This window comes from Tinamus guttatus, unplaced genomic scaffold (assembly GCF_059628265.1).
Source record: "Tinamus guttatus ecotype Peru unplaced genomic scaffold, ASM5962826v1 Tinamus_guttatus_pri_ptg000492l, whole genome shotgun sequence".
Taxonomy (NCBI): domain Eukaryota; kingdom Metazoa; phylum Chordata; class Aves; order Tinamiformes; family Tinamidae; genus Tinamus; species Tinamus guttatus.
Window position 1 is genome coordinate 707,885 of NW_028289026.1, and position 72,089 is coordinate 779,973.

The following is a 72,089-nucleotide window of genomic DNA, read 5'->3' on the forward strand; positions in this document are numbered from 1 at the left end:
GAGGGTCACAAAGACACGAGTGTGGCTAGCTCTTCACAGGAATGGTTCTGATTATGATGGTTTCTTGTCAGTGAAAAGTAGCTGGGAAAAAAAAGTGTATCAAAACTGCCTGAGCCTCCAGGAGAAAACAGGTTGGGAAATGAAAATTTCCCAAAAAATAAAATAGTCTTTTTTGGGGGATTTCAGGGAGGGATGCTATGATAAATTTAAAACTCCCTTTCTCAACTCCAAAACAAAACAAAACAAAGAAGTCTAAAAAGTTTCCTGAGAGCAGACCAGTTGTTCTTCTCTAAAATTCTGTTCAGCCATGTCCGCCAATAGAAGGATGAAGACCAGTAGTCTTCATCCATCAAGACAGCCAACATCTTCCCATACTTCAAGCATCTAGAGTGCAACTCTTCTGCCTCATGATTGGCTCCCTGCTCCAGGGGCTTCCTGACACAGCTGTATCGGAGTGAGTTGTCCTCCTGCCTGCTGTTTCTCTTAGGATCAAAAGTATCCGGTTATCAGGTTCTTCCCTATGTCCCTGCACTACACCCAACGTAGCATTTTGAATCAGGAAATGAGCACTTCACCTACGTAAATTAACAAAACATTATTTTTGTACACTTCCAACTTGATGGACAACCTAAGAGGGCTCAGAGAACCTGATAGATGATTTGAACTCTGCGTCCATTGCATCAACAAGAGAAAATGAGAAACCAAGTGATTCATATGAGGAAAATGCAGGAGGAAGCTGGATTTGTAGTGCTTCACTGATTCAAGAATTGCCGTTCATAGCAGATCTGTGCCAGAAGTGCCCTGGGATGAGAATTCTAGGTAGTAAAGAGAGAGCAACTGCCAGAAAAGCTGGAAGTAATAGTCCTCTAAGGACTTCCTTCTAAAGGACATTCCCACAGGGCTGTTTCCGGAGTGGAGAATATTTAATGAGCTTTTCTATTATCTGCTTAGGATATTTAGCTTCTAAGGGTTGTTTTTCTAATCTGTTTTGTACCTTGTATGATCCTCCTTCTAGCTATGATCATCTCCCAGGCAGCTGTTTTGGCCTTTCCTAAGTTTGTGCACCTAAACTCTCCTTGTTAAGAAACTTCCCCATCCCACCTGGCTGTAAACTCTACCATGACACACAGCTCCTTCAGTAGGAACTTGGTCACTCTGATCATCAGTAGTTGCCACCACTTTTTGAATGTGTGGATGAGCTTGGCCCCTGGGATTTCAGCGGAAGCTTCCAAAAATGCTAGTTAAATCAAAATCCAACCCAAATCTAAATTCAAACCAAGCAGGAAGTGAGCAACTCCTTTCAAAGTTTTGCCAAATATGTAATTATGCGGTAATAGTATTAATATGATATGTGGTCTTAGAGCTGAAGCCTAGGTCTAACTAGGAGGATCATTGGGCCCAGCAAACTGTTGCTACCCAGAACTCTTTTCAGATGTGAGGAGTGAAGAGGAAGGGAGTATAAAGAAACTCAAGATCTGTTTTCTATGCAGCTAAACTTCTCCATGGCAAAGAAACCATATGGTATAAATGCAGAAACTCGTTAGTGCAGACCTTTGGGAGACACCACGATTAAGCAAAACAGAGCCAGAAGAACATTTGAGAAAAACAACAAACTGCCAGTGCTGGGGAATACAAGAACCGAGAGCCAAGTAACTACAGTTGCAGAATCACAAGAAGTGAATGTGATTGCTGAGAAATAATACTTCTGAGAAAGGTTTCTAGTTCTGACAGACTAATCTGGGCATGGAGGGTGCTGGTTAGATGTGTCTTCACTGGCGATACACACTGCTAGGTTGGTAGCAGACAGCTGATGACATTTTTCTGTGCACTGTCTCTATCTCATATTACTTCAAATATTTCAAAGATTTAAGGTCCTCCTCTTAGATTCTTGATCCTTCATTTATTCTGAGTTCTTCTAAAACTAAAATATTCACTCAGAAATGCCATAATGAAAAGTACTTATTCCCTTCCAAAAGGAAATTGGGGCTCATAATGGAAGATAAATACATGTGACTTCACACACATCCTTCGATGTGTGTGAAGTGTGTGTGAAGGAAATTAACTCCTTTAAATCTTCATTTCTTGGCCTTTTGCCCATCATTACATGGCTTTCATCAGGAACTCATATCTACCAGATTTACAGTGCTTCTAAGCCCCAAACAGACAATCCCATTTAGCCGGCTGAAGGGGAAAATATGTAGAAATTATACTTTGCAAGAGATTACTTTAAATGCTTGCTTTTTACAAGACTTAGCAAGGATCTAAAAGCTGCTCATAGGAGGATGTTTTGAACAGGTGCAGACTATGTACTGTAGCAATAATACATCAGATTATGAGCCAATTAGTTGTGTGATCAAACTTCAGAAACACAGAGCCTCATTGCTGCTTGTACCCTTTGGTTTGGAAGTCTGTAGTCCGTATTCAGAACAGCATTATTTAAAAGCTGAAGTTTTCAAATAACATAGAGTTTTTATGGCAAGCTCGCCCAATGAACATAAAATACATTTTTTGCTTTGAGTATAAGTCCTCGTTTTACTATATCATTTTATATGTTACTCTCTGGTTTTATACCTGGTGTTAACTTGGCATTTATTCATTGAAGTAGATAGAAAAAAAAAAGTAATAGCAAAACGGAAGAACATTTACTGCTCACATCTATGTGATGTACAGATGAAAATTTGCTTAATTTTTTGTTGAGAAAAAACCACAGAAATGGAAGGAGATTTTGAGGAAATAACTAGGAGGCAACATGTTGATATCTGCACTCGTGAATCTTCTGTACAGGCAGGTAACTTTGCAATGCCCTCACCCCAACCCCTGAAAACTCCGCTCGAGTGTGTGTCTTGATTACAGCCAAGCTGCAGGCCCTGGCTCTGGTCCTGTTGAATTCACCTCCACAGCTGGTAGAACTTATGCCTCCACCTCCCTCGCAATGAATCCCACAGTCCCCTCACTTTAAGCCCAGCCTCGGGGCTCCGGAGTCCTGTGGCTCAGCTAGACTTCTTCCCAGCACATCTGGCTAGACTTGCTACCTGCTGTACTTCCCTTGGGGGCGTTAATGAGCTGTAAATTACACTGAACCAGAAAAGCCTTTTCATAACAGAAACAGCGCTCACTGAGTCAGAAGAACAAAGTCGCCATAAATGCAAAGCAATTTCAGATTGCAGATACACATGCCTATCTTGCTAAATCTTGCTGGGCTCTTATCTAGGGTAGGCTGACCCTCCTTCTCCCTTGGGCTCTGCATGTTCAGAAACAATTTACATCTCCCCACAAAGGACTGTCTCTTGGCAATCAGCACTGCCCTTCTGGCTGCGAGTCTGAACTGCATCAAAAAGGCACCGTAGCTGCACGGCAGAGCCTGGGCTGCTGGCCCCGTTGTGCCTCATCAGGAGCAGCTCCCTGGTCATCAGCAAGAGCTGTGTGACACCCGCACCGCCCTGAGGACCATGTCACCACCACCACTGAGACAACGTAGACGAGAGGGTGGAATGACAGCAGCTACAGCACAGACTAATTTCTAATGGGTTTTGTGATGAAATTAATGGGTTAAGAATTTCTATATATATTGCTTAAATGTGAGTATAGGTTGCATTTGATTTTAAACCCTTTTAAATATCACAGCTACTTCCTCAGCTCCAAAGAGCCTGTGTAATTTCAGAAGCAACGACTCAGCGGTGAGATCCCAGCTCCGACTCACGCTGCAGGGCGCAGACTGCCACAATTAACAACCTGGAACCGCTTCTGACAGACGTGAAGATGAAACTTAGGGCCAGAAGAACCCAGTGTCTTTTGCACTTATTTCCGTCTTGAGAAATGGTCAAGAAAACCTGCAGTTGGTGTTGCTAAGTAGCCGCCACCATAACAAAACTTTTCATGTCTTTTCTGGCTCATTGCTGCCTCCCTCAGCTTTGTCAAGACTAGTTATGAGCTTCCATGGAAGTCTTACATTTAGTTATTTTTAGCATCTTTCATCAGTTATTTGACCGGTTTCAGAAGCGTTTCTAAATTAAGCATGAAATTTGGCTTTTGAATCCAAATGCTAAGCTATTGCTTCGTACATATGTATTTTTTTCCCTTAGAACATTTACAGTGGTTACCTATTCCTTGAACATGTTTCCTCTCTTTTGGAGATTGGTCAGCCTCGTAGTCAAGGTATAAGAGAAGCACTTTGATGTGCACATTAACAAATTTAGCCAAACTTTCTGTAAAAACGAGCAGTGGTGGCTCATAGTATCACTGCCCCCTTGTTTCAGAGTGCAAACCAGAGTGCTGCACATTACCCAATGCCAGCAAGTGCATTAAGACCATCATTTTGTCTAATCCTGAATTACGTGAGGACTGACTGTATTGAGTTTTACAGGATCAGCATGAAGATAGTGCAGGCAAATTCCCCTGCACGGCTTGGATTTGATCTCCATGGAATTATTAAATCTCTAGAGGCTCCTGCTCCCTGCCATCCTGAGCGAGCCACCAAACAGCTTTAGTGACTTGGATGTGGAACCGTGTTATGACCTTCTCTGGGGTCGGGGACTGCTTTGGTAACAGCAATTTCCAGCCCGGTCCCCCTGAGCGACTTGCACAGAAAGCAGGAAGCCTTTTCCTTCCTTTGTTCATTTTGACAGAACTGCAGCAAACAAACCATGGGGCTGGTTTCGCCAGTGGGCTGCACGAAGGGTGAAGCTAAATAGTAAAGGGGTCTAATCACTGGAAGTGTGCGATGAAAGAGGAAACATTCCCCTTTAGCCTCAGAAAGGTAGAATATTAATACCGGTCCCCAGGTTGCTAATAAATGTGCCAATGCATCAGTTTCAGCCAGTGCTGGGACTCCTAAATTCAAGCAGCATTACCATGGACGAGTTTCTTAGACTGTAATTCAACACAGATGTGAATTTGGCAGAGCCATTCAAAAGAGCAGCGCTCGCGCCCTCCCCTTGCTATCCCTCTGCCGGGTGCTCCTTGTGTTGTGCTGGCACAAGCTTTTGCACGGCTGCCTAGCGAACAGGATGTAGGAACTGATCCAGCCGAAAATAGTAATAAAATCTTTTGGTGAATTTCACCCTGAATCATTTCCCCATTGCCTGGGTAATTAAACTGCGCGGATAATTACCAGCCCTACCTGGGCACTGCAAGGCAGCGCGGGAGCGCGTGACCGAGGCTGCTCCAAGAGGGCAGCAGAAGGGTTCAATCCATAGCACGCTCTTCAAACGGAGAACGCTGGTGGTTTTAAACCCTCATATGCTCAGGAGGGATGGAAAATATCATGACCAAATCTCCCTGTTTCTCATTGCATGCATTCCTGATCAATGTCAAGCAACATTTATAAACATCCCTGATTAAAGGTCAACCACACAATCCTCAATTATTTAGTGCTAGTTTCAGGCTGTGTTGTAATGTTTAATATTTTTATTTAAAACATAAGTTGGGCAAACAAAAAAAAAGGGGGGAAAGGAACATGTAGAGACCTAGCCCAGAACAGCCAAACTGGTGCTTGTATCCTTCCTGGCTGCCGGGAGAGAAAGAGCTGGGGCCAAATGAAACGGGAGGGCGCGTTCTCCCAGAAAGAAGGTTCTGGCGCTTTATGCTGCTTATAGCACAACATTAATGTTAGTCTTTGGCTAATATGAATAATTTCTGCTAGCAGAGTTTTTGGATGCAACTCCGTACATGAAAACTTCTGAACTAAACCAAATGTAAAACAGCTCCTGTGAGAATAACAAGGGAAAAACCTTCCCTTTTTCTACTTCCCATTTTTCTTGTCTCTCCAGTGGCTTTATCAGGCATGCAGAGGTTAGCAAGAAAAAGCAGAGAATTCCCCTTTCTCCTGGGTACAGGTGTTGGGACAATCGATTTCCCAGTCCTTCAACTTTTTGACTTGCATTGCAGAATTTTACAGAACAACCTAGCCAATTCCTATAGGTAAAACAAAAGGAAATATTTGAAAAATCAGAAGCAAGAACATGATAACTAATGGGAAGATGTTCCAACAGTAGTCAACACTTAAGAGTTTTGGAAAAGGAAAAACTGACCAAATTAAGGAAAAAAAAAAGATTTTTTAAAGATTTTAAAAACAAAAAAGGAAAAACAATCCTCACTTTTTCCACTTCACATATCACAACACATAGACAGATCTGGGCAATAGGGTGACACTAGGGAGTAGAAAATAGCTCTCAAGTTTTTACTTCCTTTAGCCACAGGAATCAAAGGACTAAAGAAGAGAAGGATTCCAGCAGGTACCTCCAAAAGAGGCACAGTTCGGTGTCCTTAAATCCATATGCTTAACCGTACAGCAAGGCTCCTCCTGTCATGAAGCTGCACATCTCATCACTCCCCCTCAGAATAAGATTTTAAGACTGCCTTGTTCAACGTAACCATGAGATGCAACAACACTTTTGGTCAACTGCTTCTAGCTAAATTAGAACTCATATTGTAAAGTCTCCTGTGAATTCAGGAGCCCCCTGCAAACATCCTTACCAAAAGCACAGAGCTCGAGGTGCAGATAATCTCCCTGCGTAACATCCCGCCCTCCGCACCAGGCGCAGCAGGAGCAGAGCGTCTTCGAGGCGGTCGGCGTCTGCGAAGGGAGCTCATTCCACAACTGCAGCTTCTCTTGCAGCGAGGCCTTCCTTAGATTTATGGATTTATGGATTGATTCCCCTTCCGCTCACAAAGGAGCAATTTGGAAAGCAGGGCACCGATATAAACGCTCCAGATTTGCAAACACAGAACACGTTAGTAGGGGAGAAGACAGAGCAGCTCAGGAGGCTTAGACCAGCACCACTGGAGCGAAACGCCACAGCCCCGCAAACTATAGACATTCCAGCCTGAAATAGCGAGGAAAACTTTTTAAAGTAAGGATATAAATGAAATCCATTTGAATTGCTCACAATAAGACAGCTTTCTGCAAGGAGAAGACAACATTTCTCAATATATTATTAGTTCCATGAGATGTCGCAGTTTATTATCTATTAAAAACTAGTTGAATGCCTACGGTTAATGTTTTGGAACCGTTTGGGTATTTATTTGAAGAATGGTTATAATAAAATGCGGATTTTTTTTTTTTGGAAGCACCTCAGTATCTTTGTAAAAAGCAGCAGTCCTACCAAAGGAAACCAGAACGCAGTGCACCAAACGGCCTTTCTGCACCTCCCCATCTTTGCGCGCGTACAGACAAGCAGTGAGGAAACGCGTTACTTGTCGCTGTAAGAGGCACGAGGAATCGCTCCCAGTTCCCAGCGCCGCAGCAGGCCGGGCGCCCGCGGGCGCCCGCGCTGGCGCAGCAGGAACGGCCCGTGTCCCACGAGAGCCGCAACGCGAACGCCGGCCCAAGCGCTTCCCCGCGCAGCTCGCTCCGAGGCAGCCGCTCCCGCGCGGAGCCCGGGAGTTGAGTCATTTTATTGGATCCAGGCTGGCTCTCCAGCTCCCGGCGAGAGCAGATGTCCAACAGCATTAACGACCGGGCTCCGCACGAGCTCGCAGGTAACCGAGCGACTCCACGGGAGCGCCGCTGCTCCTGCAGGCCGGGATCCAAGCGTCTAGACCGACGAGTAGCACTTGTGTGATCAAAAGCACAAACATATACCCACGCGCAGAGGCAATTCCAGAAGCAAGTGAGCAGCTAAAAGAAGCCAAGCTGAGTATGTTTTGGCATTCAGAGCGGCCTGGCAGTGGAGATGGATCACATTTTAGAGACAGTCTCCCCTAATTTTCCACACAGACATTCTTAGCATAGAAGGCTTGAGCAAAACCGCAGTACAGCCAGGAAAATAAGACATCTTCCTTCCTAACAGCAAGAAATCTCTTTAGTTAAGCCCAAAATCTCCAAGAGTTATACCATTTTACTTCCACTCCTAATATCAAAATAAGCAACCTGCAAATACTAGGCCCCTGCTACTAAATGAACAGTGTTCAAACAAGATACAGAGCTAATGCATAACAGCTTATAACACAACTTTTATTAGAAAAGTTATACATAACAGCATCAACTATTTTCAAGAATATTAACCTTGAAAAGCAACAAACAGACTAAAAATGTGTAACAAGAAACTAATGACCTTTTCTATATTTAAACATTCAAGTTATCTACAATGTCTCTTTTTACAAAGGGGAAAATCATGGTTTTACAGGCACATCATGTTGAAAATAAAGCTGCAGGAACTTTATACAATTAAGTCTGTCAAGGATTATTAAAACATGGTCATTTTTTAGTCTCCGATTTGTCAAACATTCACATAATTTTACATCCGAGTATACACTGAAATTTCTGAGTCCCCAAATCATTTCACAAAGTGCCAACATTAAAACCAGAACTTTCAGTGTGAATAATTTTGCCCTAAAAAAAGTTAAGACAGGTTTCCATAATCAACATATTCACATAATTTCTGGTGCTACCTGGTCTAACAGCAAAGCTTCATTCTTTGTAGTAAAGCCAAGTGGGATTTTTTTTCTTTTTCAAAGCCAATAAAATATTTTGAACACAGGAGTGTGCATTATTGGAAAACCGATACTAAAACCATAAATACACCCAAAGAGTCATTAATACACTACACATTTAAGTGGAAGTGTGTCTGTCTGTACTATGATTCAAGTCTGCTGCCCTTTCGGTACAGGTGGTAACTGAATTTAGCATCTTTACAAAAGCAATCTACTCAACTTCACCCTATTCTTATCTTCATACCCCTGCTTAATAAAAATCAGATAATTTACAATCTAGGAGTTTTGTTTTAAAAAGTCTGTAGTTTATATACAGCTCTAACATACCTAAAGCATTCTGATATCTTAAAAGATTTAAATGAAATGACTAGAGTTTATTTGATGCTTATTAACAGTAATTAGCCATTATCAGTAGTGGACCATAATGAGGTGATGAGTGAAAAAGAATGTTTTTCGTCTAAAATGCCTAACAAATGTTCTGTCCTTTCATGTAGGTAATAGCTTCACTTAAAGGAAGTGCTTTCCATAGACACCCGTTTCCCCTTAGCATCAAGGGCTACAAAAATCTGACTGCAAAAACGCAGTGACAAAGCAAGCTGACACGTCAGGCACTACCTTTCATATTGGCAGCTGGAATGCAAAAGGATACTCATAAAGATCTAGGGAAGGGGGAAAAATCACTACTATGAGAAGCAGACTGAACATTTTAGACAAGTTTGGCAAAGTTTTTAATCAGACAATAGGTTGGCCATTCAGTTTTACTTGTATAGGTTAAAAAATATCACTGTTGAATCAAGCTAGTCAAATTATAGTAAGACATTTTCATTGATACTCAACATTACATGCACCAATATTGCACACATCTGCTCCAAGTTGTTAAAACAATCTTCATCTGGGTCCTTGAGCTGTCTGGTTTCTGCAGCTGGAACTCAAGCCACCCCCCTCCCACCCCCCCACAGCAGTTGCACTAAAAATTTAGGTGGCAAATTTAAAATACAATAGCCAAAAAAAAGAAAACCAAGGACTTTATACAGACAATAAAATCTAGATTTTCTGCAATGGTCTTGCGGGCCCTACAGATGGGGCAATACACATATGCACTAGTGAAACAGACACTAGCTCTGCTCTAACCATTCAAATAATATGAAATCTGGGACCAGGTGTTGCAACGATGTCACTGTATGGCTCCTCCTGCGTCAGCTCGATGGCTTGCTGTTTTTTAAGTACCAGGAAACTGTAGAATTTTGCAGCAGCTTGTTTTCTATTGGTATTTCTGCACAGCTCGAGCAAACTGATAGATTCTGCTCCAGTCTTTGCAAGAGCTCTCTGAAAAACACAGACATTGACACCATAAACAAAGAGCTACACACAAGAAAGTGTCCAAAACCCAGATTCTGTTCTGGCAGTGGCACCCCCAAATACCAGACACAGGATAGGGGCATTACACAATATGTACACAGAAATTTCTACATGGATCTTATTAAATGACACCAAGTAGATTTCCTAGGGATGTGGGAAAACCAGTCTTGAGTTTGTCTACTTACAATCACATAATGCTGTAATAACAGAAAATCCAATAGCCAGCCAGCCAACCTCTTTTGTTTACATGACAATTATTTCTCAATAGTCATAAAGAAATCTGCTTTAATTCTCAAATTAAAAATAGCTCCAAAAATAATTCTATTCCAGGATATTAATAATAATAAAAAAGTGCCAAGTGGTTCTTTAAGAGAGGCAAAATTTTCCCAAGGTGAAAGCCTACATATTTCCAAAAAAAACTCTTTTTGCTTGACATTTGACATTCACCATTCAGAAAGCACTTTTTTTTTTCCAAAGCATTGGCCAGACTGAAAAAAAAAATCACACACAAACCACAGGAAAATGCATCTGTTTGCTGCCTAGAACCACCAGTGATGTCTTCAATTCAAAACAGAACTGTCTACTCTGAAATATCTGTTAGATGAAAAGATACTAAGTTGGCCAAACCAAATTACTTCATATTAAACAGATCCCAACTTCAAATTTCACTACAGACTTTTAGACTTCAGTTACTTAGGATGATACTTTTGGGGGCTAGAAGTAAAAAACAACAACAACAACGACAACAACAACAACAACAAAACACCCAAAGCTAGACATGGTCCATCTGAAAAAAATCTGATGCTCTTTTCAGAAATCTATGAAGTGTTTAGAGAGAAAAAACAATTTGTATCAAGCTATCCCTTTAAATATATTTTTTAAATTTACGAGTATTTAAACTGGTGAAATTCCTGCAGACACAAAAAAGAACTAACGTGTGACTTAATTCACCTAATTACAGTGTAATATAAAATAAATTCAAGAATATTCAGGTGCTATAAAGGCTCTGTAGAAGTTCTAAATTAAGATTTCATTGTTTAGAGAGATAAACACATAGTTATTTTACTGGACCTCTAGCAAGCTTCCAGAAACCTAAATCTTCATATCACATTTTGGAGAAACTCAGCCCAATAACATTACCATAAAATCAGAGTTTATTGAAAACACAGCAGCATTTTTAATATTTGAGAAGCAGGGGAAACTTTAAAAATCAAAGCTAGCTTAAAAAAATGCGACTCAAACATTTCAGTGACATCAGAATTGCTAGAGCTGCCAAAACAATTAAAAAGAAAGGGGTGAAAACCCCAAACCAGACTAACAAGCCAATGTAGTCCAGGAACATAAGAAGTGTACACAGAGACCAATGCACAAATGGCAGCCACTCTACACTGAAGTCTGGGTTTGTGCTAGGGTTATTCAAATATCTTATCAGGGAAAAAAAAAAAAGAAAAAAAGAAAGGAAAAAAAAATCACTCTTAGTTCCAGAAAGAAAATCTGTTCTACAGAGATTACCTGTCAGTTCAGATTGACAGCTGCAGTCTGATAATGCAAACAGAAATGTGCACCTCAAATAAGGTCAGAGTTTCACATTTTGGGGCAATTTAGCCATCACAGCACAGAGGTTTTGAGATTAACTCAGCTGGCAGTAAACATTCTGCAACAGTTTTATTCCTACATCCTGAGTGTAGGAGTGCAGTGGCAGAAGTGCTAAGATTTCATTGCAACAGCACAATCAAAGGCAATTATTTAAGAACTTTAATCTCCATGAGTTCTACTTGGATACAGAATGGGACTAAGGTTGGAAAGTACTCATTAACATGAGCTAAAAAGTGAAAAAAAAAGAAACTTAAGATATTCTCTGAAAAAGTGACAATTGTGATGCTACTTAATCATTGCAAGTTAGCGTTTTTGTCTATGTCTGTAACACTAACAATACAACTCTCATTTAACCTTTTAGCGCACAGCAAAACCTTCAACAGGCACATCCGAAATGTACTTTAAGAGCAAGTGAAATATCACATGTACCTGAAGCCCATGAAGCATTTGCTGAGTTCTCTTATTCCATCTCCTTTCTTCTTGATCCTGATCACCCCCTGTACCATCTTCTTCCTGCAAGCAGCAAAAATTCAAACATCCACAGAAGAGCAACAGATCGTTTCATCCACTTAGTAATGAAAATAAAAAGTATTTGCGGTTATCAGTGCAGCTTTTCCTTCTTCACCAAGTTAGAGATGATTCAGTCAGAACAGTAAGACAGTTTGATTCACAGGATACAGCCAGGAGTGAAAGGAAATGGTACAGAGAAGGACAAATATTTAAGTTCATGTAATTAGCACATTCTCTACCAAAATGGTTGCATCTCAAGAGGTCCTGCTGACACAAGCGTGAGCAAGCATGTACATACAAGTAAAGGAAGAGTTCAGTGACAAAAGCTGAATGAGGAAAAGATGCTTTAGTCTAGCCTGGCACTGTTAGTATTTAACATTGATATCAACAATGATTTTATTTAACAACATTAAGAAACAACCATTCTCATTTCACTGTGAAAACAGAGCCATTACAAAATAAAATAAATTATTTAGAGCTGCAAGGGCAGGTTACTGCAACAACTAAATGCCTCTGTTAAGCCTAATGAAGCATTTGACCTACAGAGAATAGTGCTTATTCACAGAAAATGTTACATATTCAGCCTTTAAATAAAAGGTCTGCATTTAAAATTAGCAATTAAAAATGCCATGAAAACAACACATGCTAGCAAGGTCTATTTTGTTTTAAATCTTAACAATAAACACTATTAAGTGAAGTGAAAGGAAACAAAGCTGAATGAACTCAGGAACTACAACGACACAGAAGAATCATTTGCTTGGTCAAATTTTCTATTTTCAACATTAAGTTAGCACACATTTCCTCCTTTTCACTATATTATAACATAGTATTTCTCTGCACACAGCAACAGCTTTTTACAATGCTCCCTAGCAATAGAGTCAAATCCTCTAAAGCCGTTCATGGTTCTTTGTATGGGTGACTCACCACACAGAACTCCACATGTCCAGGCAATAGTAAAACATTTAAATTGCTTAAGCAAATCCAATTTTACATGCCTTTTTTGACAAATAAAAACAATCAATGAAGTCTGAGTTCCACAGATTATTAAATATTCTAACTAAGACAACTTCGGTGATGGCACTTCAGGAGATGAAACATTTTCTTGAGAAAATCTGCTTGTATGAAGTAGCAGGAAACATTTACAATGAAATTACAAAAGTAATTTCAATGGAGAAGCTTAACCAAACAATACATGAAAATAGGAGCACACTCCAACTCAAAGTAGGAAGTATATTCAGTTTTTAAACGGTCAAGGGAAAATTTTAGATTTTAAGATCAAACTTTTGAGAGCTTACCATTTCCCAAGGAGTGACTGAAAATGACTGATTAGTTATTATATTTAATAAATCCAAAGTTAAGCAGTGCTGAGGGGAACACTCCAATTCTTTCTACAGGTCAGTTCTTACCTCCTCCTCCTCTTCCTCTTCTTTCTCCTTTTCCTTCTCCTTCTCTTTTTCTGGCAGAAGCTCGAGCTCTGGTATTAGCTGGCAGATATTTTGGGGCTCTTCTGGAGGCATTTCTACAGGTGGTATTTCTAGTTGTTGTGCTGGTGGATGCTTTAAGAATAAAAAACAGTTAAAGGAATAGCATTACTCTCAGTACTTTCACAACTCTAAGTTGATGCTACAAACCAGTTCCACAAAATACCATACGTAATCCAGGTCTCACTGTCTCTCACATGTTCCAAGTATTTGGAAGAACATTTTTTCTTTCTTTTGCTCTCCAGAAATGCATTTTTAAATCTCTAGATTCGACTCAAAAGAGCACAGCCAATTCCTATTTCATTTACAGACAAGGCCAAAAGAAGCAGCAACAGAACCCACTCCTCTCACAAGATTTTTCTTTTTTAGTAAGGCAAGTAACAATTAGCACTCTAATTCAGTGCTGAGGAAATTGTTATCTAGGAAACATTATAAGGTTTCAACAAGAAGTTTGTATAAATACAAGAAAAATAATGTAATTCAGGACTATTCTCCCCACGTCAGCACTCAGAAAGAAGTGCATCTTTCATGTTGCACTCATCTCCAAACCCCTTTCCCCAGCTGCAGCTTTCCTCTTTCACAGCTCCACAGCTTTAACAGGAGGTAGAAAGGAACTAGTTTCCAGCTCTAGCATAAGTCAACCAGGAAACGCTTCCTGAAGATCAAAGCTGTCACTTGACCTCTTGGCCTCGGAATACAGGAATTACCTTTAAGAACTATAAGCTCGTGCAGTCAGCACCATTTTTTCTTTGTCATTGAAACCAGTTTGTATACACTTGTCACAACACAATCACTTGACAGCTTTCTAAGCAGTAGACTTTGCTTTCTTGAAGCCTTTTTTTGCAGAGTGAACTAGTGCCACTTCTCTGTATTATCTATGTTCAAGGTGAAATCTTACTAAAGCATTTAAGAAACAACACCAAAACAGCTACCCAGGGACAAAGATTCTGGTAGATTCCAATGTTCCTCAGAACACTACAGAAAGGGAGTGCTTCAGATCTCAATTCCTGCTCAGAGAAACCACCCAGCATGACCCTACTCACGGGTAACACAGGTTCAGGCTCCACTTGCTGCAGTTTGCGTTTTACACCTGTAGAAGGGGGTGGAGGTGGCATAACCGATTCTTCCACATTGGTTCTGCTGCCTTCCATCATTGAATCTTGTAAACGACTTGGTTCTTCTATAATAGGTTCATCTATATTCCACAATGAAAACAGTTTTAGATACTTTGGTACACTTTAAAACTATGTTATTAAGACAGATTTGTTATTCAGCACGTAAATGGCTCACATAGCTTTTGCAGCAGCAACTTAAACTAACCAGTGCATATGAGCACACAGCCCTTTACACTGGATCAAACTGAATCTCTGAAGTTTCTTCTGTACCTAGAAAAAAGCTGTTTTTCAGTCACAGATTGTTTATCAAGCTACACAACCAATTGCAAAGCTCTGCACTTCAAAATCTTTGGTGACTTAATATAAAGCATAAAAGAAAAAAAATGTTCTGAAGGAAAGCAGAGAATCCTTAAAAAGCCACAAACCAATGACATCTCGTTGCTGCTGTTGCTGCTGCTGTTGTTGCTGTTCTTCTCTGGGAACCTCTGGGTTTTCAAAGTCTTTAAGGAACTCATCAAGGTTGTCAGCTTCTCCACCTTTCCTCCTCTTCCTTAGGTCTTCTGGGACAAGGGGTGTAAGACAACGAGTAAAGAGCTAGAGGGGAAGAGTTTGATTATTCACTACTGTGGATTTCAGCATCCTCTCCATTTCATTTCAGATCAATTATTGATCATCCTCCCTTTCCGATTCTTGTTCTACTGTAACATGTAAAAATACCAATTTTCATGCATTTCTGTAAGTGACAAACAGTATGTGTTGGTGAGCTCAGCTGCTTATTTTTTAACTTCATAACACTGGTGTTATTAATCAAATATTAATATTTATACACAAGAAATACAATTCTAAATAAAAGTTCTTTAAAAACGATCTTTCTGAAATACATTACCTTCAATAACCTATTGTTCCACAAAGGCTGGGCAGGCAGAGAGAAAAGCTTTTCAACTCCCCCAGTTTCTTTCCACATCATCAATTTCTTGGTGGGAGGTGCCAAGTCCAAAGTAGTAACAATATCGGAGTAGTCACTTAATTGGGCTCGAATAGTCTTGCTATCCAGCTCTTTCACACTGTCCACAATCAGCTTTCTCTTCCTCTTTGCTTTGGTTTCCTTGACTATAGAGATTTTTAAAGTAACATGGGTTAACTCAACCAGGTATCACACTGCAGCAAAAATGCTGCAGTTTGTCTATGTCATATTTGTCCATCTAGAGAGCAACCTCAGCACTACAAAGCAATAATAATAACTTAAAGAGAAAGAATAAAAACCTAAAAGCACTATAAAAATGTTGAGCATTATGCACACTGTCCCACAGCCTACCAAATTATCTGTGCATCTGTGCACACTGACAGCTCTCCTGGATGTCCCTTAACCTCCTTACTCGCCTCAGCTGCACAGGCCTCCCTCCCTCATGGCTTATCAGGATGGCTCTCTTCACAACAAACCCTCAAGATGAAAGATCCCTCTGACCAGAGCTAAGCGCTGCACCAAATCTTTCCCCTAAACCCTATCTGAACTTTTTTTTAGTGTTAACATGGATGGTTATCTTACCTGTACCTCTCATCCTGCTCTAGAATGAATTTAGTGCAAACAGCTTACAGCCTGGCCTTCCTGCGGCAGACCCTGAAGCTCTGGCAAACGCTGTCTTTGCTGGTCCCAGCTCATCAGCTGGGACCTCGGTAGCTATCTTGCCACCAGAGGGCAGTGCTAAGGCTTTCTAATTGGCCAAGGAGTAAATCAGGGTCTGGAGTTTAGTCTGAAAACACAGAACAAACTACATTTTTTTCCAGATCTTAACTTAAATAAAGCAAGGATCTGTTTATGTTGAACCAAATACAGTATCACATAGAATAAAATTTATCTAATTCAATATATATTCTTGAATTTTAAATGCAAAGATACTGTTCTTGGATTCAGCAATTCATTAAAGGCACAGATCAGCAGTAAATGAGCAATAGTATTGAATGAGCATTTACCCTGGAGTTAATGTTATCAGCCTAAGCAGTCACTCCTAGCTCTCAAGCACAGGGTACTGAGAATTCGGCTGCACTGTGGACACTGTTAACAGCAATGATGTAATGAGGTCTATTCCAAAACACCACATTTAAACACTTCTCTCAAAAGCTACAGAACCACGCGGCTATCCAGGCTTGCTGGAAAAGCAACAAAGCACAATTCTCCAAGACTGTCCCTGTAAACTACCTGACTGGAAAGCACTGGAAAACTAAAATTAGAATAAAAGAAATTCAATACTTGGTTATTGCTGCTAACTTTCTTTGGAAGTGAAAGACAAACAAGACTAGACTTCTGTTTCCACTTGAAAGCCTCAAACAACCTAAGTAAAATATTCTCAAATAAGTTTACTCACCAGTTATGTCAATAGGCTCCAGAGCAAAAGCTTCTTCTTCATTGGGGACAAGCGTTGTTTGATCAGTCATAGTTGGTAACGGTTCTACTGGATCTACTGAATCTGGGCTGTCTGGTCCACCCACTGCCAATTAGAAAAAAATAAATTGTACCATATTTCCAAACAAAGAAACTGTTCTCTCTCCTCTACCCTACACCTTAAAGTAGTTCACCATTTCATGTTTTTCAGATGAAGATTTTATGGAATTAGATTTCTAATTAGTTAAAAGCAAGTAATTCCAGATCCAGTGCTAGATCACACTCACTTGATACATTATCATCATCATCCATATCATCATGAGGAGGTTGCTCCGGCATCATCACTCCACCTTCTGAGAGCGCAGGTGGGTCATCAAAAATACCACCATCATTATTACTGAGAAGTTTGTCATCTGAAACAATTTTAAGAAACAATTAGCTCTGCATATAGAAATTCTCCAAGCATAAATAAATGTATAATAACACAGGTAAAAACAGTGTAAAAATTACATACAGATATATTTTGAATGCTGACATAAAAGCAGGATGTTTTTTAATGTACACTTTTCCTCAAATATTAGTTTACAAATAACCCTTATTAGAACATGTTGTCACATATTTGCATCTAACTAGATTCCTTATTACCCATGAGAAGCATTCAATACAATTCTCAGTGTTAAAATATGCAACAGTTAGTATCATTGGCACTATAGTAGGCCTCTCGAACCAGAATCCCAGTTGAGAAGGCACGATAGGGATCTCAGCACCAAAGGAAACCACCAGTTCTCTCACCTCCTACCACCTGAGGCAGAAGGCAGAACAGAGAGAAAATACGTTAATTTCTCAAACATACCCAATATTCCACCATCATTTCCTTCTCCAAAATTATCATCTTTATATTGGTCTTCATATTCCAGGTGATTAGCTTTTTCATTAAGATGACTGGTGCTCTGTTCAGGTTCCAGCAGAAGATTGGAAGCACTGGTGCTCACCAGCATGTCATCCTCAAATGCGCTGCCTTCTCTCATCATCTCACGATCATCCATCCCAAAGTCACCTGCGAGAACATCATTTCACTGCTTTAGGTGCCAAAGCACTGACATGTTAGACACTTAGCTAACCAAGCATAAAATGCTGAATCATTAAGACTAAATTTTGTCACTAGTTTGTTTAATTTTTCTCTTTCCAAAAGGCACCACCCTCTACCAACATCATGCTCTTCCTGTGATCATCTACTTGCTTAACCAAACAGTTAATGAAAAATACAAGAAATGTTTTTCAGCAATATGGTATCTCTTAACAGTTACAAAATATCTTTGAGTAATTTTTCTTTTATCAGTTTGCTCTGATTGTTACAAGACTCTTACATCTTAACTACACTGAAACCAAAGACTCTTCCACCTTATACTTTAAGTCTGGACTTACGTACCAAAAGCAAATTAAAGCAAAATTAAATTATAGGTTTTACTTTTGCTAAGATTTCAAATTTATGTATTATAACATTTGGGAAATCATTTATCTTTAGATATTCAAATGCAACTGCTTCCAAGCTATGATTCAGATCTTAGAATATTGAGCTTGAAAAGATGCTGAAAGAAGCATCAGGAAACCAGTCATTACTGTAATCACTCCAACTTCATACATATCGTACGTTGAAATGAAAATACACTTAAAATTAAAATAACGGTTGACTTAATATTCATATCAGGATTTTTAAAACTTCAATTAATACAGTACTTTAACAATTTCACTTGGATGAATATTTTGCTGCTTTACATAGGCAGCTAGCAACTTGTTGAATATTACAGAACAGAATTTTTGGCAAAAAAAAAATCTGCTCAATATACACTAAACATTAAACTTATGAAAACACAGCCAGTTTAGCCTAACTTGGCTTTGTACTTAGACGTTAACTGTAAAATGATATTAACAATATTATACACATTAACAACATTATATACATAAACATAATATACAAGACATTTTACCAAAGTCATTATCCTGGAGAATGCTGATGTTGCCTACTTCTTCCCTCATTGTAATTTCTTCCACTCTACTCTGGTTCAAACTGAACTGCTGGGCCACATCAATATCACTTGAAAAAACGGAAGGAAATTATTAAACCCCCCAATATTTAAAAAGTTAACAGTGGATAAAGCTTGCTTAGATAAACATGAAACTAACTTCTAAAATGTACACAATGCAGTCAGTGAAATAGCTGATGGTGAATCCAAGTAGAAAATACTACTCAAATTCTAAGATTTTTTTTTCCCCCACAGCTAAAATCTACCATTCAAAACTTTGTAAGCTTCTAGAAACACGGAGTAACCTTTCTTACTCCTCACTATGTTGTGGATACACTAATTTAAAGAGCCAAATTAATAAAAGAGAGCCCTCACCTTCAACTAAATTTCCAAAGTTACTAAAATGGTTTATTGAAAAGTATATCCAGTAAAAATAACAAGTTAATAACTTATTGGTATCTGAAGGTAAATTCCTTAGAGCACCATAGAATTGTTTAAACACTGTGAGGGTGTTGTTTAAACATACTGTGAGGGTGACAGAGCCCTGGAACAGGTTGCCCAGAGAGGTTGTGGAGTCTCCTTCTCTGGAGATCTTCCAAACCTGCCTGGATGCCACGCTGTGCCACGTGCTCTAGGTGTCCCTGCTGGAGCAGGGGGGTTGGACTAGATGATCTCTAGAGGTCCCTTCCAACCCTAAGTATTCTGTAATTCTTGAAACACAATGTATATTATAAATTGAACATAAACCAAATTTAACACCGTTAAAACAATCTGTATCCTAGATGTTCCTTTATACCCAAATCCACAGAAGAGCAGGATCATTTCCTTAAATATTATGAACTTTTCCTTTATACTTGTTACTATGCTCACAAGTAATTTTTTAATACTAAAAAGTTGTAAGAATTATAAGTGACACTATGGAAAGCCAATTAAGACCTTTCCATAAACCTCATCTTATCCACCTTGAGAATATACATGATGCAGTATGCCTTGTATAGCAAGCAGAAGAAAATAAAGATGCATATTTGAATATTTCAAAAGCTTCAGTAATAACGATAGTTTTAACTTCAGTTAAAATTACATACTAATATAAATTTGAAATCAATACAAAAACAATTACGTACTTCCTTGATGTACTAAAAGGCTTATGAGAACAACAATTAAAAAACAGCTTGTCCCTCACTAAAAAACGAACTACATTAAGACGAAATAAAGCAAAGCAGATGCTTACTCTAGATCAGGAAGGGGCTGGTCAAAATCATGGAACTCCTCAGGCAAGGTGATCGCATTGTAAGCGGCCTCTCTGTTCTCCTCAGGCAAATCCACAACCCCTGCAGAAGAACACTCAGACATGAGCTCCCATTCCTTACCAAGGCCTGCATTTTTTTCCTGCGCCTTCAGCATTATTCTCTCTGCACTACAGACACTAAGATACTTATCATCTTTAAGCAGATAGAAAGGGATGATAACTGTCTTTGAAAAATCGTTACATTATGCTAGTATTGAGCTTCAGTTTAAATTCAAATTAAATACTTCGTGCCACTGGTTTACCACCCTGGAAAACCTGCAGTTGAAAACTTCTTGAAAAGAACCCGGCAGTACTAATGATTGTGCAGCACAACACAGAGCTGCACCACTAACAAACGCCACACAGGCCACCATTAACACCATGCAAGGTCAATTCAGGTGAACATGCATTTTTGTTTTCTTATTGTTGTTGTTTGGGAAGAGCAGTGATAACATAGTTGCCAGAGAATGCTACAGAACTACTGTTCTCTGCTTCTGGTCATTTATATAGCCCAGCTAACTCAGAAAGTCCCCTTTACGATACTGTAACTTGGGCCACATATATACAAGTCTTCTGCATTTAAAATAGTTATATCCTAAACTGTATACATAATCATTCTCCTGAAAGACTTAGCCTGCTATTCAATGAGCATTCTCAGAGCATGAGTATTTGGCATCACACAAAAACTAATGTCAGCAGCAGGTCTTGTTCAATGGAAGCCAGAGGAGCCTCTTTCTTATTCAAAGCCTGAGATGTGAGGACACTGGAAGTGCATGGCAACAGTTTCAGTTCCTTCTTTACTGCACAGATCTCAGCTGTATGTTTTGCCTTCTGACCCACACATTGCTATTGATACTTCAGGGGCATTAATACTTCAGAAACTGCCTTTTATAAAGGACTTCCTGAAGTTCAGTTCTTAAATCTACTACGCTCATGAACTTGGAAAAGTAGAATGTGATTCAGAAGCTCTGAGTGTCCAGCAGTATCACTTATACAAGCCAGTTGGAAAAAAAAAAAAAGAACTTCTTAGGCTGGAATTAAAGAAAAGTATCATTTATGTCTAGGCCAAGTATTTTCACCACTGAATGGAAAGTCATGTCAGATATTAACACAGTTCTCACTTTTATGAAAAATCTTAACAGAGTAAGCAACAAGAGAGGGCAAGCTATATGCTCCACACACAAAAGGAAAGCACCTTTGTTACATACACATTACCGTTTAATTTTTCTCCTGAAATCTGAAATTAAAAATGCAAAACAGGTGCTACTATGCAAAAAATATATTTTGATTTTGCACCTGATGGCAAGGGAACCTTTTTTCTCAAGGGACATAAGTTTGCTTCTGAGTTTCTATTCAGTACATGCAACTAGTCTTTCTTAGACATGTAACAGGAGGTAAAAACCATCCAAAATATTCCCATCTCACTTAATACACTAAAAAACAGCTAAAAGTATAATTCAGAATCTTTACTGATCAGCACCAATAGGAATGCATTTTTCTTCAAAATTCAATAAAAATACATTTTACAGGGAGTAAACTCTTCAGACAATACTTGAAGACAGGTACCTGGACGAAAAGCCATCTTGATCTTAATGAAGGCCTCATTACAGTCTGCAAGAAGATATTTTGCTTTCCTGTGGTAGATTCTAACAACTCCTAACAGGAGATGTCCTGAGGTGCGAAGTGCCATCTTCACCTAAAAGTATAGTGTAAATCTGTGAATTAAATGTAGCCTTGTTTTTCTCCCTCTTTTAGTCAAATTTGTCAGCCATTGCAAGAATTTTTCAGTAACATGAAATATACAAAACAAGTATAAATGAAATTAGGAGAAAACTCTGAACAAATAAAGAACTAAAGGATAAGGTTCTAGATCACATTCTTAAATATGTTATGTATAACCCAATAAACACCTGTAAATTAAGAGCATCTCACTCCAGGAATTCCAAACATTGCTCTGACTGGTGGGAAAAAAAAAAAAAAAAAAAGACAAGACAAAACTTATTTCATGACATCACCTTATCACATCTTTTTTTACCTTAATCCTGAATATAGCGAAAAATTTCAAAAGCTGACAGCAAAACATGAAATTTATTCTCGCTCTCCATAGTTACTAGCTAAAACATAGGCTTGAAATAGTATCTAATTACTTATCATCTCCTGTTGACAAACTAAGTCCTTCACCTAGAGAGAGAAAAATGAACAGTGGAAAATTGGGGTTTCCATAAATAGGCAAATGGCACACTAACACAAGTTTCAGTTCCTTTAAAAGTGACCATCTCATCTTTAATGTCACTGCTTTAATATGTAATCAGAGTTTTTTGAGCTGCAGAAACAGTAAAACTGATGAAAGAATTTCAGGAGGGGCTCTCTTCAGTGTCTCAGTCCAAAAGGACGAGACTTGTCTTGACATGTATACAGAATAATTATCTCCTAGAAAAACCCCCAGAAAGGTGACTTGCAGGTTGTAAGCTCAAACTGTAAAATCTCAAATTTGTTTAATACATAATCCAGATGACCTTGCACAAAGCTAAATAGAGAAGAGTCTCTAGTGATTTTTACTTTTGCTCAGAGAATTCTGAAACCCACTAGCAATTATGGCTGTTATCTTTTTCTTTTTAACCTCTTTCACAGCTGGCGTGGAAGGAAATCATTTCTGCAATGGTAAATATCTTTGTGATTGTATTATGTATATTTTTCTTATACTAACAGTTCTTCCAGATCCAGAGTAGAACTACTAAAGCATTGTCACATTTGTATCAGCCAAAAACAAAAATAATGCAAAAAAAATCTCTTTTGTGAATTAAATCTGTCTTGAAGATATTCAAACATTTATCAATTGAAAAAAAGTCACACCGTATCTTTCCGTTAGTTCTCAAATGGACAGTTTTATTTTTATAAGTAGTAGAGAGAGAAAAAAAAAAAAAAAGCATATTCACAAACATGATACCCCAGAAGGCTGCGCTGCTGTCCAGAGGGACCTGGACAGACTGGACAACTGGGCGGTGAAAAACCTCATGCAATTCAACAAGGCCAAGTGCAAGGTCCTGCACCTGGGGAGGAGTAACCCCAGGCACCAGTACAGGCTGGGGACTGACCTTCTGGAGAGCAGCTCTGCAGAGAAAGAGCTGCTGTCGTCGTGGTGGACGACAAGTTGACCATGAGGCAGCAGTGTGCCCTCGTGGCCAAGAAGGCCAATGGGATCCTGGGCTGCATGAAGAAGAGCGTCTCCAGCAGGACGAGGGAGGTGATCCTGCCCCTCTACTCAGCCCTGGTGAGGCCACATCTGGAGTATTGTGTCCAGTTCTGGGCCCCACAGTACGAGAGGGATGTGGAGCTGCTGGAGAGATTCCAGTGCAGGGCTACAAGGATGATCAGGGGCCTGGAACATTTACCCTATGAGGAGAGACTGAGAGAGCTGGGCCTGTTCAGCCTGGAGAAGAGAAGGCTGAGAGGGGATCTAATCAGTGTCTATAAGTACCTCAAGGGAGGGAGTGAAGAGGATGAGGCTGGCCTCTTTTCAGTGGTGACCACCAACAGAACTAGAGGTAACCGCCACAAACTGAAGCACCAAAGTTCCACAGGAACTTAAGGAAAAAATTCTTAACAGTGAGGGTGACAGAGCACTGGAACAGGCTGCCCAGAGAGGTTGTGGAGTCTCCTTCTCTGGAGATCTTCAAAACCTGCTTGGTGCAGTCCTGTGCCACGTGCTCTAGGTGACCCTGCGTATGCAGGGGGGTTGGACTAGATGACCTCTAGAGGTCCCTTCCAATCTTAAGCATTCTATGATTCTATGAATTCCTCAAAATTTCTCTCCAACTTGGCAACAGCTATAGAATTGTTTTTTCTTCTAGTCTTGTCTCCATCTGTCGGCTTTCCATACAACCAGGCAAGAGACTAAAAGCTGCATTAAAGTAGGGCTTCTAACACTACTGCAGAGTATTTTTACCATCTGAGAAGCTATCCTCACTTAACCAACATCATTACATACTACTGTGTTTCTTTAGATCTTACTGTAACTAAGTAGAAACGTACCTCCTACTGAGGTCACAAAGCATGGACAAGAGTATTTCAGGTATTATTCTAACAGGTGCCATTAACAACAGCCCTGTAAGACAGTCATTATTAGGCCTTTGATACTTTTTTGTTAGGAAAGTCCAGCCTTTCTCTCTTCCAAACATTTGCTTCCAAATGATGCATGGTACTTCAAAATATAAGTCCTCCACTTACAAAGAGTAACATTTTATAGCCAAATGGTGCAAAACTCTAGCATTAGGAAACTGAAGGGAAAACACCCTTTTTAGTTAATGGAGTATTGCACACCTGAACTGACCTTTCCATCCTTTAAAATAGCAACATTAAGAATTTTACCTGCTGCAGTGATGTAAATAGCAACTGCCACCTATATACATAATTTGTTTTCAGTACAAGATAACCTTACATTAGTGTAAAATAGATACCTTTGGTGAGATGATGCTCTCCACGCTGCTCTCCAGATTACATTCAAAAACATGGGCTTTGGTTAACTTCTTATCCCAGTGGGCCGCCAGCCAGATTTTGGCCAGCGGCCCACGCTTGCTCAGAACAAAGTGGGCGTAGAACATGGTCCCAGATGTCTATAAAAGTGCAAATCTGTAACAAGAAAGGGAAATATTTTACCTTTTTAAGATTTTTTTTTCATGAGGAACATCCTTCTCATATGTGCAGTAGACAAAGGATACATTTGCTCCCCAACCATTTAGATTACTTTGTATCAAATATTTAAGGAGATGAAAATTATAGCTGGTGGACATATAATATATTTGTTACAATTTAAATATGAAACATGAAGAAACATAGTGACCAGTTAATTTCCTCAGACCAGCTTTTTCTTCAGAGTAAGGTCATCTGCATATTCAAAAGCTTGCCACCTAGCAAGTTAAAAAACATCTTAAAACTCACATATTTCAGACAAAGTCTATGGTGAAGAGTGATATTAAATTTAGGTAATACAAACACAGGTCTCAAAGGTTTTTCTGCCCACTTTAGTTTTCCAGGACTTCCATTTCTTTCTATACTAGTTTTCGATATTACACTGAAATACTCAGTATATAATACTATGTGCAGTATATACAGTACATTATGTCTGACTGTATTTCAGTATATCATTCAGCATGATAAAAAACAGTTCTAAGCTTTTCAGACTTCACATTTTCTTAAATGGAAAGAACAACTGTATCTGTTTCTGAACAGACTTCCTTTTTTATTCCAGAATCCAGTTAATAACAATTCATTTTATATTTAAGTGTTGACCAAAAAAAAAAAAAACTACTTTTTCCTAATCTTCCTGAAGATTCCCTTTCCATTCCCTCCATCACTCAAGTGAATTATTTTCATCTACTTATCTAGCAGCTACCTTCTTACTGAGGATGCCCCATGAAGCCCTGGAGAAACAGAAGAACATGATGTCTTAGTCATCGCCATGCAAGCAGGTAAGCGTATGATTCAGTTCAACTACAAGCTTGAGAAACAAAAAGTCTGCTTTTAAGAGGTAAAAGACTGCCAATAAGTAGCTTTTCTCCAGGAATATGCATGATCCAGAACAAAAAGAAATAAAAGGAAACAGGGAAGATGCAACGAATAAGTGCCTCTCGACTTTGCGATCTCTCTAAAAGCAGAGTTCAGTCCAGACAGTGTCAGTGTGAGAAGCATCAGTTTCTAGCCATAAAACCTGTGCTTCCCAAATGCCTGCCTATAATAAGCAAATATGGAGCATTAGGAAACACAAAGAACTGGTAAAAATGATTCCCAGAAGTAGATGCTCATGAAACCAAGTCCCAGATCATAACAATTTACTTGTAGATACGAGAATGAAGTTTCGAAACAGTTCCGGTAGATCTGTTATTTTTAGGGCACATTTCACAGGCAGGAGGAGAGAGCACCAAGCAGACTACTAGAGAAGTTAAGTGGCAGAGGCACTGACTGGCATCCTTGGCTCAATAGAAGCAAAAGCTACCTCCAGACCTTTGAATAACAAATGAAGAATTATAGATATTGGGCTTGAGCATGGAAAGTAAAGGTCAATATATATATATATATATTTTTTTTTGAATGAAAGGGAGCTGTGAGAACACAAATCACTGGGAAAACGATCCTTGCTGGCTACACTATTTATTGTTCAACAGGTAAGGTGATGAAGGGTTTGAATTTCAGCTCCATTAAAAAGAGAGTAAAGAAACGTTTGGACAACAGGACAGATTATCAGGTCTGTTAATTTGAGTGACAGGATGATTGCTGATTCTGTCCATAATGAAGAATGGACACAGCACAGGGGACTTCCATAGACTAAAACCATATTCAGCCTGAGCTAACGTGGTTGATAAAACCATTAAAATCACAGTGAGGATAGGTCTGCATCATAAAAGAACTTCAAGTTAAGAAAAAAAAATGAAACCATCTTTTTCATTTGTTGAGAGTATGTGGTCTAATGACAGGGTAGCACAAAGTTGCACATGAGCAACTTTCTCTAAGTACAACTGGACAGTTTTGTAAGTCATCGCAATCAATAACCGGAATCTAGAGGAGAATCCCCTCTTCAGTGTTTTCTGGACAAATCTCACACTGTCCTAAGAGCAGCTGGATAATTTAATCCAGGCTCTGGGCATTTTCAAAGGCCTGAGAGCATTGACATACGTGTAGTGACACATCTTTGCAGACCCAGAATTTAGGTCTCTCGAATTGCTACAAAATCCACACCGCTCTGGTGACAGACATGCAAAATGCTCATAAATACGAGGACAAAAATGGGGAACACACAAATACAGTTAAAACGCACACACAAGTACTACTGTACTACAGTCTTCCAGAAATAGTTGAAAAAGAATGTACTTTGATTCAGTGAGGTTGGCACAATCATTCAATGATGTTTTACAATCATCAAAAAGAAAATACATGTAACACAAGTTTCAGAAAAAAATGAACTTGAAATTAAGTGTAAACCTGAAAATATTTTGAAGATTTTTATTACAATACGAAAAATGTAAACCTAAAAATATTTTGAAGATTTTTATTACAATATGAAAAGTACCATTTGGTCAACTTTGAGAGAACAACTTAGAACTTTAATTCTGAAATAGTGATGACAGTGTCTGCATAACACAAACAGCTATCAAAAAATATCTAAAAGGAAAGAAGACTCTCAAGAAATTGTGTTACCAGAATCACAAGGGCGCAGAAGGTAATGATCTAATCTTTTTTTTTTTCTTGGTAGGGGGTGAGATGGAGGGAAGAAGGGGAGCAGCCTTAGGACCAAACCTAACACATACCTATCGGCAGATAAAATGTGAAGATTATCTTACTTGCTCAGCGTACGGAAAAACTTTGAGTAAGAGCCATAAATAGTTTGAGGCTGGCTGTTTCTCTTCACACATTAATGAAGTGTTGCCACAGAGGAATATATGAAGAGAAACAGTGACTATCAAATAGTGTTAAAATGGTTTTAATCTGAATCTGTATTAATCTGAATGTTATTAATAAACAACAGATACTTCTACTGATTGCAGTACTACCTTCCTATACCACAATCTAAGTCCCTGCTACTTCTAAGTTCTAGCATGTGATCTGCAGGATTGTAATACTTGGATTATAGAGACTACATAAAACCTTTTTTTTTTAATATATATTTCTTGACTGCAGCAATTCAGCTACAGTTGTTTGGAGCATCAGCACCTTCATATGTAGGTCCCACTGGCTATCCTCACTTTCTTCATTTTTTTTTCCTTTCTTTTCAGCTAATCCTTTTACTTATGTCATTTTTTGTCTGCACCTTATTTCATATGGCAGTACGCCGATGCAGTGGCATGAAAAGAGAAGAAATATATTTTCTGCCATAATTCAAGACTGGGATGAATGTTAAAGGAACTGATTTTTTTTTGAGCAGCAGAGTGCTCAAGTACACACACTAAACATATGCTGCTGCCTACAAGTGAAATTAATAAAAAGTCTCAGAGAAAAAAAGAAGAGAAAGAATAGCTGATGGTTCTTACAAGGCTTCTATATATATATGTGTGTGTGCACGCACACATGTGTACATGTACACACTTATAGGCATGTGCTGGTGTGTAAACTTTTTTTAATTGACTGAAGACACTCCAGGACTTCAGAACTCATTCTACAAACTTATTCTTTCTTCTGTCTTGCATTGCTGTGAGGCTAAAAGAATCTTTACTCACTACTCAACTACTTGTTTGGACTGGGAACAAATTCTGACCCACTCAACTTGTGCTTTAAAAAGAGCTTAAACTTCATTCAATGAATTTACAATTTTAAAAAATATGCCACAATTGCCCCCAGATTCCTCCAAGCTGGTAGTTCTATAATTGTATAATCTTAATTTTAATATTTTTCTTTCTAGTCACACATACAAAACCACTAAAATTCTACAAAAGTAACTGTGTAAACTGAAACTAAAAAAAATGCAATACAGGTAGTACACAGGGTGTGATTCAGAGTCTGCTTGTTCCTGCAGACAACAGACACAATATTCAGATTCTAATTTGGCCAGTGCATATTTAAAATAGCTGCCATCTATAAATAAAGGCTGTATAAAAAAGGGAATTTCTCCAGTTTAGCTCATTAAATGTACTTAACCACTACCCCATGAGGCCATGTTAAGTATACACAGTTCAAATGTTAAATCTTTAGCTTGTTTTTAACTGTCACCTATTTCTGCTCCTGTTCTAAGGCTATTCTGGAGCCCCATTCATCAACTGACCAACACAAACTTTTAATATTTCAGTTTAAGTCCAATCACCATAAGCTTACTTCATTTGTTCTTATACTAATACTCAAATATGTTCTTTCCTTCTCTGATGCATTCTGTCCAACAATCCCTCCTTGCGCTTTCATTTCTATTCTGTTAAGATAAACCAGTCCTAGGTAATCTGGGGAATGGTAAATGTATCCTACACAGGAGCCTTCCCATGCACCTGCTGCAGTTGGAGTTAGTCTTGCAAGACCTCAGAGGTCCAGAACAACAGAGTGCTCCAAGACACGATTGTCACCCCTTCCTCCTCACTGCACTAGCAAGGCCTGCAGGACACATTTTGCCCTCCCTCCCACACTGCACTCAGAAGTGCCTCAGAGTCTTCTAGATACATAGGTTCTTCACCCAAGTATTCTTTTTGTTCAGCTGGTCCCAAATAATTAAAAAAATGTGTTATAAACTGACAGCTTATTAACTCCTGGTTAATCTGACTCCACAATTGTATAATTATATTTTACTTATTAAGTTTTACCTTATAATTCAGTCATTTATGTCTAAAACTTTCTCGATGTGGGCACTTCCTGACTTTGTCTTATTAGGAAGTTTCGTGAGTGCACTTAGCTGCTGCTGCCAGGTCAACACTGGAAAAAAAATAAAAAATAAAAAAATAAAAAAAATAATAAAAAAAGAGAAAATCAATCACAGGACAAGGCCTCACATCTCCACTGATAACTCCTTGCAACCCAATGCCTCCCTTTTCAGCACTACCTTGTTTCATCTTTGTTCTTTAACCACCTTTGAAATTCTCATTAACCCTCGTTTTTCTCTATTTTAATAGATTTCTTCACGGCAGCTTTTGCTTTACTGGAGTGACCGGCTGCCTCTCTCTTATATTCACAGAAATCAGTTATTGAAAATAATTGGACTAGTCCAACATGGCATGCCTTTGACAAGCACACACAGTATTTTCCACCCATCTCCAAGCCTTAGTTTCTCCATCAATTTTTCATTCTAAAATTCTACTGTTGATATTGCACGGGTCTGTAATAGTTCTAAACATAGCTCTTGGTTAGAAGTACTGAATTCTCCAGGCGCAAAAATACTACACGCCTACATAAAATTGTTGAACGCAGCACCCCATTGAAGTTGCTAATTCAAAAATGAGATCTTTTAGAATTATCACATAGTTTTAGTTGACTTAAACTTGCGAGCAGGGTCTCCTGCCCCTCAACATCCATTTCCACACTGAACACTAGGTAGGTATCCTGTGTCTGTAGCTAGATTCACTCTGTCCACTCCTTCAGTGGGAAAGAATCTTAGCAATTTTAGGCCCCATCTAGATGGTCTCAGTTTTCTGCAATTGAAGTTCTAAGTCCAAATAATACAGATTCATTTGCAGAAATCCTGTCCTAACAGCTCCTTACGGGTAGTTAAGAGAACAAAATTCCATATATTTCTCATTCTTTTGCAGTAGTTTCACTCCTCTGCATTGTTCATCCAAGAGCCACAACTTAAAGACTAACTTTCTGACATTTGTCGCAAAAAAAAAAAAGTTCAAATGATATGTTAACTGAAGTAGCTCTTCTCATTTCTGTCGGAAAATCCATGATGTCTGAAGTGCACTAACCCTGATGACAAGACTAGTGTAATTGTACGGTAATCCAAAGTTTATTGCAGGTCTCACTAACTTTTTGCTCCTCCTCTTATATCTTTCCCCACCAATTTGCTTCCTTCGCACAGTTAATATTTTAGTTGAATGAACTTGATGCTTGTAAGTTGCAGAGAATGTCAAACAACTACAAACCAAACTTTACATAACTAAAGCTTAACCATATGAATGCTTTGATGTTTCCTCATTTCACATGCAACTAGTTTTATTGAGGAAGCTATTATGGAAAGAGTACATTTGATACACACAGCTACACAATTCAGGTCTAAATGATAACTTCTAACAATTTACATTCTTTTTTTCTTTTCCATTTAAATTCATCAAAGAGATTATTTTCTTAATGAGTGTGACGTCAATGAGTCATAGCGACCCCAAACTTTCTTTGTTCTTCATATAAACATAACACGTTGACATACATTTAACAAAAGCTTTTCACACAGCAGAGATAAACGTTTCCTTAAAAGAGCGAAAAACAAAATTTAGATCGAGAAGCCCACAAGAGGTGCTACATCTCACAAGCATGTTACATTTTAAAGAGACAAGCGTTTTAAACGCCACTTTTCTTGTGGAGCAGTGGAGCGCACACAAGGCAGCACAACCGCTAGTAAGGCAGGCGGAGGGCACTGCGGAGCCTGCGCTTGTCTCTTAGCGAGAGCTTAAACCGCACCAGAAACTAGGAGAGCAGCCGAGGAAGCCTCACTGCCCGCCAGCCGCTCTCCCCTCCGCATGCAGCCCTGGGACAAGCCCAGTCCCCAGGCGGGCAGCGCAGGACCCCGCACAGCGCCCCTCAGGCCGCGAGCCCGGGACGCCTCGGCGCAAGTACGGGCCCCATCGCCGCGCCGAGCCCGCCGGGCCCGGCCCCGCCGCGCGGCCCTCCCGCTGCCGCCCGTGGAAGACGGGCGAGCGGCGGCGGCGGCCCCAGGCTGGCGGTCGCGCCGCGGCCGCTGCTTACCCCGGTCCAGGGCAGGGGCGGCCGCGCGGCGGCTGGCGGGGCCGGGCCGGGGCTCCGCTCCGCTCCTCCTCGCCGAGCCGCGCACTCAAACAAACAAGATGGCGGCCGCGGCCCTTCCTGCCGCCCAAAGCGGCCGTTCAAATCGCAGGATGTTTACTGTTAAAATGCCCCCCCGCCCGCGTCGCCGCGCATGCGCGCCCAGCAAGAGGGCCGCTCTGCGCATGCGCTCGGCGCCGCCGCGCCGCGCCTCCCCGCCGCCCGGGGGAAGGGGCGGGGCACGGGCGTGACGTAAGCCATGTGAGTGACAGCAGTACGTCAGATAAGGGGCGGGGCCGGGGCAAGGGCTAGGGAGTTGTGCGCTTGCGCACTGTCCTCCGCGACGCCGCTAAGATGGCGGCCGGGAGGGGGTGTCTCCCCGTTGGAGCGCTGGGGTCGTGCTGGTTGCGCAGGGGATTCCTGCGAGGGTGGCTTTAAAGCTGTTAATCTGTAAACGCGGCTGTTTAGTTCAAAGCAAGTGTACGTACATACACTTAATGCCCACTCTCAGGAAGTCAGCCTGCCAGGTCTCGTTTCTAAGCTCTGCCTCTTGCACCTTCTGTGGAGGCTCGGGTGGGTGTTTGCCCTGTGCCTTGAGGGTGACCACGGCCCTCCCCTGGGAGCACCCGCTCATCCCGTGTGTTTCCTTTGTCTGAGGTGGTTTGATTTCAACACAGCTCAGCTTTTCTTGTTTCAGGTTTCCCAATCTGTGATCGCCACCTGTGATATGACAGAGAGGATTGTGGCTGCGGCTGGTGTTAAACAGCAGGACTAGATGACTAGTAAAAAGGAAGGGAAATAAAGGAGTTCATATTTCAGAATATAATTATTCTGGTCTCTCTGTGAGTCATGAGCAGATCTGAAGCTGTGAGTACCTAAAATTTTTGATCAACAAGATTTTTTCTTTTTTAGCCAAAGGAGGTCCACAATATGTAAATCTTACCTAAGTAGCTTTACAGAAACTTCTTTGTGTGTGGGTGTGTAATAGGTGTCAGTTTACCAAAAATCGAATATTAATATGCCAAGAATATCTGTTTCCAATGAAGGATTTAGAAATACTACTGCTTGCAAACCTGTCAGATAATATATATTAGTGGGTGATAACATCAACAAATAATATATAAAAATATGCAGGCTCAGTCTCTTGATTCTCTTTCCTCAGACTTAGTTTTGCAGTTTTCAGCAGTTATTCTTGTTAATAAAGTCTCATTAAAATCTTTATTTGAAATAAACATTGCTCTCCCGTATGCCCCACCTGGGGTTCTGTAAGGTGTGTTAATGTTTCAGGGATATTTTTTGCCAGAAGTCATCTGCTGCATCCCCACTTCATTCCTCAAATCCCAACATGGAATGATTTAATGGTCCAGGCATTGAACCAGGGAATGTCTAGTTTCTGCTGGACCTCAGATTAGGAAATTTTAACCAATGTAGCAGTGCTAATATACTGGATGGAGTTAAGTCAAGCATCCCCTGAAAACGTGCACCAGGAAAGATGCGTCTTGCACTACCATAGGAAAACACCCACTTACAGGAGGGAAAAATACACTAGCAAAATATATATATATATTTTTGTTCAACCACATCAGTAATAGGGCTGCTTCAAGCATAACTGTGCTAGCTGGAAATCTTAAGTTCTTTACACCCTAACCCACATGGTTACTGAAAAGTCTATGTCATATGCTTGGCTTGGCTTAGGTGATGCTTACTACTTATTTCAGATGCCCATGCATTTTAATAAGAAATCATTTTTCTCTCTCAACAGACATTGAATATTAAGTGGCTCTTGTCCAAAATTGCTTTTTGGGCTAATGTTGGCCAGTATGTGGTAGTTGTCTGTCTACAGACTGCATCAAATTGTCTTTGACCAATAGAAGAAATTAACTTGGGGAAAGAATTATGATAATTTTTTAAATTTTCATTAGAATTTCTGTAATTATTGCCTTTCCTCCCCCCCACCCCTCCACCACGGTCAGTTCTTTTGTGCTTGGACAGTCATTTTTCTCTGTAAAATATATCTTTGAATCCAGGTCTAGGATGCTTAAAGTTAGCTTGTTGGTTATACCTGCTGTCTAAATAATATCACAGAGCTAGTACGTTGATTCTCATAAATATCAATTCTTTAAACATATATATATATATATATATATATTTCTATTCCTAAAGTTCATTTACACTTTTCACTCTAATTGGAAAGTGCTCTCCTGTGACAGACACCATGTGACATCTTTGCTCATTTTTTTTCTAGATAAAACTACCACAAGAAAAGCAGCACATTGTTTGATTTGTATGCTGCACCCAATTCATTGCTGAATTTTTTCCTCTGGCTCTGCTCAGCCACTTGCATTCCAGATGGTACTTAAAAAAAGCAAGCTGATTATGTACACTATTGCTGGCATATAGTGAATCACTTAATGCAGTGGCATTTAGAAAGAAACAGAGGAAAAAAGTTCGTTTCCATTTCCAGCTTCTATCAAGTGTACCTAGCAGGTAACACACCTGTACTTTTCAAGTGCAAAATTGCTTAGTTCATATAGATAACTTTCTCTTGGGGGAGAGGACAACATGTAACTCCTTTTAAATAACTGAAGTAATCTTTTTTTTTTTCTCTCAAAAAACATGGAAGTTTGGCATCTAGGTCCTCCCAAGTCCCCTCTACCCTTCTTCCAGTCTAAGCCATTTTGCGCAATTGCTACAAAGTTCTGGTAACAATTTTGCCAGATAAATTGCTGTTTTGAGTCATCAAAGAATAAAATCAGGGCAGTTGCAGTCACCACACACTCCTATCATACAAACTAGAAGAAAAAAAAATCCCATACTTTATAATTTGATTAGCATACTCTTAAAAACCCAACATTTCAAGTCAGCTAATCCAAAATTTGCCCAGTGTGTTGGATCTAGTCTAGGGAACAACTTCAGGCTCTGCTGAGAGTAAGTTGCCTCTGCGGCAGCTGTGGGAGTGTGGGATGCTCACAGAGACCTGTGCTGCGGGTGCCTACGGCTGGGAGTTTCCAGCTGCAAGCCACGACTGCCTCAGGTGACCCGTGGCTATGATGGTTTCTGAAACTGCCTGTCAGTGGCACTGCTAAAACAGCTTGATACTCCGTTTCTGACATTAGACTGCAAGCATTTGTACTCACACAGCTTGTCATTTAACATCCAGCTTGCATGCGAGATTTCCTTCAATTAAAGAAGATTTTTCCTCGAGCTTATGAGGAATTCACATTAGTAATAATTTCTTCTGTAACAGATCTAATATTCAAAGATGATAAATAAAAGAAATTATAGCGTTTGCTTGGTCATCTGGCACAACCTTAGAAATTGTGACTGTTTTTAAAAAGGGTTTACTTTATGACCCAGTATTTGTAGGCATGCGGAAGCAAGAAATGAAGTTTGTTAGATCTCAGGCCTCAAAGTGATGTGTAACTCCCTTGGTTTATGATCCCTTGGAGAATAAAGAGCCCTTGTCTCATTCCATTTCACTCAGACTGAGCAGAATACAGTTGTTTTACAGAGCACCTTCTCTGGCCAGCTCAGCTTTTCTAGTCAGAGAAAGTCAGCCAGGTAGAGCTGAACCAGAGCTGTCTGTGAACAGCCTGTGGCTCCCTGATTTTTCACTCTTTTTCAGTATGAGGAGTTCTAATTCTGGTTTTCAATTATGCCAGGGAATAATTGAAAACATTCAATTCTTGCTTCTTCTGCTTTTGCTCTCCACAATACATCCTTTTGCCAGTAGCTATAGATAGAAAAGTTTTGTATTTCTTTTGTGAAACAGAAGAGGTAAAACAAGGAAAAAAAGGTCTGCCCTTGTGAAATGATAATGGAAATTCAGTATGTGGTGTTTGCTAAAACTAGATAGGTGGAATGTTGGTGCAATCTGTGGCACATAACCAATACAAATAAATAAGACTGTTAGTGGCATTTCAGAGTCTGTTTTTGTTTCTTAGAATGAACATTTTTTTTTCCCCCATTTTAGGAGAAGCAATATAAGAATTTCAAATTATCCGTAGACTCAGTATGCTTGCGCTGGCCTTTGTGACTCAATTATGTAACAGCCCACTTCTGTTGAACATGTGGGTTTTTTTCTATATTATGGAAGTAAAATTTAAAAGGTAGTTGTTATTCAAGATGACTTCCTTCCCTTTCTTTTCCCAACACACTTAAGTTCCAGTAAAGTTAAATATGTATTCTGCCAATTATAATTTTAACTTTATGAAAAACAGATCTTTCCTTCAGTTGCGACTTATCAGAATTAGTTTTGCTTATGTAGCAGGACTTAATTGTGTTCAGTTTTAACTATTAAACACCAATAATGCTAACTTTGGTCTGTAGATTTCAAACGAGGTTGTTAGTCACCTCCAGTTTTTCTCTTCTCCCTGTGCTCTTACGCTCTCCCCACGTATCTTAGTTTTCCTTCTCCCAACCTGCTAGCTATAATTTCTGATCTTTTTTGACTTCTAAAATTGATCAAAAGGGTGAAATGGATGGGGAGATTTGCCGTTAGTGGATGATCCATAGAAAGGAGGAGAGAATTGTGTGGAGTGGAGAGACTGAAGTCAAACATCAGAATGCAAAATAAACAGATTTTTAAATACACTTTCAGTCAAATCCATCAACCTTACACACACCTTGAATGCTGCTGCTCTACAGCATTTTAGTTGTGAGCAGTTTTATATTAATATAGGTTTTGTGGAAATTAAAATACGATGTTTTCTGTGTACATCAGATCTCCTTCTGCATGAGGATATTGATGTAGTATTTGCCTTGGGAAAAAATTCAATGTTAAAATGTTTATACTGACATTTTATTTGATTCTTTGAATCACAAAGATATGTAATCCTGATGTATATGAAATGTATCTGTCACTGATAATGTCTGAATGTAGTCCCAAGATGCAATACACAAGTATTTATAGTATTTCTTACTCATTTTAATCCACTATATATTTCTCTGAGTAGAGAACTTTTAAAAAGGATACATAATTTAAATCACTGAGGAATCATAATACCTTATTTAAGTGTTTCTGAGGCTAGTACATCTCTGGAATATACAAAATACAAACTGACTTGAGTTTGCCGTGCTGTAGTAACTGGATGTATTAGAATCCCCAGTGAGAGTGTAAAACATGTATCATGGGTCAAATCCTAGTTAGGCAGTTTGATTTTTCTTCTCTCCCTTTTATCTAACTTCTCAGCTGATTGTTATGTCAATTGATACTGTTTTCCATTTGTTGACCTAAATATGTTTTTTTGAATATCAGAACTATGGCCTTAATTATCTGCTCTGTTTTAGCAGAGTTATGCTGTGTGGGTAGGCTTAACTATTCCGAGTTAAAATTGATAAATACAACAAATCTGATCCTTTGGCAGGCATTAACTCATAGGGTTTCCAAGTTATGTTTTCCTGTATCCCACCTTTTTCTCAGAACGGTAGCCATGGTACAGACAAAAACTATTCAGCGATCTTACTGAAGCATACCAAGATGTGGCAAAACTGTTAATAGTTTCCTGGAAAATAGCTAGCCCTAAAACATGTTGATGCCTATTAACTGGTAGCCTATTAACTGATAGCATCACAAAAATTCTTAGGGGTGAGATGTAGGTACCTCATCATGACTTTCTGATAGCAATGTAAGGTACTGAACTTTTGGATAGAAATAACCACAAGTTTCAGCAAAGACAGAGGCGCTTTTATGTTCTGCTGCCACTGAATCTCTAAGGTAGGCTTTGCATGGATCACCAGGAAAGCATCCATTTTCCTGCTGTTTTTATTTTATGTATCTGTACTGTCAGTATTTTTCACAAGCCTGGAAATTGTTTTGTACAGAAGCTCTTTCAATGGCCATTTTCAGTGTCATTTTCTGTCTCTCTCAATGCAGTAGCAGGATGTAGCTGCTGTTCTGAAAGCCACAACTAACAGTTGTGTCTGGCTTGCAAAGCTGCTGTCATCCAGTGATGACCCATCAAAGAGAGAAGCATCACCAGTACTGCCAAATGTTGTCATTGAAATGAGGGTGACTTGTCCATTCTAACCAAAGACTGTGGAAAATTGTATTGGGATTATAGGTTTAAATTATATTGTTATAAGGGATATCTGGAAACAAATCCTGCCATTTAAACAATTTGATTCTATAACTCAAAACTGACTTCCAGCTTAATGGGCTTCTACTAAGCATCTCTTCACAGAAACTGAAAGTGGAGCAAAAAAGAGCATCATACTTGTTCTCAAAGTTGAATATGTTAGAAGAAATTCCATTCTCTGCTTAGAAACAATACTTCACAGTGTAGTAGAAGTCAACTATTTGCTTGAACTTAGATGCAGCATCCTAAATAGTATGACATGATTGGAATTAATATTCTTAATAAGAAGTTTTTTTTTTCTGGTAGACACACCCAAAGTCTTAAGAAAAAATGTGTAGCAAAGATTCTGAGTCAGACTGTGTAACATTTATGGATGCATGCCAAGATTGCCCATTGGCATAAATCAGCCTGGCATTAAATCAAGTACTGGAAGTTAGTAGAAATATATTATTTCATATCAGATAAGCATCTTTTTTTTTTTAATCAAAATGCAGCATTCTCCCTGGATGACCTTTTCCTATGGCTATGCAGTATTCTTTTGTGATTTCTTTCATTTCTCAGTTCACATTTGTGATTACATTTTAAAATGGTCATTTAAATATTTTTCAGTACAAATATGTAGGAATATCAGTTGAAATTTTCTCCTAGATACATTTTACTATTGTATATAGCTATGTCTCTATTTCCTTCTGTGATCAAGTAGTGATTACGTAAACTTAAGTAGGCTAAATGATTTACAGAGAATTAGAAGTTAGAGCAACATGGTAGATCAAAATAGCTATTAAACAAAGAATGAATCCAAGTGCTATTCAGCCATGAAAAGTTATACATTATATATACAGTACCTTAGCTATACTATCCAATTTCCAGTACTATTAAAAATGTCAGCATAGTTCTCTGTCTTTATAATCATAAAAGATTATTCTAGGATACTGTAATTTCATTCTGTTAATAGTAAAGATTTATATAACATCTCTAACAATAAATATCCATAGATAAATGAATTATACTTTATATGAAGACTACTTTGATAAATACTTTGTATTGAATTAATAGAGTGTTAATAAATGTTATAAGCAAACTCTAGCTACAACTAGAATAAATTGAAGTGCCTGGAAGTGCATAAGTAGATGATATCAGAGATTTTTATATGCCAGAGTCACAAGCAAGCTGTAGCCCTGTTGGCCACTGTAGTGCTCTTGAAGATTGACCAGGACATAGTTTGATGTATATTTGTAGACTGATGAACGCTTAACAAGAAGAGGCTCCTCTGGTTGTCACTCTTGTAGGGACAAATGACGTGCCTGGGACAGATCAAAGATGATAATGGTAAGCTGGTCCCGAGCTTGAATGCTCGAGAGTGAGAGTCCATGAGATGGGACTCAACTCCATGTTGAGGAGTGTAAAGGAGGGGCTCAAAGGCATCACGCTTTACCAGGGGATGGCCAATGAACCTGTCCAGAGCTGATGGAACAAGCTCAGAGGGGAGACCAACAAGAAGAACACTGTGTAAGGTATCTGCTACCAACCAAAGGAATGTGATGGATGAAGTCTTCAGAGAACTTCAATCTTCTGACCACAGACTCTGGTCTCTTGGTTTAACAGGACTTTGACCACTCCATTATCTGCCAGGAGAGCAACTTAGTAGTACAAGATTTCTAGAGTGGATTGATAATCTCTTTTATAATGATGCTGGATGAGCTGTCTTGGGAAGTGTCTCTTGTGTCTCTGCTACTCACACACAAGGAAGAACTTGTCAGGAATGTTGTAACCAATGGAAGTGTTGCCTGCAGTGACCATCAGACTGCAGAGTTCAGGATCTTGAGGGAAGTGAGAAAGGTTCTAGGTCTCTCTGGTCTCTGTGACTATGACCTTGAGCTATGTGGTAGGTAAAACTGCCCAAGCTGATGAGCTTAAAGAACTCGCGTGATTGATCCTGACCTGACACATTACTTGGCGTTCATCTGATGGTCCCTGGGCTGTCACCAAATCCTGTTACAGCCACCAGCCTGACCCTGCTTACCTAGTGAGATGAAAGGTGATGCTGCCCTGTGAGTGAAAGCTCTGCACAGCTATGCATGATGACCCTCAGCTCCCAGCTCATCTTACCCCCAGCTCCTGAAACTGGGCGGGGGAAGAGATTTCCATTTAAGCAATACAGATGTCACCCGTGCACTCTCACAATACCACACACAATCCCCAGGACATTCTATATCCAGGCGGTCTGTCCAGCATGCATGGATCAAGATGCTGGGACACAGCATTTCAGGGTATTGGTCAACAGCTGGCTGAACATGAGGCAGCAGTGTGCTCAGGTGGCCAAGAAGGGCCAACAGCTTCCTGGCTTGTACCAGGAACAGTGTAGCCAGCAGGACCAGGCAAGGGATCGTCCCCGTGTACTTGGTGCTGGTGAGGCTGCACCTCAAATACTGTGTGCAGTTTTGGGCCCCTCACTACAGGAAGGACACTGAAGTGCTGGAGCGTGTCCAAAGAAAGGCAACGAAGCTGGTGAAGGGGCTGGAGCACAGACCTTATGACGAGCGTCTGGGGGAGCTGGAGTTACTTAGTCTGGAGAAGAGAAAGCTCAGGGGAGACCTTATCACTCTACAACTACCTGAAAGGAGGTTGTGTTGAGGTGGGGGTTGATCTCTTCTCCAGAATAATTACAGCTAGAACAAGAGAAAATGACTTCAAGTTGCGCCAGGGAAGGTTCAGGTTAGATATTAGGAAAAAAAAATCTACCCAGAAAGAGTAGTCAAGCATTGGAACAGGTGGCCCAAGGAAGTGGTGGAGTCACCGTCCCTGACAGTGTTCAAGAAATGTGTAGATGAGACAGTAGGGGACATGGTTTAACAGGTATAGTGTTGAGGGCCTTGTGGTTGGACTCAATGGTCTCCAACCATAATGATTATATGATTCTGTGATGGGTGGCCTGTGCAGGTTTCCTGGTGGAAGACTAGGACACCAGTTTTTGAGCCCTTATGTTGTCTCTTACTTTTTTTTTTTAGGTTGGGAGCCCTGTGCTGATTTTTGGGTGTGTCTTCTGATACTCCTACAGTGATTAGTTTCTCCACCCTGTCCTGCCTCTTACCACTGTGAACTGTGGGGATTTACACCCTTTGTCCTGTGCTCCTGACAAAAGCAGCTCCTGTGGGCATTGCCTGCAAAAGGCTAGTTGATGTGATGTACTTGTAATGTGTCCATGAAAATAACAAAGGCAACATTATCAGTCAAAAGTGTTTCTAATGGAGGTGTTGATAGTATGTTAATGAAGTCTCCAGAATACTCTGAATACTGTGGCTACATCTATTGTTGGTAATTGGTGAAACAAGGCCAAGTGCAAGATCCTGCACCTGGGGAGGAATAACCCCAGACACCAGTACAGGCTGGGGACTGACCTTCTAGAGAGCAGCTCTGCAAAGAGGGACTTGGGCGTCATGGTGGACAAGTTGACCATGAGGCAGCAGTGTGCCCTCGTGGCCAAGAAGGCCAATGGGATCCTGGGGTGCGTTAAGAAGAGCATCTCCAGCACGTTGAGGGAGGAGACCATTGTGGCCATTACCTCTAGTTCTGTTGGTGGCCACCACTGAAAAGAGACCAGCACCATCCTCCTCACTGCCTCCCTTGAGGTACTTGTAGGCACTGATTAGATCTCCTCTCAGCCTTCTCTTCTCCAGGCTGAACAGGCCCAGCTCCCTCAGCCTCTCCTCCTAGGGCAGATGTTCCAGGCCCCTGATCATCCTTGTAGCCCTGTGCTGGACTCTCTCCAGCAGCTCCACATCCCTCTTGTGCTGTGGAGCCCAGAACTGGACACAATACTCCAGATGCGGCCTCACCAGGGCTGAGTAGAGGGGCAGGATCTCTTCCCTCGACCTGATGGAAACCTTTTTTTCAGTCCTTATTCCTTTCTATTTCAAATATGAACAACTAAAATATGTTTAGACTATTTTGGTATCCTTGCAGTATCTTACAAATATATATATATAATTTGTCTAATCTGTCACCTTTGCTAAGCTCTCATGCTGTGTTGGGGATAATTATACTATTTCCTAAATTATACCATGATGGGCCTAGTTCTGACTACTTTCTCAAATCCAGCCTCACAAGCCGGGAGCAGCTCCCCAGCAATCACACCGAGATCAAAAGAAGGAGAGGTTGGGGCTGAGTGTGCATTATGCAAGACACACTGCAACACAAGGGATACAAAAGCAATATACAAACCATCAGCTTCCCAGAGAGGCAGGATGCCAGGAAACAGTAAAGTTTTTAATGCCTTCAGCCTCTGTCCAGAGAGATTGATGGAAAAAAAAATCTTATTTGCATCGCTGGGATTTGAACTTTCCAGTGAAGTTTGTCGTGTTTAAGCTGTCTAAAAGGCAGGCTTATCATCTGAGGTGGTGGACTAGGCCTCTTCGCTTCAGAGAAAGTCTGTAAGACTGACAAGGAAATGGGATCAGAGCCTGCTCCTAGACTGTAGTAGACTGCAGAGCTTAGCCACTAACAAACTGCAGTGACAGGTTACAATGGAACCAGCAATACAATTAGAGGGCAATATGTATAAATCTAATGAAAAAATGAAACACCCATTGCAAAACTGATTCATGGTAGTCATAGTCACACTCTGGTAAAGGGCTAAATACGGTATATAAAAAAACCTTAATACTGACATAGATAATGTACCCACAGTTAGATATCATTTTCTCTGGTAATATAAACCCTATATATGAGGGCATAAGGCTACTCTCTTCTGAAAATGAAGGGAAAATCTCTTCCAGGCAAATTGTTTCCAAACTGTCTGTCTCCAAATTGTTCATTACAGGGCTTCCAGCATCTTCTATTAAAACTTCTATTGCTAGTCCATGTTTTATTCTGTGATACAATAATAACACATGTATGTATAGAATAGAAATGGCAGCAACACAAAAGGAGTAGAAGAAATTAATAAAAGATGCTGTAAAATGAATTGGCTTTGCCTTATCGGTTTCCTGTCTAAGTAATTCTGAAAACTCATCTGTTACATTTCTCAACATTTTTCAAGCTCAGTTTCATCTGAGGTAGTAAAAAAGATACAAGAATTCTTGGCTCTGGTAATATTGTAGGTATTTAGAATCAGTTATCATATACATTTATATTACTGTGTTTTTATATACATTTATAGTGGTAGACATAATAGAAACATTACAAGTGATAACTTCAGATCTAAATGCTGCAAGCCCAAATATCATCATCTGCTTTAGGAAAGAAAAGCATATTTTTACCTTTGTCTAATTTGCCCTTCATGGTGCCATCAGAAATTTATCTTTGTACTTGAAATTTAGAAAAAGCAGGGTTCATCAGGTCTAAATGTATGTATATAGTATGTGTATATGTACATATGTATGTGTATTTGTTGATCTTTATTCATTTTTTTATTTTTGTGATCTCCTTGTGTGTAATCTCCTAGCGACTGCTAATTGAACACGCAGCTCCATGGGCAGAGCTATTTCTCCTTTCTCTGTGGTGCCACATATTCCTCCTCCTTCAACTGAGAGGGGATGAGCCTCAGGTCCCCTAAGCTTCTTTCCCACCTTGACACCAGTTTCCTCCCATGAGGAAAGGCTGGTGCTGGTGCTGGTGCTGAGCCGCCGCGGTGGCCAGGAGCTGCACGTGCCTCTGCGTTGAGGGCTGAACGACACTGGTCGCCTGAGGTCGCAGTGTAGCCCTCTCCTTGGCACAGACAGTGTTTTTTTTTTTTTTTTTTTTTTTTTTTTTCTGTTTTTCTTCTCTTCCTTTTATATCCACTTTGTTTCCAAAATCTTTCAGGAACTTCAGGATCTGGAAACTTCATCCCTTTGGAAATTTGTTAGAAACTGGCCGAGTGGTTCAGAGGTTATTAGGGAAGAGTTGACAGATGCCTTAATCAAATAAGCCTCATTTCCTTTTAAATGCTGGCTAACAGCTTGCTGTGCTGTAAGCAGAATTTCCTGGAGAAAGCAAAAGGCAGATTGGTATGGCAGTGTGCACCCTATGCTAAGATCCACATTCATGCTCCAAGCTACTGAAAAGCTAAAACTCCTAAAGTCATGTAAACTATTTAACATGGAGTAAATAACTATTTTCCTTATGCTGTTTCTCTTTCTGTTCTAACAAAGAGATCAATTGCTTTTGGCCAAACTTTCAAAATAATAACTAATGCGTAATTACTACCAATGAACATTCTAGTTTCCTTATAACAAATCCTGCTGATCTCAGACTCTGTGTATATCAAACTCAACAGCAAGAGCTGATTTTTTTTTTCAATTGCTAACTATTTCTGTTGCTGTGAACATTTAACAGGCTAACTGGGACAGGGACACAACAGTCTTTTTTTTTTTTTTTTTTTGCTTTTCTCAGTAGTGTTTTGAAGATGAAAGCCATATATGTGTTGTTTTTTGGACAACATATGCATGCACACCCACTCACATCCTATTCTGAGATCTTTTATTCATCCTCTAAGGTTTTGCATAAACCTTGTACAAGCTTTTAGCACAGGAGAAAAATTCACCTACTCAGCGTATTATTTTTTAATTAAAATAATGTGAAGTTTGTCTCATATAAAAACACACAAGCATTATTTGTCAATCTTCATTTCTCACCAAAGTTCACCTAAGTTCTCATTAAGAACCTAAATATTCCTAAAGCTGTCATGGCTAATACACAGAAATCCCTTAGCTCCCAGCTTTTCAATAAACTTCATATGTATAGTACAACTGCAGCTCCCTGCAGTCTTATAAATTTGGTTTTGCTTTTCCTTCTAAGGAAAGTAAGTCTACCTTTATTTCTCACATTAGCACTGGAAAGAATCACAGTGAAAGCACTTGAAAATTTCTGGTGATGAGCAAATGCCTCCAGTGGTCAAGGGGAGAGCTCAGAAGTCAATTTATAGAAAATGAAATTCATATACCATAATAATATGATATGAAGATATAGACGTATGTGTTCTGCCTCTATGAAGAAGCACCCCTCTTAGAGAATCATAGAATCATAGAATGCTTAGGGTTGGAAGGGACCTCTAGAGATCATCTAGTCCAACCCCCCTGCATACGCAGGGTCACCTAGAGCACGTGGCACAGGACTGCATCCAAGCGGGTTTGGAAGATCTCCAGAGAAGGAGACTCCACAACATCTCTGGGCAGCCTGTTCCAGTGCTCTGTCACCATCACTGTTAAGAAATTTTTCCTTAAGTTCCTATGGAATTTTTGGTGTTTCAGTTTCCGGCCATTTCCTCTAGTCCTATCAGTGGCCACCACTGAAAAGAGACCATGACCGTCCTCTGCACTCCCTCCCTTGAGGTATTTATATACACTGATTAGATCCCCTCTCAGCCTTCTCTTCTCCAGGCTGAACAGGCCTAGCTCCCTCAGCCTCTCCTCATAGGACAGATGTTCCAGGCCCCTGATCATCCTTGTAGCCCTGCGCTGGACTCTCTCCAGAAGCTCCACATCCCTCTTGTACTGTGGAGCCCAGAACTGGACAAAATACTCCAGATGCGGCCTCACTAGGGCTGAGTAGAGGGGCAGGATCACCTCCCTCGACCTGCTGGAGATGCTCTTCTTAATGCAGCCCAGGATCCCATTGGCCTTCTTGGTCACGAGGGCACACTGCTGCCTCATGGTCAACTTATCATCCACCATGACACCCTGGTCTTTCTCTGCAGAGCTGCTCTCCAGAAGGTCAGTCCCCAGCCTGTACTGGTGTCTGGGGTTATTCCTCCCCAGGTGCAGGACCTTGCACTTGGCCTTGTTGAATTGCATGAGGTTTTTCACCGCCCAGTTGTCCAGTCTGTCCAGGTCCCTCTGGATGGCAGCGCAGCCCTCTGGGGTATCGGCTACTCCTCCCAGTTTCGTGTCATCAGCAAACTTGCTGAGGGAGCACTCTGTGCCTTCATCCAGGTCATTGATGAATAATTCAATCAGGATTCAATAGATTCATTTATATGAATTACACTGTTTCATATCCATAATTTCTCCTTGTATGTTGTTTGCTTATGTTTTCCTTAAATTTTAATGGAAAACTATTTTAACCATAGTGATGAAAGAGAATGAATGAACAGGATGCACTTTGCCATGAGCATCTACATGACATTATGGACAGGTCGGTGTGGAGATGAAGGCACGTAGGAAGATATAGGGAGGGCTCTGGTTTTGACTAAAGGCCTTTCATAGAGTAAAGCTGAGGAGCTGAACTAACCTGATCTTGGGTCATTGAATTATGAGGGGCCAGACTCTGTGCCACATGCTCTGGGTGACCTTGTGTGTGCAGGGGTATTGGACTAGATGATCCCTAGAGGTCCCTTCCAACCTCAAGGATTCTATGACTCTATGACTAGGTTAGTGACAGCAATGGTCTTACTGTGCCATGGTCCAACAGTACTGAGATAACAGCAGTTAAGCTAGAAATAGCAGAATAACCAAGGAGCTGCATGTCAGAGTAGCGCTTGGATTAGGGGAGATTGGTAAAAGAAAGGTATTTCTTCATTCAGCTGAGTTTGTACACTCCCGTGAGCAATCTTCCAGGTGGGCAAGAATGCTAAACCTTAACAACATGCAGTGGTGGGGCTAGGCAGGATCCTGCAGCCAGTATTGCACTGCTCTGCCTCCAAGACAAGCTGTGGGCCAGAAATACTGCAGCAGCTTCTGTTTGGTGCATTAGCTTCATGCAAATCTCCCTGCACCACACTCCTGCAGCCAGGAATGCTGGGGATATGGTGCAAAGACATCAAAACAGCAAGTAAAACCTCAAAGCTAAAAGCTCCTTGCTGAAATTAATAAATATATCAGAATAATATTTGTCTCCATCACTTTATGTTGCCTGATGTTTTTAATCTGCCACTTAAAAACAAGCACAAGTATACCCATTAAGGACAAATTATTTTATTGGACAGATGTAGATGACAGCAGAATTTAGGCTAAAGCCTGAAATCCTACTGTACAATTATTTTTGATACAGTTGATCACATCCTTAATGTTAACAGTTTACTCTTAAAAGTCTCTAAGTGCTAACATTTCTGACAATTAAAAATATGGATTTACCTTATTAGTGTACTGACTGGTTCTGCTTATCTTATAGTAAAGTCTGAAATTGCTGTCTATGATGTACTGTACATGTGGAAGTCCATGGTTCAGCTGGATTTAAGTTGGGATGCACCTTGAGTTAACTACTGTCCAAGTTGTCTAAAAGAAAATTCTTGCCCTTGGCTCCTGCTTTAGTCACTGGGAAGGTCTTAGTGGTCTGAATAGTCCTTGAAATGCCTTTCTCATTGTCTTCTGTGGAGAATGCCCTGGGGTATGGCTCACTCTGGGGGACATGTCTGTCCTTCAATCTCTAGGGAAGGGCCCTCAGGCAACCTGACTCCTTCCATGGGTGCTTTGGTGAAGTACTTAAACAAAGGTGTAGTGAAGCTGGAATGATAGGTTACAATACAACAGCACATTAATGATGTTACCTCACTTTAGTCGTGTAAAAGTTAACAGTCCATTCTTAGGACTTCACCTATGAGAATGAATGAAGGTCTTCACCTTTAGTGGGCTAACACCCAGAGGGAAGTTTCTCCTACTTGTGCCCAATATGTGTCTTAGGATGGAGAGTTGTGCCCTTGGAAGATATTTTTCTTCTTCCACTGACCAGAGAAGTTGCCTAGAAAACTAGTTTAAACTGGATAGCCAACTTCTAGATAACAAACATAAAGATAAATATACCCTCCATGGCCTGATACTGACTCTCCTGGAATGTTTGCTGAGAGATTACCCTGATAGCTCTGGGTGCAAAGTTACATTTTAGGAAGAGATCTGGATCGCAAAGTTACACTGTAGTAGTTGAGTAGGTTTGTTCTACATAGCAAAGAGACTCTGGAGAGGCTATTCTTTGAACTGCTTTGTTTTTTTGGAGCTAGGTCTAGATTTGAACATCTATAAGAAAGGATATGTAAACACAGAAAAGAACTTCCATATTTTGAGTCACCTAGTATATTTTTTGAGTGTGAAAAACTCCCTTTTCTACAGCATCTTCATGTATCTTCATTTTCTTTCTTCCCTAAAACTTCCCTGCACTTTTTAAGAACTTAATCAAAGCTGAACCAATATCTCACTACAGCTCAGATAATTTCTGAAACTTTGTACTGTGATAGTGTGTCACCTCATGGAAGTGTCCTGTTCTCTACATGTGATATGACATTTCTGAGATGCCTTTTTACTTATAGCACATACAGAGCATTGAGAAAACATGAGACAGAAGGGATCTAATGTAAGAAAATGTGGCAATGTTCTCTACAGAAAATTGCAGGCTTTTAAAGCTGAATTGCAGAGAATTTTTAGGTATGTTTGTATAGTGTTTGTTTTTCCTTAAAATGTACAAAGAAAACTTGGAATGTGCTTTTTTTTCATTCGTAAAGCCAGAAATAATTTCATAAAGGAAGTGTCTTTTCAAAGAGTAAATTTCATGCATGCTGTGAAAAACATAACAGCTGTGAGAAGCGCATACCCAGCTCAGAAGCCCTCTTTCTGCCAGCAGTCTGTACTTCCAGCTCACTCCTCAGTTTAACCACAAACACTCGAGTATCAGGATATGTTTGTTCAGGGAGAGAGAGAGGCCCTCAGAGATGTGGGTTTGTGTATATAGTAGGCGACTATTTTGCAACATGAGCAATAATGAAGAGAAATAATGTTTTCTATAAGCACCTACCTGTTTTCCACAGAACTTAGCTTTGGGAGAGACCATTAAACGCTCTGATATCCAAGGCACATCTTTCTAGAAAACAGGTGGGATCTCTCAAGTTTGGGGATTCAAGGGGGAGAAGTTTTTAGAGGCTCCTTTTGGACGGACAGAAGTGGTGATGAGAGACAGAAGAGAGCAGAATGACACGAAATACATTTCCAGGGCTTGCTGCTGCTGACTGCACACATGCAGTGGGCGCATCTGCCTACTAACTGTCCCCATTTCCTAGGAATCACAGATCTTGTTAGGGTTTTAGTTGGACTTCTACCATGAGATGGAGTGGTACAATCCATTTCCTTCAGTATTACACCTCTTAGTCAGGAGCCAAGCAACTTTAAGAATAAAGTTAAATTTAAGCCTCTCCATCACCTCCTATTTGTTTTCAAAGTTTTCAGAGGATGTTTTTCTTCATTAGTGGTTGGGCATCTCGCACCTCGGAGGAGTATTGTTGTTTGGGGTTTATTTTCTTGTTGAAACTGCTGTGTAATCTTCTGATCCAAGAAGCAACAAATATCACAAAAGCTGAAAACACACTGTCTTTTCTTCTCTCCGGGGTACCTATGCAAGATGATTTTGCCTCTGGAGATAAGAAAGACAAGAGATACATAACACATACACTGATTTATTTTCTTCTGTACTAACGCTAAGAACTGGCAAATCAAACAGAGAAGCTGGGGGCTTGATTCTCTAATACATCGATTTTACACAGAAATAAAACTAATATAATGGAGTAAACAAGCAGGCTCAGGATGCAGTATAAAAAAGCCAGGCAGGGGCGTGGGCTCAGAGGAATGATTTAATCACTCCAAGTGGGAGAAGTTCTAGAGAATCTCTGCAGAGTTGAAATAAGGCAGCAACTATTTTGTGTTAAAGATTATAGTAATGCTAGAGATTAATGTCAAAACTTATGCTGTAATATCTTACATACAAGGACGAGATGCTTTTAAAACTCCTTCTGTCAGTAAGGTTGTGTCTTTATTGACATAGTAAATTTGCAGAGTGACTTGCCGTGCTGCTGAAGGCTCAGCAAACCACCCCCTCCTCCTATGTAGCATCCTCTTTGTGCCCTTATGGCATGGCTACAAGGTGCCCTTCTAGCCCTACCCGCCTCATAAGTGACCTTGGGCCAGACTCTGTGATGCCTGTACCTGTGTGCAGCCTCCTTGCTGCACTCTCAGCTTCACATATCCTGAAAACCTCAACCTCGGTTGCTGCACTTTCCTTACTTACCCTGTGCCAGGTAGGAATGTGAAGAAAGCAATCACACCACTGTTGAGCCAGCTCCACCAAACCATCAATATAAGCACATCCCTGACAAAGAGAATTTTGTCTAATGTCATCCCTTATATACCACTGGAAAGCACTTTTTTTTTTTTTTTTGGACATTTGCTATGCTCCCACTAGAGGCCTCTGTTAGTGTAACTATACTGGCACCAGCTTTTTAGCCCTAATGGGCAGCAAAGCAAGTACCACAGTGTAAGGGATTTTGAATTTCTCCAATACTCAGTGATGTCAAAACTGTTAGATGGCAAGACTCATGGTATCTGCAGTCCTGGTCTCTTGCCCAGTTATGACCAGTCCTTCGTCCTATCTCTAGGTCCTATTTTCATCTCCCTTTCCTCTCCCACATAGGATCATTGGTGTCTGGGGTCCACGAGGAGAGAAAATTGCATTGTGCTAATAGGTCCAACACTCAGGAAGAGGAAGATGAGCTCCAATGCCACCTTACAGGCTGAGATCTCTCAAGGCCAGCTCCTAACTTCAGCTAGGTCAGATGAGCTTTAGAAAAAGATTAGCAATGAAAAGGAAATTATTTACACAGGTTGTACCTAGCCTTGCAACCAGGGCACAAACAATCATTTCCAAGTCACAAATAGAGCTTGTTTCTCCAGGAGCCCTTCTGAGCAGCGTAAACTCTTTGAGAAGCCCCAAATAGCTTGGAAGCTGGAAGTTGACCTCCTTTGCCATGATTATTTAGCTTACTGTGAAACTATGAAAGGGTAGTAGTTTTTCCCCAGATACTGACCCCTAAACTAATTATCTAGGCCCAAGTTTTCCTCCCAGACCATCCTGAGTAAGTTGGCAGGCACCAAGGAATCTTTCTGGGGGACTTTCTTTAGAAGTCAGAAACAGCCCGCCTTGATACCGATCCTCAAGGCTGGTATAGTATCAGTGGTCCCTGTAGTCTCCTCTGAAGAAGAAAGATTGAAAATAGGAGTGCCCATGGAGCTGTATTCTGTAGCTCAAGAGAAACTTTAAGTCCATTAATCAACGCTAATGATTCTCCAAAATATTTTCACCTCAGTGCTGATGGCTATACTGCCCCATAGCTGAGGCAAATTTAAAGGTTTTTTTTGTCTAATTCTATTGCACTTTCAGTGATTGGAAACTTTCCACATAAGTTAATAATCTTCTGTCTCTCCTTCTAGGAATAAGGTCAAGTATGATCAGTTTAATATATGGCCCTACACCTACAGACTTCTGTATCTTGCAGCTGTAAGGTAGAGCTTCAAAGTGTGCAATCCTTTAGTGCTATTAAATACTGAAACCCCCTTTAAGGCAACAAAAACCGATGTGTCTCAGCTTCTATTACCCAGTTGTCTACTTTTCTACCTCCTCCACCTTTTCTCTCCCTCAATAAGTCCAACCTCTTCCTTGTTTCTGTGCCTTTTAGGGTAGGATTTCTTTGGTCTTATCTCTCTCTACTCCCATATTTTTCTTTCTTATTCTTCAACTGTTTCTTCACTCTCAGTTCTCTGATTTCTTTCAGTCATTTCAGCTGTAATTTCCTCCTTGAGCTTTTCCTATTCCCAATTAGACTTCTGAACATTTGTTACCTACAAGTGTTCATCATACGTTCCTTATTATCTAGCTTTAGTTTCTGCTGATACCAGCTTCACCAATGTTCTTTCACTGCTAAGCCAAAGGGTATCTTTCAATTCAGGTTCTTCTTAATGCTACCTTCAGGACCACTGGTGCTTCTCCACAACTTCTCCCTTTCCACCTTATCTTCTGGTGAGTTTGTGCTCTCTGATTTCTACTTTTACCTCAAACACTGTTCTTTTCAGCACCTCCTTTGATAGATCCACCCACTCCCTCTCCACTGCCTGTTGGCACCCTTCAGATTTTCACCCTGATTCCTCCTCCTCTTATCTTTATAGTCTCTATTTTGACTAACTCATCCTCCCAAACAATTTCTGTTACTTACAGTACCCCCTTGTGAATGTCTGCTTCTGACATGGCTTCTTCAAAGATGTCACCCTGCCATCCCAAACCTTCTCTTTCTTCAGATGAGAATTTCTTAGCTGCCTCAAATATTCTTTTTTTTTCTCCTTTTTTTGTTTACTCAGAATTTCATAGTCCTTCTTGTTTTATAGTCTTAATGTCTTTAATTGTTCAGCCTTTGCCTTTCCAACTCATTAAATCAGATAATTTTATTGCATGTAACATTAGCAAGTTTACCCAAATGTACCTTCAGCAAGTTTTCAGAGGACACAAAACTGAGAAGAGTCTGAGACATCAGATAGTTGTGCTGCCTGGCAGAGGGACTTTGAAAGACTGGAGAAATGGCCAGAGAGCAACTTCAGGAAGTCCTCCAAGGGGATGCGCAAAGTCCTACACCTGAGGAGGAGTAATTCCAAGCACCCAAGCTGGGGCCTGACCAGACAGAAAACAGCTCTACGGAGAAGGACCTGGGGGTACTGGTGGAAAATGAGTTGAATATGAGCCAGTAACAGGCCCTTGTGGCAAAGGCCAGTGGTATGCTGGGCTGCATTAAGCAGCGTACTGCAAGCAGGTCAAGGGAGGAGGTTGTTCCCTTCTCCTCAGCACTGGTGAAACACATCAAGAAGGCTGTGTCTAGTGCTGGGCTCCCCAGTACAACAGAAACATGGACGTACTGGAGCAAGTCTAGTGAAGGGTCACAGAGATGATGAGGGGACTGGAACTTGTCTCATACAAGAAGGAGGCTGAGAGAGCTGGGACTCTTCACCTTGGAGAAAACTGAGGGGGTCTTGTCAATATACCTAACTATTTGATGGAAGGGCAAAGAAAATGGCTAAACCCCTCTTAGTGGTGCCCTAAGAGGAACTTTCAGTGCAACCTGAAACACAGGTGATATTGCACTTGAACACAGGAAAATACTTCTTCACTGTGAGGGTGAATGAGCACTAGAACAGGTTGCTCAGAGGGACTGTGAAATCTGCTTCCTTGGGGATCTCAAAACCCAACTGGAGACAGTCCTGGGCAGTCTGATCCAGATGACCCTGCAGGGCGTGGATCAGATGATCTCCAGAGGTGCCTGCCTAGACAAGATATTCTCTGATTCTGTGGTACCAGTCCATGTTTTTTCCTCATTCCAAGTCATCCTTCTGCTATTATCTAAAACATTCATTTAACTCTGCACTTGCTTTCTTAAATCTTCACTTACTCTTTCCTGATCATGTCTTCTCTCCATAGGAACCATTTCATCTACTTCTTGAGCCTTATCATATGATTCTTTTGAATGCATTGGATAATCTGCTCCTCCAAGGACCACTCTGAGTTTATTTACAGTTTATTTACAATCCCCCCCCCCTTTTTTTTTTCCCCAGGCTCTTTGCCATCTGGGGAGGAGTAAATATTCTGGGTCCTGTTTCTTCATCCTATTTATGGCATTAGCATGCTGGTTAATGCCCTCAATGCTGTCTTGATGCTTATACCTAGCACTACCACAGGCATGCTAGAAGGACTAAAGATGTAAGCAATGGGATGAGGCTTCGGAACTGAATTTATGCTCTCTTGATTCAACATTGACTTATTTAAATTGATCTCCAAATGTTTGATATTAATGCTGGTGGCCTTGTTCACCTGTGGTTAGTATCCTTTTGTCTCACTAGCTCAGGGAGATGGAGAGCATAAAGACAACAGGGAGACAGTATTTCTGTATGGTATATGGGTTATGTTGGATGAGGGAATAGTCTCAAATTCCTTTATGAGGAAAAGTAAGTACTCCCCTGTAGAAGCCAGCTGTGGACATTAAAACAGGGGAAGCAAAACATGTAGCTAGCATTTTACTCCTGAAATAAGCAGTATGACAAGTATTATCTTAGTCTTTTTATGTACTGTTTTATAGGATTGTCCTTTGTTTTATCTGACAGCAATAATGTTCATGGCATTCTAACAAAAATGGCTTTTGCAGTTACTAAAATGCTGAGGTGTTTACTCTCAAATTCTTTGTTGCAGCATTTTTTTTTTCCTCTTGGACACCGATCTTTAAGGAGATGCATCAACAAAATTCAGTGGTACTGACTTATTCTGCCACTATATAGTTCTAATTGCTCAGGTCGGACAATGTCCTGGTGCAGACAAAGCTTCATCTGCATTTTTAAGGACAATGTGAACTGGCACCTTTAATAGGTATCATGCTGACAGCCTTGGGGAACGAAGCTCAGCTTAATACCTCAGAATATGCACAGTGCAGATTTCCTGATATCATCTTACCTAACTCTGAACTGCAGATACAGCTGCCAGAGGAAAATGCAATAGTTTTTGCATCTGCTGCTGCGTTTGCCACTGGATTTTCAATCATGGTGACAAGTTTTGTGACATAGACTGCAGCACACTTCAAACCAGATGTCACCAAAACCACTGAACTCATTTATTAGAGGACATTAAGTAACCAGGAGATGATAATTTCCCTTCATAATTAGTCTCTGCTGAAATTCACCTGGGGAGGTTCAGTGCAGGAACACTGTTATGTGAGCTCTCTAGTTACATGATCTCCCCCATCCCTGACTGCATTCATTTTGCTGTACTTTTAAATGTTTCCTATATCATTGTTGCCTTGGTGACGGAGGATGCAGAGAAGGCAGCATTACTAAATGCCTTCTTTGCTTCTGTCTTTATTACTAAGGCTGGCCCCCATGAACTACAGAGCCCAGAGGCAGGAGAGAGAACCAGGAGAGAGGAAGACTTTCAGCTGATTGAGGAGGATTAGGTTACAGATTATTTAGGCAAACTGGACACCCATAAATCTATGGGCCCAGATGGGATGCACCCAGGAGTGCTGAGGGAACTGGCAGGGCTTCTTGCTCAGCCGCTCTCCATCATCTTCGAGAGGTCATGGAGGGCAGGGAGGTGCCTGAGGACTGAAAGAAACCAACGTCACTCCAGTCTTCATAAAGGGCAAGAAGGAGGACGCGGGAAACTACAGGCCTCACCTCTGTCCCTGGAAAGGTGATAGAGCAGCTCATCCTAGAGACCATCTCTAGGCATATGAAGGAAAAGAAGGTGATCAGGATTAGTCAACATGGACTCACCAAGGGAAAGTTGTGTCTGACCAACCTGATAACCTCCTATGATGGGATAACTGGTGAATGGATGAGAGGAGAGCCATGGTTGTTTTCTACCTTGACTTCAGCAAGGCTTTCAACACTGTATCCCGTAGCATCCTCATGGGGAAGCTAAGGAAATGTGGGTTAAATGGAGCCGAGTCTAGTTGGAGGTCTGTGGCCAGTGGTGTCCCCCAGGGGTCAGTACTGGGCCCAGTGGAGCTCAACTTGTTCATCAATGGCTTGGACCAGGGGACAGAATGCACCCTCAGGAAGTTTGCGGCCGATAGCAAATTGGGTGGAGTGGCCAACACTCCCGAGGGCTGTGCTGCCATTCAGAGAGACCTAGACAGGTTGGAGAGTTGGGCAGAGAGGAACCTCACGAGGTTCAACAAGGACAAGTGCAGGGTCCTGCACCTGGCAAGGAATAACCCCAGACACCAGTACAGATTAGGGGTTGACCTGCTGGAAAGCAGCTCTGCAGAGAGGGACTTGGGAGTCCTGGTTGACAACAGGTTAACCACGAGGCAGCAATGTACCCTCATGGCCAAGAAGGCCAATGGGATCCTGGCCTGCTGCATGGCCAGCAGGTTGAGGAGGGGTATCTTGCCTCTCTACTTAGCTCTGGTGAGGCCGCACCTGGAGTATTGGGTGCTGTTCTGGGCTCCCCAGTACAAGAGAGACATGGAGCTTCTAGAGAGAGTGCAGTGCAGAGCAACAAAGATGATTAAGGGACTGGAGCATCTATCTTGTAAGGAAAGACTAAGTGATCTGGGCCCGTTTAGCCCAGAGAAGATTGAGAGGGGATCTCATCAATATGTATAAGTACCCGAGGGGAGGATGTAAAGAGGATGGAGCCAAACTCTTCTTGGTGGGGGCTTGTGAGACGAAGGGTAGTGGGTGCAAAATTGAAACACAGGAATTTTCATCTCCATGTGAGGAAGAACAGGCTGCCTAGAGAGGCTGTGGAGTCTCCTTCTCTGGAGATCTTCAAAACTCTCCTGGATGCAGTCCTGTGCCCCGTGCTCTGGGTGTCCCTGCTTGAGCAAGGGGGTTGGACTAGATTATCTCTAAAGGTCCCTTCCAACATCAACCATTCTGTGATCATATTTAATTTTCATTTGGTGTTTTACATAGCAAATTTATATACCATAAAAGGATTTATTTCATGAATTTTCCTAACATTACCTTTTTTAGCTACTATATAAATAAACAGTGAAAGAAAAAAACTAAATAATGTAATATCATCAAGATGCCTCCCAGCTTCTGACACTTTTCTCTCATCTTTGGGAGGAAAATACTTTCTGTTTTGCCATTTTTCCCTGAAAATTCTAACATGTAGTCACTGTTTCCTGCTCTGTGTCTGCAAAGTGCCCAGTGCAAACAGGCAGAATTACAGTCTATCAAAAATTCCTCCTTAGAGTAAAAATAACTGTTAATTGAAATTTATTGGAGAACCAACAATGGAAATTGTTAACATTCAAGAGTGAAAAGTTCACCCATTTTTTTAATTTATCATATGCATGAATGTTAATTGCATTTTTAAACCCCTGAAGTCTGCAAATTTTAAAAGCACAAAAGAAACTATAGTAACCTGTTAGACACTTGTCCTTTTCTTAGACTTTTCTTTGGCACCCTGGATAAGTGAGTGCTAATAGAAAGGCTGACAGCAAAAGTGCATTTCTGATGCAAAACACCAAGGACAGGATGAACAGTCAAACCTTTAAGAAAAGAATGGAGCCTTTTTGTTGTGGAAATGAAGCTGTGATAATGTTCCCAGACTATAAACTGGCAGACTGAAATGGTAAAAACCATAAGAGCTTTCGCAAATTCTTTATCAGTGTCAGCAGATTTTTTTTCTCCTGTTGGGGTTTTAGCTAAGAAAAAATGTGAAAATTTATGTGAAGGGCTTGTTACTGTATATAGCGCTTAGCAACAAGGGTAGTGAAGATAAAGACAAATTTTTTATTGCCCATTCCATGAGCAGATTTAACACTGTCAGTGAGAGAAAATTCTGTGAATTGGGGTGTTCGGTTTCCAGAAGTTGAACTGCATTTAAAAATGAGTTTGGCTCAGCACAGTCCTGTATGGACAAGAATACTTTGCATTTTTACCACTATCCACTTTACAGTGCTATTGCTCACAGAACGATAGAGGAAGGGCAACCTATAGCAACTTGCATGTAAGAATCTTGGTAAATTAATGCCACTATTATTGCCGTATCTGTACAATGTTTATATCAGTACTGAGATGGGAGAGATGGGTGCTGCTGTAATAAGAACCATGCATATCACATTAAAGCAGCATCTCAGTGATGCCTGGGGTATGCTGTCAGTTGTCTTCTTCCTCATCCCTGTAGCAACTTTTCTCTTTCCTTTTTCCTCCAGCAGAGCTGAGACTCTTCCAACCCCTCCAAGGGAAGTGTGAGATTTTCTTTGTATTGCATTCTTGTCTCCAATTACGGGGGAGAATGATATTTTAAATTTTCCTAATAGGTGAACAAATCAGGACAAGGCAGTTAACCAATATATATTATAACACATTGTATTAATTAAACTGTAGTTCTTAATATAATCAAGCTCTTATTTTTAATAGCAGATAGCTATTTGTACCATACACTAAATTAATTCCCCACTCACATTTTTTGGCAGCTGGAGCAGCAACTGGGAGGCTGACCCCAGTTGCTAGCTCAGAAGTGGAAGGTGATACTGATGCACCAATTATTCTAGGTTGGTGTCCAGCGTTGCTCAAAAGTCGTTTGTTTCATCAGATAAATATAAGATCCTGTTTGCTGCATATAGCGGCCGCCACCTTCTTGGATATAGCCCAACTTACAAAACCCAGCATTGGTGCTAGTGAGTGCCCATGGCCCTGAAGAGCTGCAGAAGACTCTCGCTGTTCTGCGTTCATCAGTTCTCTGGAATTCAACAGGAGTGCCAGTCTCCAAAGATTATCAGTTTTTTTGAGACTTTCACATATTACCTCTCAGCATGTGCTTTTCCTCTCTTCAGCTTGCTGTTTTCTGGTAACTATTTCTTCATCTGCACACACACATAGCTGTAGAGCCCATGTACAGAGCCCACTGGCCTTCCTGTCTCTCAGAGAAGCCACTTATTGGTGTATTTAACCTTTGCCTCTGAGGAAGTTATCTTAAACAAGACATACCATTTAAAACTAGGAGGGTGTATCTCTCCTGCACTGCTACCTTCACTGCAAATATACAGCCAGACCGAGCATATGCCTTGAAGACTGCAGAATTATAACCAGGTCATAATACAGATGAAGGCCAAAACGTGTATAGAGAGAGATCAAAACAAACTGAAGGTCTCATAATCTACCCTGGAGCCTGATCCATTAGATCATGCTGCAGTAAATCAAACCACCCAATTTTGTCAACACACTGATTATTGCATTCTTTTTTTTTTTTCCTTAAAATATAAAACAGACCCACAAGATAGTTAAATAATCAACAAGTCAATGACAGATCTGGGCAAGAAGCCCAGAAATGCCTCATGCCCAGTTGCCTGCTGTAACCATTAACAATTCTTTATTATTCTTCATTTCTTTTTGGTGAAATGATAAGTGTTTCTAAATTCACCATCACAGAAGCTTCATTGCTGAAGACTTTTGATTCGATTCAGCTGAGGCAAAGGCGCAATCACAGAAGGTCTGAATTTGGCCTCTCTCTTCTCCTTTGATGTTTGCATTTTTTAACAAAAGCCAACATACAGCTGCACGGTAAAATACGAAAACTGAACTGCAGATTTTTCAGCACTAATTATCTAATCAACTTTACCTGATCTACTGAGGTATTACGCATGCTTGCATGTATTCAAAGACAAGACCAAACCCTTAGCTATTGAAATGGGACTAATCTGCCTTTCTCTAACATTGTAATTTGAAGGACAAATTGGTTCTTCACGTGTTTTTGCATTAGTCATGGCCAAGAACTGGTAAAGATATCCTTTAATAGTAACATTACATAAGCTTTGCAAATATAATAAGCCAAAAGAACAAAAATGCCCAAAATAAAGAGAAAAGCAGGTATCACATTTTGAAACGATATACAGCCATTCCTTGAGTATATTGTTCAGGAACTAAAATGAACTATACAACAAAACCCTCTCTTTCCCCATCTCTGCCTATGAATAGTCATATTTTTCACTTGCACCTGTATTTGTAACATTTTTGACCCCAACACCAAACAGTACCTATGCAAGCAAGACATAACACAATTTCACTCCAGTATCACAGGCTTGCTGACCTTTCAGTGCTTTAATAAACAATTTGCTTTGCAAAAACTACCAAATAATTCCTTATCTTCTGTCATTGTAAATTTCTCGCTCCTGACAGGGCACCTAGGACCTTTAACATGGACCTTTAACATGGCATGGTGTTCTGATTGACAGGATACGCTGCAACCTATACAGCTTGCTGTGATTTTTCAAGAGACCAAAATGAAACAAAACAGCCATGCGCCATTTTAGAAGCATTTTTGGATGCCTGATTTGTAGGCCAGTGCAGTGACTGTGTTGTTATTTCAAGCTATACATTAAATTATATACAACCTCCTACCAGCAAAACCCTTTATCAGGCGATGTTGTGATTTCCAGGTAACTGGGCTGTTGAGAAAAATATAGCCAGCAGATCCAGTGATGAGAAGACAACAACTCACAGATGCTAAATTCAATCATTTGGAAAATCGTCTCGCTCATTTAAGCCTAGAGAGCTCGTTCTGGTGTACATGGGCTAGTCGGAGGCTGGTGAGATGGCTGAACAACGATGCCCAGGTGCAGCAGAGGCTCTGGTTTGGGTGAAAACACCTAATGAGTGAGTGCAGTGATGGCAGCTCTGTTGCTTGCCTGCGGGATATGAGTTGCTTGGGCTGGACCCTGCAGCCATTTCCACGTCTTGCTGTCTTCTTAGTGAAAACAGGCTTACTGGAAAGCTCTGGCCAAGCCCAGCCTCTTAGTGAAACCTCCTCTTTAATGACAGTTTCAGCTACTATGAAAAATTAAGATGGAAAAATAAAGAACACAGAATTTAGCGGAAAAAAATCAGGGCTATTAACTCTTTTAAAGAAAGATACATATATATTTTGTTCGCCCTGTATGTGCACGTTGTGATACCATCTCACAAATTGAGGTAGACCTTGGCAGGGCAGGAGCTGAATCCGTCACTCTTGTGTTCCCAAAGACCTAAAATAAATGTCCATTCTCTGTTCTTCTTGTAGCTAATCCCCTGTGATCCTTTTCACTGAATAAAATCATAGCCAGTTAAGTCAAATATTGTGTGTCCATGAAGTTAAAGCCTTCATTCTGTAGACACTGCGTATCAGTCATATCGAACCAACATAGGGATAAAGACTTTTTCAAGATAACACAGTTAGAGATAAGGAGCCCGCTGGGACATCTGTTCTCAAGTGGCAATTTATAAGACGCAAGATAAGGATGTGGCAGCCAAGTAAGGACACATAACTTTGTGTATTGGTCACTGCGTCCAGCTTAAAGGAGAAGGAACAACATTCATCTTCCTGTTTCCTAGCTTAGCATATTCGCTCTTAAAGACAATGTAATGTCTTTTAAAATGTAAACTGACTTATTTTACAACCTCTAATTCCATTTAGCAGATCCCCAAGGATCAATCATTAAAGACATGCAGTTACACTTTGCAGATTTCCACCAGCTGAATGCAAGCAGTAGCTGGCGGCATGAACACACACCAGTCATGAAGGTTTTCAACACCCTGGGAGATGCTTGGATCTGTTCATATTAATTGCAGGAGAGTAATGGGAATCCTGAGCTGTGGGCTCAGTTCTCAGTTCTTGAGGGGGAATCTTCTCCTGGTTTTGGCAGAGAGGCGATCTGGTGTATTGATTTATCAGTGTGTTTAATATTAGTGAAATGGTCCTTTATGGCTAACCCTGCAAGGTGCAAGGTGCCCTGTTTCTGCTGGGGGCCTCTTTCCAGGGAGGGTGGCACTTGCAGCTCCAAACTGGCCTGCTGTGGATGACTCAGCAATGGCTTGGGCTGACCAAAACCAACAAGGTAGCAAGAGGAGGGTCAGAGTGGTGGTCCTCCCTCAGGAAGCCAAAATAAGCCACCTTCAGCTAAAAAAGGTACCTCTCACCTCTATTTATCTGTTTTTTTTTTTCCCCTGGAAAAAGTGATTTCTGGAGTGAATCTTCACTCAGAGCTTATCTTTTCCTGACAGTGTTGGCTTCTTTTACTTGGTGTTTGGAAGAATTTGGGGGTTGCTGAAGGATGCTCAGAGCAGACATGGTGACCAGTGGCATTTCCAGCAAGCTTCCATTAAAGCTACAAAATCCTTTGTGTACAGATGATGTGTATTTTTTAGAATCTTATTCTTTGCCCAGAGTAGGAGATTTTCATAGAGAGAACTTTGTTAAATTGTATTTTCTTTACTCCTCTATGTAAGCAAAGGATACACCGAATAAATATTTAAAGTATTAATTCAAGATCTTTCAAAATATTATTTTCCCCTAACCTGATTCTCAGAAGCAGTTGAACAGTCTATACCCAAAACCAAAACTGAAACAAAAACATAGCCAGCTAGAGTAAACAAGGAAACTTTAGCCTGACTGGTTGTATTTAGCGAAATATAAGCCACTGAAAACAAGAATTTCGTGGGAAAACATTAGACAGTCTGAATTATCAGGATTACTATTATCACTATGATCTACTGGTTCACTTAATAAGGTTATATTGTAAATAGGTTTTGACTATGAGCAAATCACATTATGGTTTTATACTGCACTCTAGGAAGTATCTGAGAATGCTGGGATTTATTCATACTTCATGTCTCTCAACTGATTTATTTTATCCCTTATGTTTTTTGAGAATCTCATAGTAATCAGCAACTTTTATCCTTGCAATAGAAGTAGGAAAATATGTCACAGAGGGGGAAAGAACACACAGGGAAATCAAATCTTTGCTCAGCTTTATATAGGAATTGGATACTGAATTTGTTTTTACCAACCAGCTGAAACCAGCCTGAATCTGCTGAGGAACTGAAGGCTTGCAGTAATCCCTAGCATTTTCTGTGACATTTCTCTTCTAACTGCTATGCAGGATAGGCAAGATCTGCCAGTTATTGCTAATTAGAAAACATTAAAGAAAATGGAGAATGTCCCCCTGTGTAGGGACAAACATTTTATAGAGGATGAAGAATTCATTGTATTAGGACTTCAGACTGGAAACAAGAAACAGAGGTATTTTTACAAAAATGACATCACTTAAAATGTTAACCTTCTCTAAGTAGTGGTCATGCAAACATTTAATTTAGAAGAGCTTTTATGCAGCACAGAAACAGCCTTCTGGGTCTGAGTCTTCTTATGTATGTGTGTCTGGATGGCACGTGCACTTAAATCTTACACTTCAGGATACATGAGAAGGGCTCAGGCCAACAGGATGCCAGGCACATTGCCTCTGTCCAACAAGGTGCTAAAACAACTGCCCAAGTCCTGCTCTGGTGGGTCTAGGGTGATGTGTTCATCCTTAGAAACTCTACTCATTTTGGGGCTTGGATCAGAGACAGCAGCACTTTACAGGATGGCGTCGACATTAATTAATACACTTGCGCATTGTTCACTTTTTGATCCCAATTATTTTTGCTTCCTTTTCCAGTTATTTAGGCAGCTAACAGATTCATGTCCAATAGTTACTCCTCTAATGAAGGATTATTTTGGCTACCCTTTAGGTGCAAGAAAGCTGTATCATTTGAAACCTGTCTGAGAAGTGCCTATTCTTCTGATGTGTTTTATGTGCTGCCCAAATGTATCTGTCGGGCTGATAAAGAGTCATGTTGTAATTTAGCTTGATGGTTATCTCCTGCTAATAAAAATCATTTTCTCAGTGTCTTTAGCTGGAACTGTGCTCACAGGATCATCAGTTTGCCAGCGCTCTCCTGGATTTAAGCACAGAAATGCAGCGGCTGAGGGATGAAAATGAACTGTCAGCAGCTTCCGAATCCAAGGCACTGAACGTTGCCATGAGCCCGGAATAATAAACTGAATTTCAAGACATCAGCCTCGCAGATGAAATATACCCTCCATAAACGACTCTGACAACAACATTATGGATAAGCTGCACAAGCTTCTTGATCCAATTTGGTAGCAGAACACATGGTGTTGCTCGAAAATTGCGGAAATATTTTAGAGAGGGTGTAGGGGAAAATGATGTTTATATTAAAGTTTGAAATTCCACTTGTTTTGGGGAGAAGAGCTTGGTTTAAAAAAAAAAAAAGTCCAGAAACTGTATATATGTGTAGGAAGGGTTCTTTGCCTCATTCCCAAGTTATACTTCAGATATTTAGTTTTGTACAGTTTTTAGTGCTGACTGTTGCTAAGCTGATTGCTTTAAAAAAACATTTGCATTTCACTTCCTGTCACTTCAGGGATTCATTAATTTAAATGCTTTTTTTTTTCCCTGCAAAATGAGAATTTTTAACTGTGCCTTGGAATTAATTCTTTGTATGATCTCGTTTTTAAAAACAAACTACATTAGTACTAGCAGCATTTTAATTTTCTCTTCTGACTTCAAATAGCTGATGGATCTGGGGATGATTCAAAATGCAGACATGCCTAGACAATGAAAATCAGTATATTTAAAATGTATATAATAACAAAAATTAACTTTTACGGAAAAAATTAAAATTTAAGGAAACAATGTCTAAACACAGCATAGAAACTGACCCTTTTATTGCATTCAGGGCTTTTTAAGAAGTTTGTAGAATGGCTACATTTTATATCCTTTTTGATAAACGTGTCAAGAAAAAAGGTGTATTATGAATCACAGGAATTAAAATCTATTGGAAACTCCATATTCATATCCAATTCTTCTCTCAGAGCAGATGATACGGACAGCTGGGCAGTTTGGCATTTGGAATTTGCACTTATGTTGAAGTTTTTGGGTTTTTCTTGAAGGTCTCTGGGCTTTTGTGAATGACCGATACAACTGTGGATTTTATTCCAGTGCCTGGAGTATACAGAAAAAGTCTCCATAGGAATAACAATGCTGTCAAGGTTGCTCTAACCGCCCTCCTAGTTCCTACCTTTCTCCTGGTGTTATGTTCAATCTTGCCCTGTCCTCCGGGTCCTCCGGTCGGTGGCTTCCATCTGGTGAAGGGAGGGATAGAGCAGTGCAAGTCTCTCGCACATAGCATGATGTTGGTGATTTCTTATTCTTCATGCCAGGATCTCCTGGATGTCATTTTTACATGTTTACTAATACATTTACACCTTGTACATTTTTAATTGGCCTATGAGTCCATGCAGCATCCAAGTTTACTATATATGCTTCACTTTGACATTAGTTACTTGTTATTTATTTTCTTTGTTTACTCCTAAACCTGTTTTTTATCCAGCTGCAGGTTTGTTATTTCTTTACCTGATCATCAGTGAGTTGTTTATCGCCAGTGGCCCATCTCATCTCATCATCTCCTCCCATGCCTGCATCCTCTTCACCGCATCCTGCATCCCCACTGCTCAAAGCCTCTGCTCTCATATTGCTCTGACTAATATACATGAGTATATTAGTCATAAATGTCTTATTCTACACCAAATAACTGCTTGTTACTACTTTCTGTATAAAACTATGGTTGTACCGTACAGGGAGAAGCAAAGTAAGGCAAATTAGCCACAGACGCTACGTCAGAAGAAAACCAAGTAAAACCAAGGCAAGTTGGACAGGGCATGCCTGACAAGACTCTCTTCTGAGGCCTTGCAAACTCAGTTCATATCCTGTGGCTATTGCTAGCAATGACAATGCAGCATGACAGGGTTACGAGAGACCAAGCTGCAGAGCTCCTGCTCATTCCCTCATGTCAACAAGACTTCTGTCCCCACTGGCTTCACCTGGCCTCACTGCGTGCCTGCGTGCGGGAGCTAAAGGAAGCAGAGATGCCAAATTAATTCACATTCTGCAACCAGTGCACTAATGTACTTCCTCTTTAAATGAATGTGAGTTTTATCTCAGTTTGGCAATAGTCGCCCCAACCTCCATTTGATGGGAGTAACTAACAAGCAATTTGCTTAAATGGGTACATATTCAAGTCCAAATTTGTGTCTGACTGATGACAAAAGCAGCCTGCCATTTGCTTCAAAGAAAGCTAGATGAGTATTACTCAGCGATGGTAATATTGAATCTCCTTATATATGCTGCAATTAAAATTGAAGAAGTATTGCACAGATCGCTGTAATTGTGTAATGCAATCTTCAGTGTGTAATGCATCTCTTCTCTTTATAAAAGATTTCACCTTAAAGTAAAGTTGAAGACATATTAGTATATCTTTAGCAAAATAATAAGAGTAAGAATAAGAGTAAGCTTGTGTTGCTCCTTATTTCATATTAAAAGCAAGCATACAAGACAAAAGTGGAGAAACATGTTCTGGTATATCTTTAAAAAATATTTTCAATAATGTTTACAGCCCAGATGGGTGAATTCCTAGAATGACAGACACTTTACAAGTTCAAATATCATGTTAATAGAAGTGAGGAAGCTTGAGTGGCAAAATTAATGGGATACAGAAACTCCAATATTATAGTCAGTATGACTGAACACATTTGTAGCTTCAGTGAGGACAGGATTAGTATAAAACTCCCTGTTTTAGTCAAGAATTCCAATATAGCAGAGAATAACAGACTACTGATTTTTTTTTTTTAGGCTATTCAAAATAATGTATTCATTTTAGGCTAGTGGCATAGTCTTAACGTGTTGATGTCAACACTGCAGACTGTGGTCTTAAAATACTGTACATTGGCAAAGCTCTTAATGCTTATATCTGAAGTCTTTAAAAATATTAAATAGTATTTTGCTAAACAGTGTAGTGTTTGCATCTTTAATACTGCTATGTCTGCATTTACATTTGTATTAATAAAGGATGCTATATAAAGAAAATTTTCTTTGCTAAATAAAAAATTGTTGTAAGCAACTGTGGGCTCATCATCAGCTTTGTGGACGTTGTAAGTAGGCACCTTCAGTGATTTTTGCTGTAATCTACTTTAAACGGACTTATGCATTTCTTGAAAGCAATCTAATTAACCTGAAAAACAAACATGGATCACTCTTTTATTTTCATTGCTAGTTTTGCCCTCTGCATGAGAGATAACGCCACATTTTTCAGGATAATGAGTCTTACACACACAGTATGGAAGTGGTCTATTAGCAGCAAGTGCCTGAGCTTTCAGAATGTAATAACTAGATATTTATTATGTTTTTTTTTTTTCTTTTTTTTAACCCTCTTAGGTTATACATTTGTCAGGTAACCATACCGCATGGTCCCTTTATTTCAGAACGCAAACACTAATTTCCTTCTTTTAGAAATTCATTCAGAATGGAAAGGGAGGGAAACACTATGCCATGGCTCCCATGCTGACTGCAGTACCCTTTCTTCTCTAGCTCTTCCAGAGCTGCTGAGCCACCAAGACATCTTCTGCCCCATGAAATCAGTGTCTCTTGCTCTGAGACTCTCTGTCCTTACAGCTGCTCTGAATCGATTTCAGTCCTGTTGGTTCTGCGTTGCCTGAGTGATGCCTACATGTGTCTCAATCCTACCCAGTCTCTGCTGGCCATCACAGCACTGCCAGCAGAGGCATCTAGTGGATCTAGATTGTTCAAGAAACATGTAGATGAGGCACTTAGGGTTTGGCAGGCATTTTGGTGAAGGATTTATGGCTGGACTCAATGATCTTAAAGATCTTTTCCAACCATTATGATTTTATGATTCTATGTGGGGTTGGCTTATCTCCCCAGTCCCTGCTGTGTCCCATTTGAGATAATTCCATGGAGCATTATCCACTTGAGATAATTCCATGGAATTCTACATGGAATTCTACTGGCTTTCTACATGCATCCTCTGCTTTTGAAAAGCAAATCAAATCCTGTACACATATTTCTTCTACAGCATGAAAAGCTTTGGTTGCCTTTGTCCAAGTACATTCTTATTTGTATACATTGCTGGATTTCTGGCAGCATATGCCCAGTTCTCTTAGTCTTGTAAGCAGAACAGGTGATGCGGGATTCCCGATCTTGTCTAGACAACCCCTGTATAGAAACTGTGTTAGCGCTATGCATTTAACAAAACACACAGAGCTTCATTAGTCTTAGACAGACACGGCAGCTTGAAGCACAATGCTTTCAAGGCATGCTGACCATCAGCAAGAAGTGTATCACGACCGACATGACAACTAGGAGCAGGCAAGGCCTTCAGGAGATGTGCAGGCTGTGAAATGCTCTGCAGTGGCTCCAGGCAGCCTCCATGGCTGCTGCTACAACTATTTGTCACAGCTCAGCATCACTTTTGGTTAGTGTGAATGAATGACGTCGCTCTTGGATACTTCAAGTTGACTTGTTTAGGGAAAGCCAGGTGATCGTTGTCCAGAGCTCTGGCACATAGTATTGGCAGCTCAACCATGCCCAGATTCCCCACGTCTGTCTCACTGTAGACTAAGGTCCAAACTCCGCAGTTTCTCAAGAACTCCTGATGCCATCCCACCTTGGAAGTCACTGTTTTTCTGCAGCTGCAAATGTATCTTCAACATTGGAGAGCTCTGTAACCCAGTTCAACCTGGGTTAGAAGAAAACAGAAAAACACAAGTTTTAGATGTATTTTTGCTCCCATAAGGTGTCAACCTTTGAGGGTGTCAGCATTCTCTGAGAGGGGGAGCAGTAACAGGCAGACAGGGTGTTGGGAATAGGAAAGCTGGAGCCTGGGAACAGTGTCCTTTTCTCACTAAACAATATGTGTGCCCTTAGTATAGCTCTGAGTTAAACAGCTCTTACTCTAAAAAAGGGAAAGAATCTTCATTTACTGCATAGTTACTGCATGCATTTATAAATTTTGGCTATGAGAGCACTTTGAGGAATAAGGACAAAGCTAAATGTTCTTCAGCCAAAGAATATACTTGATTTTTTTTCTGTATTTGAAAAAAGTTTAGATTTACATGCAGGTCTAAGTTGCTTCATTATGGTAAACAGATGTCAAATTTTCCTGTAAAAAATCATATAAGTACATTTTGAGAGTAAGTAGCTGTTGTCCTTGATGTGTGTATAGCATTGACCTCATTTAGGTTGACGATCCGTGAGTGAAGCTATATGCAATTAAACCCAAAGAACACCCTGAGGATGAGGAATCTGCAGTGGAGCAATTCAGTTCTCCATGTGCAAGATCTAACCCACTAGCACTGAAGCTGCATGTGATAATGTTTGCTTGAGCAAGCCAGTGCTGCAGGACTGGACCATTGGGCTTTTTCCATTAATCACTAGCATATGGATACACCAAATATAATTTCAACTCCATCTGTCAGTCTGCTAGAAATGTTTTCATACTGTGGCTTATGATGCATAGAGTGAATAATGACCTTTTGCCCTCCATGTTCAGCTAAAAAAGCAAACTAAAAATTGACACAAATCCTCATGATATCTAATGTACAATGCCATCTTTCAGCTATACCAGTTCTGCATTTTCTCCCTTTCACTTAGCTTTAAACGTGAAAAACTGTCTGATTCTCTGGTTCAATAGGATCTTTATTGCTAGAGGGCAGGATATGACAGTACTGAGATATGGCAACTCGAAGATACTGCAAATCTACTGGCATAAGTTAGTAGCAGAGGGAAAATCACTTTGCTGTCACCCAGACAGTATAAAGGATGGTTTGGCACAGTGAATAGGAACTATTAAGAATTCAGGAACAATCTTGAAGCTAGAAACCCTTGTATGTCGTGACCCAGAGAGCAGTAGGAAACATTTGGTACTATCTTACCCACCCTTATTGCACCTCATACTGCAGATTCATTCAAATTCAGTAGAAAATTACATCAAAATTAATGTACAAGTGAAGAAAAGATGCACACAAGGATAAATGAGGAACAAGTGACAGCAGCACCTTAAGGCTTATTAAGAGACTAAGATTATTAAGAGATAAGGTTATTAAGAGATTTCAGCAAATGTCTTGAAAATATCTAGTAGTTTGTCTAGATTTTCTAAGACAGGTTACCAAGGCCACATGCAGTTTTCATGAGAGCTGGCTCTAGATTAAAGCACTGCTCTAGATTAAAACTGATTATCGACCCTCACTGAAGCTGTGCCTCTTTTTGTCAACTTTCACATGTGTTCTGCTTCTAGACAAGAATGTTTGCATGAGAAATTAGGAGAAAACTATAATATTATTCTATAATATCACTATGTATAGCATTGTGGTTATATCAGTCTCTAAGGGAAAAACTCTTTCAAAAACATTTTCTAGTGTAAGTTGAAACCTGTTGACTTTCTCACTGGCAAAATCATGTTTGTTTGTGGCTTTTTACTCCTGGCACATGTTTTTGGAGCTGGGTCTTCCAATCTGGCAGAGCCAAACAGCTGCAGTCTGTGGTGGCCATTTTGTATGAGCTTTCTGCTCTTCCCTCTTTCCACGCACAAATACCGAACACGTGCCTCTTTTTCCTTACTGCTGACTTAATGGTGTATCCTCCTAAGAATAATAAAAGCCAACTGGAAACACTATAGTTGGCCTTTTGTCTAAATACTTTGTAAATACCACATGAGTGTTGGATTAAGGACCTATTTGTGTTTGTCAGTCAGTTTGTCAGTCAGACGCATTGTCTGGTTCTTTGTCTTTTCACTTTCTTTTGCAGCTGTGTTTGTTGATGTTCATGGAGCTCAAATTATATTTGGTGTATCCATTGACTAATATTGGATTGATAGTCAGTCCAATAACTGGTAGATCTGTTATTATTGTTATCCCAGGTCAAACCAGCAAGTTAAGGGGTTAGTGGATTCCATACATTCCATGAACTACGAACATGTATTTAAGCCATTTAAATGAAATTCTTATTTATCTTTTAAGAGCACAATATCTTTTTAAAATCTATACATGGTCATAAATTAACAATCAACAGCTCAGAAAACAGTATTACTCTGTTTAATCTAAGCAGCAAATATTAAAGTTATAGCCAAGCATAGGGCAAACATCATCATTTCACGGACTTCTGGGCAGAAAGGATGGATGTAAAGACAGGGATGCAGAAGGAAGCAGCTTTTGTGCAAGGATTTGCAAGCAACATAAGTTGTTCAATAACTGCATGCAGTTATATACTGCAACCAAAATAACAATTTTGAAAGATACAAGAGTATTCAGAGAATCATTTAAGAGTTCCTATATTCCAAAATAACTTAGAAATTAAGAGCATAAAATGCTTGCTAGATACTGAAGTCAGCTGATCACAAGAAGTACAAATGAAGGCAAAGGCAATGAGAAAAAATAGACAGCTTAGGAAAAAGGACTGGAAGAAATGATAAAACAAACCATTTAGGAAACTTTGCCTAACGGAGTGACAATCTAGTTCGTCAATGTTATTCAGGCAGAGACAGCTTATGCAACAAAGCTGTTAGAAGTGAACAGAGTAATTGGAAAATAAGTTCATGGAAAATTTAATATAATTTGGAAAAGGGAAGATCTTAACAACTATGAAGGCAGAGTCACATAGGGAGCTTTTTCTGTACTAAGAACTGTTGAAGTTCTGAGCTTTGAATGTGTGCTGGGAGCTAAGAATAGGCAAACATTTTCTTGAACATATATCTTGTTCCCTTTTGATGATACTTGATGTGCCAAGAAGGGTGAATGTGATATTTCTTTCTCCTTTTAAGAGGAACAGAAATGGACTACCCATATGCGCTTACCTGTCAATCACTGCAGAGCAAGAAATACAACAAATCTATCACATTCTGGGGGGATGTCTTGCTATACCTACAGGTGCAGAGCTCCAAACATGTAAATGCTAGCTTGTGTATATTGATGTGGAATCTTTCAATAAATGCAGATGTGGCACTCCAGAGAATTGTGCATGCCAATTTTTCGATGTCACAGATGTCTGCAGTTAAGTAATTGCACATTGAAATAAATATGTTGGTGTCTGCATATATTTGGAGTACCACACCTGAACACAACACAAGGCAGCCAAGTATATCCACTAAGTATGAAAGGTTACTTGATGAAAACAGATGTTCCACTGTTTGGCTCCAGACGTCTGAGTACATTATGCAATGGGGCTGTGTATGCAATTTTTGACTGTGAACTTTATCACTACAGAGAGGTCAGGTGCTGGCATTCTTGGCAGAGTTAGGAGCATGGTGGCATGAGGTGGACCACTGAGCTGTCTGCCAGGTACTGGTTTCAGACCAGAGCTTCAGCACCATGAAAAGAAATGGAGCTCAGAGATTTGTGCTGGCTGAGGATCCTGCCCACACAAACCTCTCTGGTAAGTGCTCCTGAGTAGGTGAATTATTTTCAACATATTATTTGTAAAAAATAAAGAGGGAAGTTATACATGTGATTTCTGCAGGAAAAAAAAATATCTAGGTTAAAAACAATGGAGAAAGCACTAGGAGAAATGTAGTGGTGATCTTTCACTCTATAGTTCTCCAGATAAGCACTCACAAAGGATATGAGCAAGCAGCAAAACCTAAACTCCCAGCTTCTACACCACAGCAGAGTGCCTTGACAAGAGCTGAGAAGAAAGGTCAGGCCAGCTGGAAACAAATGTGGCAGAACCTGCCAGTCCTTGTCCATCACCACTCTCTAGGAAGAGGGACTGCATGGCACCAGCTGACAGACGAAGGCAGCTGTGTGTGAAGTCTAGGCTGGAAAACATACAAAGTTCACAAAATACTTGAAATAATTGGTTCTTTTTCTTGCTAAAACCTCCCCATAGCTAAGCAAGGCACACAGTAAGTTCCATGCCTGCATTTTCTTAATGCAAAACTAAAACTCAAAAAACACCATGAATGATAATTTCAGGCATCTATTCCATAAAACTAAACTGAGAATCATCAAATCCTTTAGGCTGGAGGGGACTTTGGCAGGTCTCTAGCCCAAACTCCTGCTCAAAGCAGAGTCAGCACTGAATACAGATCTGATGATTTCTCAGGGGCTTGTCCAGAATGGTCTCAAAAATCTCCAAAGAAAAATACAGCCCAGCTTCCTGGGTTGACTCTCCTCATGTTGAAGATTTTTTCTTTTCCTTATGTCAAGGCAAAATCTCCTCAGTTTCAATACATGATAACTGTATCTCTTCCTCCTCACAGACGCCTCAGAAAATAGATTTTTTTCTTCTTGATATGGGAAGGCTGCTATTAGAATCCCCCTAAGCCCCCTGTCTATCTTGTTTCTTCATTCTTAACACTTGAGGAGTCAAGAATTACACTTTGGAGAAGTGTTTTTCAAAGCCATTCTTTCAATTTTCAAAATGTAAACAAGCTCTGTAAACAGGTAGGATCTTTCCTTTCTTTATTTCCATGGCTGTTAGCGATTAGAGTAATCATATAATATGGCTTGAGCTCAGTGAAATATAATATCCTACTCTGCAAAAAAA

The 72,089-nt window shown here is 40.2% G+C and overlaps 1 protein-coding gene across 1 annotated transcript; it reads right to left on the bottom strand.

The window, feature by feature from the left end:
- Nucleotides 1-8,041: 8,041 nt before the first annotated feature.
- RAD21 (RAD21 cohesin complex component) lies at nt 8,042-24,815 on the bottom strand. The gene is made up of 13 exons (XM_010220304.2): nt 24,644-24,815; nt 21,753-21,882; nt 20,130-20,229; nt 18,863-18,969; nt 17,728-17,931; nt 17,162-17,287; nt 16,858-16,980; nt 15,381-15,604; nt 14,920-15,088; nt 14,423-14,574; nt 13,305-13,454; nt 11,818-11,901; nt 8,042-9,759 (listed from the first exon to the last, which is right to left on the bottom strand). Exons 1-13 carry the CDS (start codon nt 24,785-24,787, stop codon nt 9,568-9,570), a joined length of 1,905 nt encoding a protein of 634 aa, XP_010218606.1. The 5' UTR covers nt 24,788-24,815; the 3' UTR covers nt 8,042-9,567.
- Between the last annotated feature and the right edge of the window lie 47,274 nt (nt 24,816-72,089).

Excerpts from the sequence above, each read along its gene's own strand:
- RAD21 (XM_010220304.2), bottom strand. The coding sequence starts at position 24,787 with ATGTTCTACGCCCACTTTGTTCTGAGCAAGCGTGGGCCGCTGGCCAAA. Across the intron at positions 21,883-24,643 it reads AGAGCATCATCTCACCAAAG|GTGAAGATGGCACTTCGCAC; the intron begins GTATCTATTTTA and ends CTATACTTTTAG. Across the intron at positions 17,288-17,727 it reads AAATGATGGTGGAATATTGG|ATGACAAACTTCTCAGTAAT; the intron begins GTATGTTTGAGA and ends AAATTGTTTCAG.